This window comes from Pteropus vampyrus, unplaced genomic scaffold, assembly GCF_000151845.1.
Source record: "Pteropus vampyrus isolate Shadow unplaced genomic scaffold, Pvam_2.0 Scaffold384, whole genome shotgun sequence".
Classification (NCBI taxonomy): domain Eukaryota; kingdom Metazoa; phylum Chordata; class Mammalia; order Chiroptera; family Pteropodidae; genus Pteropus; species Pteropus vampyrus.
The window spans coordinates 1,109,095-1,181,183 of NW_011889165.1; the positions used below are offsets into that span (position 1 = coordinate 1,109,095).

Consider the following 72,089-nt stretch of genomic DNA (forward strand, 5'->3'; position numbering starts at 1 on the left):
TATCTCTATTTTATGATGATCTCCACCTCCAAGACACACCACTGGGAGCAGGAGAAACACCTGGCTGGGAGACCTGGGGGAAATACTAACTAGTACCTACAGTAAATGCAGAGTTCTTATTTCTAAGAAGCAGCTGGCCATAATCTAATAGGGAAAGAAATGGACATGATGTAATTATTCTCTCTGAAGATGAAACTTCATAATAATATTACTAACATTTGTATAGGTCACCCCCCCAAACCAGGCTGCGATGTGGGTTTCAGAGACATTATCTAATTGGTATAGCTCAAAGTGCTCAGCCCGGGTCAGGCATTACTCATCCACTCATTCCGTTTTACCAACCAGTCAAGTGAGTTACGAGGCAGGGCTCACCTTGGGAAATAATGTGAAATGAGAAGAGGTGCCTTCAGCTGCTGCCACCCAGCAGAGTGCTACCCCCTCCACCCCTCCCTCCAAGCTCCCTCAGCCCAGGCTTCATCCTGCTCTGCTTTCCCCTAACTGAAACTCACTTCCTGCGTCTCATGTTCCCAGAGCCAGGATGTCGCGTGGTGAACCTCATTCACAAATCGGAGCACATGTGAAGAGCCAAAGAGGCAGCCTACCACTATTTAAGTATATTTTTTTAGTAAAACATAGCTATCGCCTCCTGTTTAAGTGAGACTAATTGCAATTACTTCACTTCTGCTTTTAACAAAGACCAAAAGAGTGAACGTGACCCTATGTCGTCTGGAGAGATCTGCTCTGACCACATCCCCTTCTGAGAGAAACAGCCCTAAACAGCCCTATAGGGAACTATGAGGCTCCTTCTCCCCTCCATCCACACACTGGTGAGCACCTGACCACAGGGCAGTCAGTCCAGACTTCTGGTCTGGCCCAAACAGACAAACGTTGCGAATCATATTCTTCTGGGAACCAGAAAACTGAAAGCAGCTGGAATGTCATATAACTGGAAAGTGACATAGCAAAGTCACGTAGCTAGGTTGTCACGATCCAAAAGAAACTCTTCAGCCGAGAGAAGGACTGGGGTGAGAGAGAGAAAGAGGTGGATGGCCACCCTGAGAGTTTCCCCAGTCCCTAGCTGCTCTCTTGGCTTCCACTACTAGTTCAGTGAGGTGGCCGCTGTTCTTGGCCTGTTCTTGGATATCCATGCTTTTCCTCTTGAATCCAGAGCACTACTTAGAGGATGAGCATGGTGGCCGGCCAGTTAGCAGCAGAACTGGGTGCAAAATCCTGTCCTCCAAACCAAAACTGATGTGTCTGTCCTCAAAAGCAGCAACGATTATGAAAACACTTGATAACAGTGAGGCAGAGGCCCTGCTCATCAGAATGGAAGTCTGTCCTGTCAGATGCCAGCAGGTATGTATTGGTTGGCAGTTTAAGTCAGGAAAGTTATGGCAGTTGGAGGAAGGCCATCAAAAACGGCTTCATGCCCTTCCACAAATAAGATAATGCCGCAAAAGCTTGCTATAAATTTTCGAGGGAGATAGTCTTCGAATTGCTCCAACGCAGACTTGGCTCCTCAAGCCCCATGCTCTGCCAGACAAAGGAAATTGCCCTGGTCTAGCACACAAACCAAATCCTTGGGCAGGACTAAAGGAATCATTTCAAATTTTGGTTGCTCTGCATCCACATGAGTTAGAATAGGTCAGGGTGTGGCCATCTGAGCAGGAAGAAAAATCTCTCGGAAGCTCGTGGAGGAGATTTTGTAGGTCTCTGTAAATAAAGGAACGCAGTGCTGGCGGCCATGGAAAATGACACAGGCATGCTACCTCCCCAGTAGGGGAGCAGACCCTCGCTCCTTCGAACAACCCCTGTTGAGCACTCAGGCTCCACCAGTGATCTTCCAACAGTTTTGCCCCCCCCAAATGAAATTTGTAAAAATAGGTACCCCTTGCATATCTTTAAGCTGCTACCTCAATTTTTCATCTTAAGATTAAACATTTGCAAAGAATACAACTTTCAGTCAAATATCAACATTTTAAAATAAAACCATTCCATTACTCTCTTGAATATAAAAATAGAACTGGATAGTGAGATAGAATATGACTGAAGGGTAAGATGGAAGTTACATTAGGAGTGAAAATCTTTAAGGAGCTGAGATCTAAATGACCCATCATCATCCAGGCAAAGCAGAAGGGGAAAAACACTCTAGGCAGAGGGAATAAGTGCAAAGGCCCTGAGGCAGGAACAAGCCTGACTTGTTTTGAAGAACAGAAACATGCTAGTGTAGTGGGAACATAACAAACAAGGGAAAGAGCAATAAGAGATAAGCTATGGGTGGCGGGGAGAGGGTAGGCGGGGCTGGATGGTGTAGAACTCAGGAGACCTTTTGTGTTAACTATCTTCTTTTTGCCCTTCCAGACTCTCCACCCTTATGCCCCTGCTCTAAGCCACCAGAGCCTTATACGCATCTCTGCCAATGGGCTCAGTTGACTGATGATTTCTACATGTGCTTAACTTAGGCTGTGTGCTCCAGCAGGTCTGAAGAGGGAAAAGTAGAGGATGGGGTGTTTATTCCCTGGCTGCCTTCTTGCAGGGTCCCATAGGCTGGCTGGGTTCCTCCTGCCGGGGAGCCTCTCTACCCAGCCTCTGTTTCTGGTTATGCTTCTTTCTCCTCTTTTTCTGCACCCCATCATGCCTGGGGGGGCGGGCGGGTATCACCTGCTGTCATAGCCTTGGGTACTACAGGATTTCCCTATACCCTCCCGACCTTGGTAAAAAGTTCCTTTATTTAAGTCTCCTCCAATTACCCTAATTTGTAGGTGCCATCTATTGCTTCCTGGGATCCCGGTTGGTACATGATAAAGTGCTTACATTCTAGTGGTAGTATTCTTAGATCCTTTGATATTAGTCTTCCATCTTGTGAAGCTACATCATGGATCTTTTTGTTTGCTTTTAGCTTTTGTTTCCAAGTGCCTATTACAGTGTTATAAGAAATGTATCGTGACTATATACGTGACCCATGACAGAGCTAAGTGATGCTTGAGAGACAACTGGTCCACTGAGAACAAAATGCAGTTGGAGGCCATGAAGTTCAAGAATAAAGCACGTTCCCAGGCACAACCCTCTCTGGGGAATGCAGCCAGTCACAGCAAACTCCATTTCCCTCTCAGGTTAAAAACTTTCTCTTCGCCCTAGTATTAGTTGGAAAACTTTAAGCCATAACCATATTTAGTCATATTTGGGGTGGGGGGAGTGGCAGGGCAAAGGCTAAAAAGAAAAACAAAGAATGTATATGTACTTACATAGCTGCGATCAGTTTACTCCTAACATACTTGTCTGGGAAAGCCTCAGTTGGTGGTCACGTGACACACAAAGCAAAACAAAACCCTTTCCCTTCTCTTGGGTGGACACTAGCTGCTTTCATTCATCTCAATCCAAGAATCATCATGTCAAGTTGTGGCTTTGTCACACTGTAGGAGCCCTAAGTGGCTGCAAGGGAGAAGCAGTCCATGCTAATCACTGCAAGTCACAGCCAGTCTTGTTTTTTTAGGCATGTTTCCTTCATCAAGATAAGATAAATTTACTGACAAAAGGAAATGTACAGATAACCCAGAGGGGAAGGAGAAGATAAGAGTGAATTGCCCAATTTAAAACAGGCAGGAACCTGGGCAGAGGAGAAAGTTACCCTGACCCTAAAAGCTGAGCCAGGTTCCCAGCACCTGAGCAGCTAGCTGATCTGGCATGATATATTGTAACCAGACATTCTGCTCACACCTTCTGAGGAAGCCATGAAAGGCCGAGAAAAAAGGCAGAAAAGGCTCGTGAAAATAAGATGCAAAGAGGAGAGGATGCAGAGGTTGGTTAAAAATAAAACGTATCAGATGAGAATTAAGTCCTGAGAATGTTATCTCTCCCCACAGGAGGATGGAAAAAAAATAGGCATGTCAAGGAGAACACAGGCCACAGGATGAATAAGCATAAAAATAAGAGGAAATGACCAAGCAAACGTGCCAGCCAGCCGTGCAGGCGGACAGCCTTTCTTGAGGTGCTGACTTTCCAGGCCAGGCAGATAATTCCGGAGGGACACATAAGAAACTAGCCAAGGGGCTGTTTTGGTGGAGACATTTTTCCCTCTATACACTTCTCAAACTGTTTGCTATTTGTTTTTCCCTGTGCCTTTACTGCTTTTCAGAAAAATAAAAGGCTTTGGGAAAGGTTCTTGGGAAATTCCTACTTCCTAGCATTTTTATAGCAGGTAACCTGGGCCCCTGTGAATTTTTCAAAATCCATATAGTCAGCAAATATTAAGCCCTTCCAAGCTGTTTGCTATCGCCTCCTTCACACTCACCCAGCCCCCTGCCCTGGGAACAGCTATCCATGCCCACTCGCCACTCCCACGCCCCAGCTTTTCTAAGATCTGACCTGAGTTAGGGCTGTTCCACAAGCTTTCTTCAAAACAGTCCTACCACATCCAGATCTTGTTCTCTTTTAACTCCCTAGAAGCTCACAAGTGATAAATGAAATGCTCCTTTCATTCCTCTGTCCCAATTCACCCTCTGCGTCCCCATCCACTAGGCATCCATCATAAGGGATATACTCTTTTCCCCTAAAGAGATAGGCACAAAGACTACTAGTTAAATTAATTTTTAATGACCCAATGTTTATCTGCTCCTAAAATAATGAATTTCTCTCCACAACTGCTCTTAAATTTGTATGCAAAATTGTGACAATAAAACAACAATAGCCATTCTGTTTCCCTAACTTTGAAAATGAATCATAAAATGGTCATTATAAATTTTCTGAAAAATCTCAGCACTCGGGAGCATGAGCCGCAACTATTTCCAAAAAAAAAGCTGACTTTTCTAAGTGCTAAGTTGACCAAAGTTCAAACAAACAGGATTCAAGGAAGAAATCTGGTGCTTGTTCAGTACTCATAGTCTTTCACATTATTTCAGTTGGCAAAACACTGCGTTTTAAAGAAATTAAAATGACATCCTCCTGCAAGCCACCTTAAAAAGATTAGGTAGAGAGCACCCGAGTGCCTTTAAGAATTAAAAATGTTTGTAAATCTCCACTCGATGTCACTCAGAAATGATAAAAGTATTCCCTAAGATGACAGGGCCTTGCTTGGTCTCTTCCCTTAGTTGCCATTTATCAGATGTTTTCATTTGTCAGTTACAGAACTCCACTGACATTGCAGTTCTACCTCAAGCCCAAACTGGAAAGTTAGGTGTACCAAGAAAAGAAATCTGTGTCCTTCCCTCCTCTCATATTGCATCGACCTAAGGACATGAGGGCGGCTGTTTGCACACTGTCTAAATGTCCCAGTGCACTGTGGTCTGCTGGGACGCCTCCAAATCGCACCCAGGAAATCCAAATCTGTTTTTGCTTCCAGATGGCCCACAGTGCTGAACTCTGCCACGTGGGTGACAGTACCCCCACACAGCTCGAGAAGCCACTGTTGGACATAGACCCACAGTTCCTCCACGATCCTAGGAGGCAGGCTAAGAGAAAATTCAACTGTGAAGTTGGTGTTTTCTGCTCGTGTGGCTTACATTGAAAAACTGACATTCCTTTAGGATGCTGGGCACGAGCCCCTTGTTGATAACCAAAACATTATGTAAAAATATCAAGTAGCAAGGTTTTAAAGCACCCCCCTCTCCCAACTCCACCAAATTCCGAACTCCAACTCCAAAAAATTCCGGCTCTTCGTTTGGCATCTCCTCTGCAGGTAGGAGACACCAAAGGTAAAAAAACCTGAGGAGCTGGAAGTCTTGATTCAAATCCTGGTGTTCCCCCATCCTCGGTAACCTTTGGCAAGCCAACCAAGCGCTCTAAGTACAGTTCCTCATCTATAAAGAGGAAGAGTTATCTCAGTGGCTGGCTGCAAAGAATAAATACGTAAGCACATAGCACAGGCATGGCATAGAGGTATTCTCTGAGCACTTTGAGTCATCTTACTAATTGTTTTATATCATGGCTCTTTAACCTCTGAACTTGGCCTTGCAAATGTAAAAAGATAGGCTGTGGTAAATCCAGCCTCTTAAAGGGCCTAACCTATCAACGTGGTAAGTCAGCAGCATATTAAAAGTCACTTTTGGACAGGAGTAGATTAGGTCTTTAATATAAATCTGGTGCTTTATCCAGTGGACTCAACTTTATCCAATGGAGTTCACTATGGCCAGCTTCATTTTGAAAAGAACTATTTATTTCCACTCTGTTTTGACAATAGTCTCTAACCACCTCGCTAATCAGTATTCTTGTCAGCCATTCAAAAGATTCAAGACTGAAGCTAAGTAATTTTGCATTATTTTCATTTGAAATAACTTTAGCAAGAACATCTCTTGCGCTTGTCCTCAGTTATCAAATATAAAAGTACCTGACATGTCCAAACTCCTATTTTATACAAACTGCTGACCCAGCATGGCATTTCCCGTCATTGCTTTCTAAAACACAGGAAATTTCAAGACTAAATGGCCAAAAGAAATTAGGATGACCCAGCCCCTAAAAAACCTGAGTTATTTAAAGTAGGAAAAACAAAATCACTTCTGAATGGATAATTCGTGATTCAGAAAGCCTAGCATTTAATTGGTATTAACTACTCTGCTGAAGATCTATTTAATGCATTTAGGTAAGACTTTTTATTTCCATGAAATTGGATCCTTGGTTCAAAATTTAATCTCCTGCTAAGGACTCTGCATTATATAGGTGACATAACAGTGAGGTAGGCTCTTACTATTCCATTGCCAGGAATATAAGGGAAATTGATCAGATTATTTGCCAAATAATACTGCTTCAGCAGGGATAAGTCCTCCCCTAAGTGGGCTGTCAAACAGAGAAGCAAGATAGCAGACACTATACTTGTATTTTCCAGGTTAATCTTCTAGGACTTAAATTCAGGCATGGAAAAAATCAGTGCATTAAAAGTTGATTTTGTATATAGTTTATTAGTTTATAGGACATTCGTCTGGAAGAAATAAGCAAGGCATAAGAGGTCCGATCTTTTGGCAAGTCAAAATATAGACTGAGATGAAAGATATAAGATATACCATTGGAATGACATTATATTCCTTCAGAATATAGTCAGTCATTCTCATGACATTAGTAATCATGGAAAAAAAACTTAATTACAATTTTATAGAAAACAAAATTTCTAATATACAATCTTCTTTCTCTCTTAATAAAGTTTTTCAAAATTGTTTCAAAGGAAGAATGTGCTCTTTCCTACGTGAAGCTAATAGTATGTTAAACCTACAGTTCCAATACACCGAAGGGCAGAATTCTTCTTTGTTCAATTTTCAGATTCATAGCAGCCAATGACCTGTTCAAACAGGTAAACAAATATGAAATGATGCAATGACCAACGCTTTCTAAACTATTAGCTTAAATTTATAAGTCAACAATGAAAGATGTGTGTGCAAAAATTCTAGTGAGACCTTCCCGCCAAAGGTGAAGGAAATTAATCAAACCATTGAAATGCTAAGGTAAGAGAGTGAGTTTATTCAATGAACATTTTACTGAGCCCTTGCTGTGTGCCAGGCACTATTTTAGGTGCTGGGAATACATTCCATTGATTAAAAACATACAAAATCCCTGTCTTCTTCGTGCTTACACTCCAGAGAAAGGATAAAAGACAATAATCATAATAAATAAGTAAATTACATAGTAAGTTAGTTCGTGATCAGTACTATAAAAAAAAAAAGAGCAATTATGAGAATGAAGGCAAGTCTTGTCTGGAAATTTTCTAAAACCAGAAAAGGAAAAAACTAAAATTTTTTCTTGGAAAGTCTATATATCTGTAAATGACAAAGTATTTCTGCCTCTTTAATGTCTGCGAGATTTTCAAGCAAGAAATTAAAGGGATTTTTAAAATATGAAAATGGAATTGAAAACCAAGAAGGGTAACTTTCATAAAATAGGCACTGATAAGAGTTCTTTAGGCAGTGGATTCTGTGCTTACTGCAGTAGTGGAATCCTCCACAGTTCTAGCAAATTCACGATTCTGGCCACACTGCCAAACACAGTGGAGAGTCAAGTCTGTTGAAAAAGGCAACTAGGGGTAGAAAATGTGAAAGAACTCACACGGCTTTTCAAGACTTTTGTTTTATTTCCATTTCCTTTTTAAAATATAGCACCCTGTTTTTTCTCATTTTCTTATTTTGCTAAAGAAGGATGAACTCATTAGAAAAGAAAACTGAAAAATGAGAGTGCCCACATTTCCAATTCCCTCTCCATTCTCGAACTGCTCAAGGTGCGCACATTTGTGGTACATCAGTACACCCAGGTCTTCCAACACCGTCATCATCATCAGAGGCTGCTGACTCTAAACGACCTGGCAGACATTTTTCCCTTTGATTTTAAACACAAATTCCATTCCAACAGAGCAACCAAAACAATTAATGTCTAGTTTTTGCCTCTGAGGAATTAGGTTCTCCAAGTAAAAGTGAAAAAAGAAAATAAATGATGTCATTTTTAATCAGAAGGTCATATTTTCAGCAAAACGGGGCAGAGGCAGAGTCCAGCCTACGGGACCAGAAAAAAGGAGTGTCTACTCACAGGACACTTATAAATTGATGACCATGACAGCAGCCCTTTCTAGAGGTAATAATGTCATTATGTTGTGATAATTCTCCAGAAACTCCAACAGCCCTGGATTAAGAACATCTGGAAATGGTTCAAATGACACAAATCTCCGTTTCTTGCTATTAAGTCTTCAAAGATGCCTCTCTATGACATCCGTCACCATTTTTTTTTCTTTTTTTTTCTTTTTTTTTCTTTTTCATCTTTGCAAACCTCCTCCTTTCAAATTAGGAGGTATACATAAAGTGCAAGTAAGATTCATTCCCTCGCCCATGCTTCCGGGCTCTCGTTTTGATAGTATTACCAAATCTATCAGTTAAATCACTGGCCAGCGAGGTTGTCTGCAGGTATTTTTGGAGTTAGCAAATGAGTTCATCTGGCAAAGACAGTGTCTGCAGGTAGATACAGTCTTGGCAAGAAAACACAGAGTACCATTCGCAAGACAGGGATATGAATGATGCAAGCAGCAGGGGGGTTTCTTGTCACCGTGTCACTGAAGAGGCCTTCTTTGGATCTCAACTCTTAAAGGGATTCATGAACCGTTGCTAAAATGAATAAAGGCCAGTGGTTTCAGAGACTGTCAGTCTTCAGTGAGGGCAGATTCTGTTTTCCCTGGGTTGGAGACAGAAAATAAAATGAAATGGGTAAGGAGCTGGATCAGATCAATGTCATGTCACAAACGTCATCCAAAAAGCCTCCAGTAAATACTTCCCAACTTACAGAACAAAGTTGAGCAGAGTGCCTCCTGATAGGACTTAGCAAAATGTGTTTTTGTAGATGTTTGATAGGTATATAGTCCAAATGGGTCATGAGTTAGGCAATGTTACACATGTCTATACTGTAGGATTTCTTAGATTAATTTTTCTTGATTAATACGCCAGTGAGCACTGTGACTCTTTGAGAGAGGGATAGAGTATGTAACACTTCCCACATTTTAGGGGCCAGGAATTTACCTTCTCACAAACTGCCTTGGCATGAGTGACAAGACTAGTATTCTCAATGCAACATATTTTGAGAAATGCTGCCTTACAGTACCAGCTGAAGGGACAGGAATGGTGTTGTCATATTCACTTTATAAGACATGAGTCCATTTTTTATATTGAGAGTCACAGTCCCACACCAATATAAAAATTAACCATTATAGCTGGGTTCTAATGTATTTCCTTTGCAATGTACCAAAATCATGGGCAAAATTTAACGTTATGTTTGATGGGTGAACACTAATGATAAAAAGTCAACAATTTCCCATCTATTAGAAACTGTCATGCAATCAGTGGGCATTCACAAAGGATGCCCTTTGCATTTTTTTCTGATTTTTTCCAGCAGAGCTAAGGCCAGGGTTTCAGGATGAAGCCCATCAGGATGCCATTATATATGAAGCTAAGCCGCAGCTGAGAGTGAACAGAGTAGATTAGAATATATATAAAAATTTGGAATAAAAGTCATGGATTGATTCAATGAAAAGTCACAGAAAATTATCAAACACATACTAGTTAAATTCTTGAATTTCTTTTTGGCTTCTGCCCTTTCATCAGCATCAAAGTACCAAACAGTCATAGCATATCTGTAAAAGATAAGCAGAGAGATAAAAGAAAAGAGGTTAAAAAATACTACCAAAAAATAAAAAGATACTTACTAGAAATCTCATTTCAGAGTCCTCTGTAAAGCCAACATTTAAAGTTTTCCCCTAGTATTAGAAGTCCATCCCAATTTTAATTTAAAATAAACTTCTCTGGTTTCAATTCTATTTAAATGTGATAGAACACGGAAGGAATTCCAAGTATGCACCAGGCATTAGAGTGGGCAGTGGAAAATCAAATGATCATGTGAATATATCTGCCTCTTCCTCAAGGAGCTCATGCTCTAGCTGGGGAGACAGGCGATTTAACAAATTATATAACAAGCCAAGATGACCCACACAGAAAAGACCAAGAGGGAATCATTCTGCTAAAGACTGGGAGACCCAAGTCGTTGGGGAGAACACAGAGAAGAAGAGGTGACATCTAAGTGAAGCTGCGAAGAATAATTTATTTAAATGACAGGACACTTAAAACTCTTGGCTTTCTTCCTTTAGTTTGGGACACTGAGGCAAAGATGCAACAGAATGATGATGTCTTCGAGCTTTCTACTGCATTCTCATCAATTTGCTTTATCCCATCTACAGGCTGGACTGGAATAGGAATCCTTTCATGCCCGAGTTTTCAAAAAGTTTCATTTTATGATTATTATTAGCTACTGGAATTTCTATAGCACTCGCACTCGACTTTTTCAAGGGCTTCCCATCAGCATTTGCTAACGTTCCCCTTGTGACTCCGGCCATCAAGGGACTGAGGAATAACAAAAGAATTCTGGAACAAATGACAGGATCCAATCGTAGAACCCTATCAAACAAGCCACAGGCAGGTTTTGGCGGTTGAATTTGTTACCTGGTCACCTAGGGCGCATTCCAATTTGACATTTAATATGCAACTCTGTGTGGGCTCAGATCTGTGATTTCTGGAAGGGGACGCGTATAAATCTTAACCACTTTACACATGTGATTTTAATTTAATTAGGCTTGTTAAGGTTTAGTAATTATCCTTCAACTCAAGTTCTCACCCTCTGCCCCCAATTGCTAGTCCCAGTTCAAGCATTACCCACAGCACTCCAGTACTGTCTGGTTGACAGCTTTGGCCATAAGCAAAGGCCAATGAGAGGCAGAACCCAAAATTAAGATTATATCAAGAGTTTCTAGATTAATACTAAACAACACTTGGTTATTCAGTTACCCTGAAAATCTCTCCAAGCGTGAGCTAAGGAAAGGATTTTTAAGAATCCAGCTGTTCGGATATGATCAGTACAGTGAGCCCAAACCAATTTTACGCTAAGGAAAGTGTAAAAAGGAATAGAAGTCAGAACAAATTCCTCTTTCTTTTCTGCAGATTCTTTCTCTGCTTGCAACTGGCAACTCGTAAACTCATCCAGAATTAATCAGACAGAATTCCTGATATGTGGTAGCTAACATTCTCTAGAATTAGTTCAACCTTAGGTTTTTTAAAGGAGGGATGTGGATGAAAAGAGAGAAGAGAAAATCACTCTGGGAAATTTGGAATCCAATACACTCACCTAACGGAAAACAATTTGTTAATAGTTTAAAGTGATGTTAGATTTTGTATACTAAAGAATACAAAATTTCCTTTTTAATTTTTGACTCCAAACAGGTTTGCTATCAACTTTGGGGTGTGGTTGCTCCCTCATATGCACAGGACACAAGTTTAGAGAATTCTCTGGAAACTGAGGTTTGAACAAGAATCTTCTCAAGAGGAATCATGGCCTAGGCTATTACCTGGTCGCAAAGGAAGGTTGGACTTCATGGGGGTTCCTTCGGTCTGACCAGAAGAACAAGAGTCTGTCAAAAATGGGCTCCACATCTGCTACAAATGACTTCCCTTCTGGAAATATCCGTAGGACCCCACCGTGTACCTGAGGGCCACAAAAAAGGTACATTATTTCCTGGAGTCACGCATAGTTAATTAACAATGATATTTCAGACAAAGCCATCTCCAACCTCCACTCTAAGTATATATTGCCCCCAAATAGTTACTTCAGCCTCATACTTTATATTCATTTTTATTTCAGACTTGGCTAGAAATATCTCCTTGTTCACTACATCCCAAAGGACGCCTTCCCACCCCCGCAATCACGAAGCCCGTGGACATGAAATGGAGTCCTATTAGATCAAATCATACAGAATTGCAAATATTCAACTGATTTTGACCTATACACAAAAACCCCAGCAATTTCGCATGGCTCAATCTAATCTGAACAGCTTCCTAGGATAACCATCCCACATAACTTCCCCTCTGACTGGAATGTACAGCTTTCCTCTGCACTCCCCCAGCTCCTATATGACCCTGTTAGTTGGAAGTGACATACTCTTTTTTCTGAACTCTCAAACCACCTTATCTGTACCTTTTATTACATATATCACTCTCTTCCTTCAATTACTTGTTCATTTTACATGTATGCCCAATCTGTCCTACTAGAATTACCATAGCAGGGTAGAATTCCGGCCTCGCACACCAATATTTCCTGCACAGTCCTATCAGGCATGCAAGTATTTGTTGATTTTCTATTTTGTAATTTATTATCACTGACCTGACAACTTTATTCTCTCTCCTATAACACCACCTTCCAAGATTTTAAAAGACAACTGACGGATATATTCTAGTCATGTTACCAAACAGGGAGAAGTGACAAGCCTTGCCACTGATTCACTGATTTCCCAGGTTTAGTTCTTCTGACCCCAGATAAAATATCCTAGCTTTATGATGGCCTGCGTCTATCCTAACGAACAGGAAATAGAGATGCAGAAGGTTCAAAAGCCAAATAAGCCTGAAAAGTTCTCTGACTTCTCAGACTCCTAAATCTTCCTTAGCTTTCTAAAAGCATACAAATTCTAGACAAATGTTTGTAAGCGTGGAACCAGACTTCATATCTTTATCTATCTATATGTTCAGAAATACAAAAATAAGCCATACAGCCTTTGGCATTCACAAACCATAGTAAGCTATGGCAAGCAGCCACCAATGAGATATATCATGCAGAGAGAGGATTGTGTGGGAAACCTCACTTGAGGGTGATTTTATATCCTACAGTTCTATTTTTGTAGAATTCTCTCAGTGTTGCTGCTGGAAGGGAAAAATGTACATCTTATTCTACACTTAGAGTCCCACCAGCTCTGGACTAGACTAATCCTAAAATAATCCTAATCCTAAAATAACAAATTACCTTCTCTTCATCAATCATTTCTCCCATATCCTAATAACTAACAATGACCCTACCTACTCCTCATCAAATTAACTTCATATCTATTATTTTCATCCCATCAACTTTAGTGCTAATATTGAGGGAGGGGAGGAAAGCATGAAATAAAAAAGATTCATCAGTGGGAATTATGAACTCCAAACTCTTCTCTAAGTCACGTCAATTCTTTTCCTCTAGTTTCTAACCCCATACTCTATTCTCATTACTCCAACGTACCTTGGAATCCCAATTCTTGTTCAGATAGTAGATGCAGGTGATGCAGCGGCCGTCACCGTTGGGGTTGTCTACATGCCGAACATAACCTGTTCCATTTCCTGGGTAGCAAGCCACCATTGCCTAAGGAGAAATCCCAAGAAAACTGGTTAACAAAACTGAGACGATCTTCTCCCACTGGTGAACAGCTAGGTAATAGAGAATCCTTCAGTACTATCAACATTTATAGGTGGCTGCTGGCATCTTAATTGCATGCACAGTATATAAATTTGGACTTTTCAGCATATAAGATTTAACGGCCAAGTCATACCTATGGCTCAGCCTGGTAGAAAGTGGTTCAACAATATTTCCACAGTCGTAGAACATTTTAGAAAGTAACCCATCTACGTCGGCATTAGGATGCCCCTCCTTTCTCCAGACCTCCTTTTTGAAAATGCAGGTTGTAGGTTCCCACCTTAGACCCACAAAATCAGAATCGCTAGGTTTGGAGTTTAAAGTTTATGCCCGTTTAACATGTGTTCCTGAATCACCAAATCATCTGCAATCCTAGAACAAGGGCTCAAGATACTTGCATTTATAAAGAAGCAGGAACCAATCACCAAGGAGGAAAAGGTCAGGCTTGCTCAATAAAATGCTTAGGAAAGAAGGAAGAGGGAAGGGTCAATGGGAAGCTGTGTTCCAACTTGTTCATATACAGCAGCAGTCCCCATCCTTTTTGGCACCAAGGACCAGTGCTCCTATGAGAATCTAATCTGAGATGGAGCTGAGGCGGTGATGCTAGTGCTGGGGAGCAGCTGCAAATACAGATGAAGCTTCACTCATTCACCCGCCGCTCACCTTCTGCTGTGCATCCCGGTTCCTAACAGGCCACAGACAGGTACTGGTCTGTAACCCGCAGAATGGGGACCCCCGGAGATGACACAGTCAGGCCTGGTTTATGGATAAAACCACAGACACATCTTAATGTGTTTCTCAATGCCTGTCATCTTCCTACTGATAATTATCAAATCAGATGATAATCTGAAGTTCTCTTCCTTTGTCCAAGTGCTACTTTTATCAGCCAGGTGGAAGAATAAAGCAGAAAGCCATACTAAAAATCCTACTGAAAATTAATATTAGAGAATTATTATTATGAGGGTAACAAACCAGCAATTGTTCCATGGAGAGATTATAGCAAGGAGTAGAAAATCATAAGCAAAAAAGCTAGTTCTCACAGGATACTGCCATAATTCTAAAACATTTTTACAGGGATGAGATATATGCAGGAATTGGCAACATAAGATGAGGAAAAGGATACTTTTCTTTGTTTGTTCACTGACATATTCTTAATGCCTAGAACAGTGCCTGAAACAGAAGGTGTCTGTTTAAAATCTGCATATAAATAAATGAATGAATTATTGAATGACTCCTCTAAAGAGTGAGTTTACATTTTAGTAAACTTACTAAATCAATAGAGATTTCTGTCATTTTAAACACCTATCTTCAAATATACATGTAGCGATCCAGTTCGAATTTTGCTTTATAAATGGCAGGGTTGTTTCACTGGTAAAATGATCAGTCACGTAGAGGCCCAAACCAATACACTAGAATAGCTCAATGAATCAATGTGGGTGCCAAGTCACTCCCAGTGGTAGCACAGAGATGTGAACGAGGCATGTCACTTTAAAGGCTTCACCACACATTGCATGTCAACTTCATAAAACACCGTAGCTCTAGAACAATAATAAGGCTGAATGGTAACTTGGCATTGCAATGATCTTAAAGTTTAAATCGCCAGATCTACCAAACTTTATATCCCCATGAAGCTAGCAATCCCCACACCTTGCTTCTGAACATCAAAAATGTCAATTCAATGTCACCTTAGGGCTAAAATTAGGCCGTTAGCCCAAACATCTTTCAGAAGGTGGAATTTTGAGGCTACTGCAATCAAGATTTAACAAATGATGCTACCGCCAAACAAAGAATGGCTTAGGGATAGGTGATGGGTAGCAGACAGAAATGATGGCCCTAGCTGGAGAAGAAGAGATAAATGAAGTCACCTATAATGACGAGGGAATTACCCATCCCTGGAAGCATCTATTAGGATGTATTAAGAGCTACCATTGAGCCAATAATGAAAGTCATTTAAGCCCCAAATAATTATAGGCTGAATTCCCTACCATCTTCCCACTGTGAAACCCTGGAAAGAAAAAGCTACATAATGCTACATAAACATGTTCTTAAACGGCTCAACTCTAAGGAAAAGGTCAGTGGTCTGGATGCCTGCCATCTAGTTCACTCTGCAACTAATTGTGTGATCCCAGGCTCAGTTTCTTTTCTCTAAAGAGAGGCTTGGGTTATATGGCCTGGGACAGTCCAAGAAGATATAAAGACTCAGTCTAAGCATCAACCACAGAAAAAGCAACAAACAGTTCTTTGGGGCATTATGAAGTAGGTATCTACCTCAGGACTCAATTTAGATTAAAATATTGAAAAAAAAAATGGATACAAACTCACAAAAGCACATCCTCGAAGAATTGTTCCATCTATAAAACACACACAGAGAAAGAGCTAGCACATTCCAGGGGACTTAACATTTGGACAAAACCTCTTAATGTCAGCAAAGTATCTGACTCCTTAAGGGAAAGGAACAGAGAGAATATCTCTGGCCAGAATGAACTTTTACTCTCTTTCTCCTGGTTCCTGAAGCCAGGGCATCAAGTTTGAAACAATGGAAGGAAATCATCGTGGGCTTCAGTGGGCCTGTTGAAGCTACATAAAGCCAATTTTATCAGTGTTTTCTGGACAACGGCCATAGGAGATGGGTCTTGGCTTGGGTACATTCCCAATTATTCGTTGGTCTTTGGCACAGTCTAAAACCAGGACGCTAAGGATGCATTCAGAAGCAAGGAGTCGTGTCAATAACTAGCCACTCATTTCTGTGCCAATTTGTGCACGGGGCAGAAACAAACCCCGGAAACTGACTGGGTCGACAGAGTTGCTACCTAAATCTCATCAAGCCCAACAAGGGATTTAGAGTGTATAAAGGAGGAGAATGCTTCAGAACAGGGCCAGAGTATTTAATAATCATGTGACGAATATGCCAAGTAATGACACTAAACACAAATCAGGAAGATGTCTCATTTACTCTAGACTTTTTGTTTGCCAAAACTTCCTGACTGGATTAATATCTGAAATGTTAGCGTGATCTACAAAAGCACATACAGTGTATAGTCTTATAGTTCTATTGTTGGATGTACAGATAAATCCCCATGTCCCCTTATGCATTCGCCATTCTTCCCTCTGACCTCACCATGGACCTCCTCCCTCCCACCATCCCAGGGGTCTCTCCATAGCTCTGTAGCCAAAGGAAAAAGAGCAGAGGGATGAACTCCTCCCAGGCTTTCAGTCTGGCTCTAGACCAAAGATATGTGCTCTAGACACTGAGGCGGCCACGTTCAGGCAGGAAACGTGTATGTATTCTTTGAAGATATACACAGATATACAGAATTTTAACAGCCAAATCCAAGTAACAAAATCTGCTCCCCAAATGCTACACATGGAAAAGAAAACAGTGGTTCTGTTAGAATTCTTGGTAAGCTGACTTCATAAAAAAACATATCTCAGCAATCTCAAAGGTAAAGTTGAAAAGTGAAAGTCCGAGATTTCCATTCCAAAGCCTAAACGGAGCGCTCCTGATTGAAACCAATCACAGCTTGCTTGCACGTATAAACCACTTCAAAAAACCGGTGTTGGTGACCTCCGGTGTCCATTCAGCAATGACGATTATTTTCGACCCACAGGTGGCAAGGGGGTACATCTGCCTCACCCCAGCCTCCAGTTTTCTAATAACAATCAACAACCCAGATTTTTATGGAAATGTAGTTTGTATTGCTCATGACTTTGGAGTCAGATTCACTAGTATGACTTGAAGTTATAGTAAAGTGGTATTTTATGTAAATTTTAACTTACCAAATTGAAATATTAATCAAGTCTGGCTTTATTTGCGAAATTGGTAATAAATGGGAATCCACTTTTTAAAATTTGTCAAGAATAATATAACTTCAAGGCATGTCTGGATGGGTGACCTTTAAGCTGGTAGTTTGGTCCACAGCCAAATGCTAGACCTCTAACCACTAAGCAGAAATACCAGCCAATTTTTGTAAGAATTTGTTTTGAACTATGAATGGTCTTGAGCAGAGCATACTTTGAATAAAATACAACCTAAATACAAAATAACTTGTACATAACCTCTCTACATCTCAGTTTCCTCATCTGTAAAATGGGTTTATGAGGATTGAAGGATATGTTCTATGTAAAATACTTAGCACAGGCCTGGCACACACTTAGTCCTGCTTAATATTAGCTATTTTTAAAGCTGATGATATGCACGTTTGTGTTCCCCTCAAGTGGGACTTCACAATGTCTCCCCTGCAGGGATCCGATTCTACTTAAGTGCTCTGTAGCTCCAAACCAGGGCTAGCAAACTCAAACAGCTTTTGGAACTTATGACTAACATAAATGAAAGAAGCCAAGCAGGTATGTATGTGTCAGAACTCCGGAGTGTGTGCTATGCTGCTTACACCAGGGAATTTGCCACCCTTTACAATGAGAGCCCAGTGTATTACAAAATCTTCAGGTTTTAGGAGAGTAGCAGACAACTAAACTGGATTTGCATGTAAACTTTCCCGAATATGATGTACCCCACTTTTTTAATTACCGCCATAAAATATATATATATCAGGCCGTATTTTGAGATCACTGAGGTCTCCTAAGAAGTTGAGCTACTCTGCATTAGCTCCCGAGCTATAAGTGGGCACCTTCTCCATAGCTCTTCACCAGGCTGAGACGTATCCTGTGCAAAGGCACAGCCTCGCCCTTCAGTGCCATCCACATTCCACAAGCCTCCACCACACCCTCTCGTCAGGTCCTTCCACTCTGGACAGAGCGATGGGGACCCAGGATCCATCCCCTCTTCACCATAAGGCACTAATTACTCGGAGAATTACATGTGAAAGAGCTGAGAAGAAACACACAAGGCTATACACCTACTTTAGCGTGGAAAAACAGCAAGCAACACATCATAGGGCAGAATGTAATAGCTGAAGTTTTCTGTCCAGAAATGGGTCTAATTTATGTTCGGGTGACAACAGCCTAGGTGACAAACTTGCCAACGTTTCCAATCAGCTGCGTGTGGAGGTGCTAAAGGCTATACTCCTGAGTAATTTTCCTGGTGGTTTGTGTTCAGCACATATTTTAACACATACATTTAATGTGGACAGTGAGCAAGGCAACCACATGGTTGTACACTTTATGTCCCAGATTCATAAAGGCACCTGCTGAGGAAGGTACTCCATCTGGTGATTCATCTCCGGGGAGTGGGGGGTTTTAATAACTGGAACAGAGGCACTACACATGCTTAGCAGCAGCTTTAAAACTGAAGTTTTCCTATTTTTGAAGAAACCAAAAATAAAAAAATCTTTAAGTATTCAAACTGCTATACGCAGGCACACCACAGGAAAGGCTGGAGTAAGAGAAGAACCAGAAGAGGCATGATCTTTGCAAGTTGTGCTCTTTAAAAAAAAAAAAAAATCTAAAGATAAATTAAACCAAAATGTCATTTTCCATTATTTTCTATTTAGGACAAGGAGTGAAAGAAGAGAACTCCAAAAATTCTCTGCAAAGGCAAGTAACTTAAATCCAGAGGACGTGGAAAGCAAACTGGAATTACTGCTTTAGCCTTTCCTCAGCTTCCTTATTCAGGGGTATGTAATCTTAAAGGACACCTTGCGTGAACCACTGTTGTCACTTAAATTCCTACAGTACAATATTCACAAGGCATCTTTACAAGATGATGGTAACTGTGCAAAGCTTTCTCAAAGAGTTTCAAGAAAATGTCACTGAACAAAGTTCACGTTGCTGCCAGTCCCATCCTTGATATGAAATTGAACAAAAAAAAGTAAGCTCTCAGTATGATGAACAACGCACAAACCTAAAAAGTACTTTAGGATTTTTATTTATTTGTCCTAACTTCATCTAGATTGGCATAAAGAAATTAGTTGTAGGTAAGGTAGGTGCTTAGAGAAAAAGGTAGGAAACTTTGTGCAAACTGTCACTAGTTATCTTGGCATCTTGTCTGACATCGATCCTATTGGGTAAGAGCCTCTAATTTAAAAGTCTAATGTAACTAAATGAGGGGCAAATAGGAAATGTGCTTTTGGTGGGCAACAACATGAGCTGTGTCCAGGTACCACATTCCCTTTCCCAAAGTTTCAATGTCTGACCAGACAATTCAGAAGATTCAGAACACCAGACAGTCAAGTATCCATCAGATAAGCACAGCGGGTGTCCAGGAGTAGCATCCTTACGTTCAACGTTCAACGTTGTTTCACTATAACGTTGACGAGATGTGTAGAAACTTAACTCTTGTTTACATCATTAGCCTATGGTAAAATGGGTTTCATTACATGTAGTTTTGCTTACAGTCTCAGAACCTACTGACGGAGTTAAGTGGGGACTTACTGTAATCCTTTCAACAAACCCAAAGTTACTCACTAAAATGTTTTCTACTATTCTCTTTCTATACCGAAAACTATTTCTGCCTTCCTCATTTGCCCTGAATCCACTTTAAAAACTCCTCTCTAAATACCCAGACCGCTGCTTCACACACAGAACCTCACCTCCAATTCAGAACAATAATCATGCCCCCATGCCTAAATTTTGTTGTAATGCAGGAACTTCAGTAATGCGTAAAATGAAAAGTAAAAAGTTACAACCAACTCTCAGTGGCTTTGGTGAAGTGGGTCGGCCAGCATCTCCTGGTCAGGTGACAGCATGCTGCCTGGAAGGGCAGGAAAAATACCATCTTCACTTGAAAACCTGTCCTCAGGTAGATCCTTTCATCAGTGCCCTTGTTTTTTTCAACTATGAACTTGGTCCTAGCTTCAGGATCATCCAAACCACCATCAACAACTACCAAGACTCTGAGACCTTCTATTTAGCTCTCCTAGCTCAGTGAAAATAGCTCCTTGAGATTCTTTCATTAAAGAGCTGGGCTCCTACCCCCCACCCTCAGAAATAAACTGGTGCGCGTGCTCACACACGCGTGCGTGCGCGCGCGCGCACACACACACACACACACACATACAAGTCTGCATAAAACTACTGAGGATTCACAGGCCTGTAAAGTCTAACTGTACTAGATCAAGATTCTATTCCAAGGGATCCTGCACTTGGTGCATGAACTTAAGTGAGTCACCCTCCCCCAAGAAGTCCCCGAAACTCTCAGAGGCTAGGAATTTAAGAGACTATTGCCATTCCTTCTGAATTGTGGTTAATTCCTCTCCTTGGAGGGGATTCAACCAGAGCCCCACAATTAAACACAGTAGTAAACAGGCTCGGGAACATCGACATATCAAAACAGGCTGCTTGGGTTTGGGAAGGCAGCCCTTCCTGCGGGAGGCCTGGCTCTTGGCCAGCAGGGTGACGGCTGAGTGACAGGGCTACGTGCGCTGCGTGAGGGTGGCAGTCAGCCCACACCCGAGCACACCACCCAGCCGACCGCGGAGGGAACTGGCACAGGAGAACCCTCCCCCCTCACTACCCCAGTCACCAGAGAAACGTTTTGAATAAGGGCTTCCTTGCAATTATGAAATCAGTAAAAATCAGTCAGGCTAAGGGTTAAAAACATGAAGAGAGGCATTTAACCATATCCATTCTGACATCTTTCCCCAAATCCTAACAGCTGCCATTTCCTGAGGACCCATGTAGGCCAGGTGGCACTTTACACATCATCTCAATTAATTTCCTGGTTACAGAGGAGGAAGGTGAGCAGAATCCTGTGCCCTGAGTCACAACGCTTACGTTCTCAGAAGTCATTAACCCTAAAGTTATCATATGGGCCTAGAAGTTATCTTATTCATATAGAAAAACAAATTCATGAGTAATTCTTAAGGCAACGTGAGGGTAGAGAATCACAATATTTAATTTCCTTCAATGTGAGAAACAGTCTTATCAGAAAAATAAAAGTTAACATGTAACTCTCTAAAGGCTCCAAGAGTTATAGAAAAAAAGAATGTGACTGCAGGAATGTAAGAGTACGGTCGTCTTTAAATTCTCATCTGAAATGAATTCCAGTTACTTTAGGGAATCCATGATAACTTAAATACAATCGGTAAAACAAGATTTTATTAATAGATAACATACAAAAAAAGGTTACCAATCAAAACATATCATGAAAAATGCCTAGAAGCAATATTTGAGAGCAACCAAGAAAACAACTTTGCCTGCAGTTCTCAATGAATTTTAAGAATATTAACGTGGGACACTGCAACTATGCTGCAAAAATAACGAAGTTAAAGAACTTTCTAGGAAACCAGATCTGATATTTCCATTTCCATTTCAGCACTTGGATAAATATATCCACCAAATGGAAGAAATGACACAAAGTTAATCAGCTAGAATTAAAACTCATGAAATTCAGTAGGCACATGTATTCACTGAGCAAACATATGTATAGTGCTTACTACGTGCCTGACACTGGTTCATGTGCTTCACAAATATTATGTCATTCAATATTTGCTCTAATCCCATGAGGCAGGAACCATTGCTACAGACGAGGAAACTGAGGCCCAAGGAGGTTAGGTAACTTGTATTTTCGAACCCAGGTAAGTCTGGCTGCAGAGTGGGAGGCCTTAATCATCAAATCATGCTCTACCAGGACAGCTTATCTGATGTCTAACATTAAACCATTCATCCCGTTTGGGGGGAACTAAGATCTTCAGGTTTTACTCGAAGTGTCTGACTCCCTCTCATCCTCACCTATCACCCTTTCCATAATGATAGAAAATCACGAAATGCAAAAATATATCAAAAATGTGAAAAATGAGTGTGCTTGGAATTGAGTCTAAAAGCTCCAGGGGTGAGGGGTGAGGAGGTGGGGTTAAGAAAAACAAGGAGCAAAGAAGCTTGAATCCTGCAGCAAAGCACTAGTTGTCCAAGTTGTCTTTGCTTCAGTTATTCCCACTGCTCAATCCCACTACATACTCTCTGCAGCCCCTGCAGGGCCCATATCTGCTTCAAATGCAACTGGTCAACAGTCTGCCCAAGTCTTAGTCCAGGCTGCTCTTCCCACATCGGATTCTACAGAAGGAAGACAGCCTCTACAGGACCTTTCCTCATTAGTTCAGGTCAACATCAGCCAGAGTTTTCGGACTTGTTTCAAAGTCAGAATATAAATAACTACTTAAGAAAAAAATTTAAAGGAAATACAAAGGTGTATTTCTCTTGAGAAGGCAAGGGATGAGATAAATTTTCCTCGTTTTCCTCGTTTAGGTGCAAAGCTTATTTAGGAAACATCTTAGCTATCTACTACCACATCAATTAGCATTTACTGAATATAGAACGTGCTAAAATTATGTTAATTAGAATACAACAAATATAGACTCACTGTGGCTTACAGGAGGGATGAGACCTAGAAGACCTTCTAGAGGGGTAGAAAGTAAAAAGCTCCCCTGAGAGAAATGTATAAACTATTTTAGGGAGCAGCAAGGGGACTAGAAATAAAGGTGTGCCTGGCTGTGAGTCTAGGGGGCAGGAATGGTTAATTTAATTGCCTCCAAGTTCCTCTAAGATAGATACAAGCCCCATTTTACAAAATGAGAGTCAGACACAAAAAGTAACTTACAGGATATTATAGACCTAAGCATGGTCTTTCCATCACTAAACACTACTTTTTGAATATCAGGAAAAAAAATTGGTAACTCAAAACAGGTGCTGTTATTTCCAGAGCAACCGTGACTGAAATTGTCTTCCTTCAACTCCAAGATGATGCAGCAAAGGATTCTCAGATGATTATCGTGGCTTACCAAACACAGGCACAAACTCTTAACTGGGAAATCAAAGCTTTCCTTGCAGAAGTAGGAAAAGGCAAGTGGTAGCTACTCTCTGACCTCTACTTGGTCATACCTCTGATTCCAGTCAAGATGGATTCATCTGTAGACTATTCCCGAGAAAGAGTCCCACACCTCTGCCTTCTCAGGCGTCCCTCAGGCTGCCATCTTATCCTAGAGGGCCAGAAACCGCCTTAGGCTGCTATGTGGTATTCACATAATAGATGTTCAATACGGAGAATCATCTGCACACAAGGCACTATTTTCCAGTTTGTGCTCATCCAAAATCACTATGATTCTTTCTTGCTCTTCTGGTGCCTTCAGCTCACACTTCTTGCAAGACTATTAGATACACATAGGAAAGCAATGCTCTACAGTCATTAACAAGATTTTTCCTCTCCATTCAACACAACAGGAAAGAATCAGTTCCAAATTTCACTCCAATTCTGGTTGTGGAAAATTAACTTTATTGGTACAAATAGAAAAATGTGTATGTGTATGATTAACATGTTAAGGTATGGGGTTTCTTCTCAAAAATATTCCAAATGAACTAAACACACATGCATTTTTTTGTTTGTTTTAGCGATGAATAAGCTCAGATCTGATCAATTGAATAAACTCTTATTTTTCTCTATAATAGAGCAACTGTAGGAAGATATAGCACCATCCCCATTTTACTAATTTTATCCGGTGGTTCTCAAATGTTAGCATGGATGAGAATCACCTGGAGGACTTGTGAGTTTCTAATTCACTGGGCTTGGGGAGAAGTCCAAGATTTACAATTACAGCAAGTTTCCCGGTGATGACAACCACACTTTGAGAACTACGGCTATATTGTGGCAAAACCAAGCGTTAGGGGCAATGCCTCAACCTAAATGATAAAAGGTAAAGGGGAATGAGTCAGCTGCACTATGTAATTCGGGGAACAGGAGGTGGTGGGTAGAGCAGAATGCGAGAGGAATTCCTAGGGCAGTTTCTGGCACAGGCTTGGCAGTGTGATTCCTAAAGCTGGCAGGAAACACTCCGAATGTAACTCTGTAGCATTACTGAGGATTACTGTCATGTCAGCGCTGGGGTGTGACTGGTGGTAGTCGGCTCACTTTGGAAATCCAATGAGAGGCACCAAAAGCACCTATTTGTCCTCTCAGATGAAAATTTAGTCTCAGTTTTCATTTAATTTCTTATAATCTTTGAGGTAGATATTTATTATCGTCTCCATGTTATAAATGAAGAAAATCAAGCTCAGAGAATGACTTGTCTACAGTGAGACCAAAAAAAAAAAAAAAAAAAGTGAAATACCCATGGCTAGTGGCTAGTAGGTATTGACTAAATTAAGTTAAAATACAAAAATAAAAAATTAACTCATTCCTACAGAAGTGGAAATTGAGGTCCTGAGATGCTGCTTGCTAGGGGCTGAGCTAGGACCAGAAGACAGCCAGGACTCCAGCCTCACAGCCCATGGGCTCCTCTTGCTTCTCTGAGCCGGACCTGTATGTATGAGCTCCTGGGATCCAGCTGTGACTTTCTAGGGCCACGCACAAAATTCCAAAACTGAAGGGAAAATCTTTACAAAGCCAAAGTCCCTCCTTTGAGATGGTCCTCATAGTATGTTAATGTAATAAAATATTTAAACACCTTGACATCGAATTAGAGACCACGCTATAAAACCTTTTTCTTTTTTCTTTTTACACTCCAACATCCTGTGAAATCAAAGTTCATTTTGAAGATGAAATTAAGTCAACAAGCACCTATGAATTGTAAAGGATGGTTTGAGGCACTAAAAATATATCTTTAACTTAATAATCTCTGCCTGCAAGGAATTTATAAGTAAGTGCAGGGTAAGCAGCCAAAGAAATAAACGTACTGGGGTGCCTGGATTGAGCCCCCCACAGAATTCTAAGGAGCGGAGGGGAAGACTGCATGGGGAAAGCACTAAAATGGATTTTGAGGAGTGGAAGACAATGGGAAGCTTAGAATGCCTGGCAAATCCGGTTCTACAGTTTCAGGGATTGAGAGGGAAGGAAGGCAGTGAGCAGGAGATTAAGTGTAGAAAGGTCAACAGGGACAGGTGGGGTCAGATGTGGAGGGCCTTAAATGGCATGCTAAGCGGTGCACAGTATGTACAGTAGACAATGGGGAGAGAGAACGGTCGGTTTTTGGTTGTTTTTTTTTTTAAGCATGGAGACTGTATGATTAGAGTTGGATTTTGGACGACTTACACTTTGACAAAAACACATTAAAACGGGTTACAGGGAGAACGAGAACCAAAGGCAGGTCATTTGTGGTTAAACTAAGTCTCTTTAAAATACTCTCCTCTTCAAGTATTTCTATTATGAAATAAAAACAAAATTTAGTTTACCAAATAAAAAGAAAAAACTTGAAGTTCCACAGTGAACCTAAAAAACAAAAAGCCAAAACAGCATAAAATAGGCCATATTTTGACCAATTATATTGCGTGTTCCTGACTGAATCTTCAATATTTTGTATTTTAAAAAGGTTTTACCCACTCCAATCATTCAAATTAACCTATAAACCCATAAGAATAGGAAAGAAGACATCAAAAAAAAAAAAAAGATTCACAGTCAATTTTCTGTGGGGTATTGATTTCTGAGTAATAGTCCCTCAGGTCTGACTAGCTAGATGATTATAAATGGGAGGGAAAATGAAGAGAGGGGTACAGGCAGATTTTTTGTTCTATGCGTCTGGAGAACACAGAGCAAGCTCCAAAGATGTTCAGACTATTCGAAAACAGTATATCTTTACTACTTCTAAGCAATACTCGAACAGAAGTGTAGTATCCTGAATGCTTCAGAATAACTTCAAGTTCCCCCAGAGAACCAAAAATAGAGGGCACTGACACCTGGAATTAAGTTTTTCATTTTGTCTTCTTCTAACTGGCAAATAATCAAGAGTACTATCATATTCTTTGATTCTTTGTCTTGGAATTTTTTTTTATATGCTAATAGTATTTTGGCCTCATTTTGGAAGGAAAAACAATATTTAATATGAGATAGGTACATTCATACCAGGAATTTAAAAACATTGACGATTGCATCTCCTAAAGAATCAGATTGTCTTGACTTAATAAGGACATATTAACATTGTACTGAACATGGAGGACACTCAGTAGGTACGGAATGACTCCAATACAAGATCTGAAAGCCTGCATTACACAACTGCAAACCAATGTGTCCGTAAGGCTGGGACTGGGTTGGGGCAGGGGCTGAAAAATATACAGTCACTACCAGCTCACCAAAAACAAACACAGGAACTCATCCACAAATCCCAATATCAAAAGAAGATACAAAATTAAGGTAAGTGCCATACTTGTTTAAGATTGAAATAACCAAGGGAAACGGTGTACAAATCCTATGTATAATGAACCTAGCTAACTAATCTCGCTTGGCAAACAGACACAGCTTTGAATCTAAGCCAAATCAACAGCTCCTGGCAATCTGCCAAAGCCGAATTCCTTAGTCTGGCATCGAAAAATGATTTGTCTGTCGCATTTACAATTCCAGCGCCTCTGGATGCAGCTACCCGCTGGGCACCCCTGGCAGTTGCCCAGCAGAACACATCTGAACTATCATTACTGTCAGAACATGTGCATTTGACAAACACTAGAGAAAAATGACACCCATTTCTTGGAGCAATATTAGTTAACAGCTACAAAGTGCTGCTACAAAGGAATTATCAAGTCTGTTGCTGTACTAATTAAACATGAATTAATAACCTTCTCCTTACTGCTAACTTGCAAGCTGCTCCTTAGTATTCAATAGGCACAGGTTAAATGTCACTTAATTTACCTGAGGCCGCAAAGGTGAGTCAAAATCAGAGGTCTTGCCAAACTAAGCAAACACAGCCCACAGGCAAGTTGCCCTCTGAGCTTTATAATGAAATGCCAAATGCAGGGGTTCATAGAGATGCTTCTCAGATGCGCTCTGCCCGGTTTGAGATAAACTCCACCCCCACCTTTAAGCTTCATCAGAGAAGTCTTCCATATATGGTATGTCTTCAGACCGGAGTTGAAACACGCAGGGCTGCTTGTTATTTACAAAATCTGAAGGGTTTCTAGCCAGAGTCAGGAATCAGGAAAGAATTTACAAATTTGCTTTGGGCTGAGTGAGGACAGAAAGGGAGATAATTCATGATACCCATAAATTGAATGTACAGATAGGCTACATAATTTGTCGAATAAATCCCAAACAAAATGCTGATGAGGCTGAATTAACCTACCAACCCTGTGTCCCAGTTTACCTAACTTATAGAGTAACCTGAGCCAGGCTAACCTCTTTCCATTAAAGTACCTGTTTAGCTTAGCCCCAAGACCCACTCTAATTCTCTCTCAAGGACTGCACAAGACCTCATCTCTCCAAATATAAAAACTGCTGAATGATTGAGGAATTGGATAGATGTGATTTCTGATATCTTTCTAGCTCTAAAAACTTGTATCATTAAAATCCTGTATAGTTTTGGTCACTTATTTTGGTCACTTAATTTCAAGTAAATAGAGCAATTGAAGAAAGCCCAGAGAAACGAAAATGACTAATCAGTGTAAAAGTAGATATTTAATTAGAAAAGGAGAAAGAAAAGTTGGTGACAACTATTTCACACCACTAAACTTTCAACTTCTTTAGGTGGTTTTATAATCACTTTCCACCTTCCTTCCCCCATCCACTTAAAGGTCTACCACGGTACAAGACATTTAATGATTTGTCAATGAATAAATTGAATCGATACCCCGATTTCCCATTCCACTGCAAGCAAATAAAGTTGTGATAGAGTGGCCAGTGGCCCAAAACTGAACCAAAAAAAATTATAAAGTACACACGCACACACCAACTACCTCTTTTCTTTGTTCCCAAGTGTCTTTCAACAAAACAGACAACGAACACTATGGAAACCACCCAACGGGGAAATTTGCTTCACTGTCACTGAGGCTGTATTCTCCTTCCTCCAAGAGCTGTTATTTTTAAATACAAAACCTTTTATAGGAATCCCTTATATCCTTAGAGAAAGATGTTCCAGAGTTTCAAACTCGGTGCCTCCTCTCCCTAAAATATCTCATTCACAGACTTTTAAGCTTTTAATTGCAGACACACCATTTATGGTGTCTAGTCCTCAAACCCTATGCTTTAAGAACGGCACTTCTCATGGGTTCCGGCAACCGTTATTTGTGCCATATGCTTCTATATGCTCCACTAGCAACTCCAACCAAGAGCTGAAGCATCCCCTGAGCCAAGGCAAGACCATCATACTTTCTCTCAAGGAATGAAAACAGAGATTCTAGAATGTTGGTCAAACGTCTATTGTTCTCAAACTGAAGCTGAGCTGGCCACTGTGGGCAGCCATTTTGAGCATGCTTCTCTGTGCAGCAGCAAAAGCTGAACAGAAAGTACGGAGGGGAAGAAATAAAGAGCACCGGCAGAGAAACAGAGATGGAGACCATAAAGCACCAGAGAAAAGAACTAACACACCAGCTGTCAGGGATGTTCAGGACTTCTGGTTCCTAGTATATGGCTCCCGTCTTCTGTGAACAAGAGCTACATTTCCTGCACTTGAGTCCTGAGAGAGATCCTGATCTTCGAAATACATTATCCTATTTTTGCTTAGTTTGCAACCATGAAATGTTCCACTGAGTAATGGACATTCCTGACATCATATGAGAAAGGTAGGCCAAAACTGTTATTGCTAAACAGCAAAGGAACAAACCTACTAATTTGCAACACATTTTTTTTAATTCATAACTTGTTGCTGCTTCATCACTTTTCTTCATTGTTTTCAGGGGAAGCTCGATCTGTCTGTTCACAACATGACTCCCGTAACCCCTAATCCAGCCAGGGATTTTAACAATCAACCTTGTTAACAAATACTTTTCCTGCCAATAACAGTAGGAAAACATTAGCACAGCACTCCACTTTCTTCTTCAAATGTACTTAACTGACCCACTTCAACATTTGGGGTTTGTCCTTTTTCTTTTTCAGGCTTGAGAATTAATCAAGTGTGAACCAGACGATCCTACAGTTCAAAAGTATAAGTAAATGTAAGCCCCATGAGGCAGGGATTATGCCTGTTCACCTTTGTATCCCTAAGCCCTGCACAGTACCCCACACTGAGTAAGCACTTGCTGAAGAAATTAAAGGATGAAAAGAAGGACCATCACACTCAAGAACACAAACTCTGGTGTCGAACGGAACTGAGTTAGAATCCCAAAGCTTCCATTTACAGCTTTGGAACATTTATGAAGGCCCAGCATCCTGCTAAGAATTTCATGCACATTATTTTCATGCTCCTTCCCCTGAAAAGCTTTAAGACGTTATTATTCCTCATCTTACACTTGGTGAAAAAGGAGCAACTTGCCTAAAGCCACAAGGTTAAGCTCCCAACCTTTGTGATAAACTTTTTCTTACCACTGACTTCGTGACCTTGGGCAAATGACTTAATCATTCAATTTGCTAAAGATTGTGGTTCTGAAGACTAAGTCAGACAGATCGTGTTTGTGAAGTGTTCATTAGCACAGTGCCAGACAGAGCAAACTGCTCACCGAAAGGCAGTTACTATTATTAGGGTTACTAACTAGTGAGTCTACAGTGAGATGCTTCAAGCAAAAGGACTCTTGGTTCTATAAATTACACATCCTCTGGGAAAGAGTCATTTTCAAGATCTAGGCAGCCGAAGCAAAAGGAGCGAATTATAAAACCATTATTTTGGATGTGGTCTAAATTCTCCAAAAGGAAGTAAAGAAACCTTTTGACAGCCTGAAAGCAATGATCATGCTTGAAGTTAGGGGGCGCCATATTGCTGTACTACATTACAGGCAACCGCGGTCTCCAGAGGGTCTTCAGCACCCTAGGACTTTACTCCAACGAAGTGAAGTAGATCAATTCCGACCCGTAATAACTTTCTTGGCAGGGAGGGGGAACTCCTTAGTATTTCTTTCCATACTCTTGCACAATTTCAATTTCAGTTCCAGTACCTTTTCCTATTTTATTCCTAATGCTGTTGCTATTGCTTCATTGAGATAAAGGGCATTATTACATTATTCAGTGACCTTTTAAAATCCAGGGGAAAAAGTATTTAATTAGGATCAAGACATGAATAAGCATAACCCCAAGAAATTTAAAATACCTAAAAAACAACTAGTAATGTATGTATTGGCAGTTGTTGAAAATAGGTGATGGGAGCTCATTATACTTAGCCTCTATATTTATATATTTGAAAATGTTCACAATAAAAAGTTACAAATAAATTCTTTAAATAAACGTACATATTCTGCCTTTTAAAAGTTCAGTTCTTGCTGAAGACCTACCTGAAAGATGTAGTAGGAAATTGGGTCTTATATCACTACTCTGGGAAGCAGCACACAGTAAAGCACGCAGTTGAAGGACAAGAAGTAAATAAAGTTAAAGGGGAACTAAATCATATAGAAATGGAATGTGTTTCTGCAATACTCTAATAAGAAACTTCAAACAAGAGACCCAAGGCCACAGACATTACTAAAGAGATTTCTTTATATACAAGTAAATTAAACTTTAAAGTTTTTTTACTATAATTTAATATAATTTACTATAAGCCTCATTTGCATTTGGTTCTAATTGAGCATGGAATATCCCATTCTAGAGGTGATTTTTCTAAAGGGCAGAAACGAAGAGCTTTGTGCCAAAACAGCCAAAGGTGAGCTGGAAAATCTAGGTACGGGCAGATGTCTCTTCGGTGGCAAAAGGTGAATTTTCTCTTTTCCATTCACAGTCACCTCTGTTAACTGAAAGAGTTAGCTGAAAAGCTATTTGTTCTAACCAGAACATAATCCAAACTGAGAAATCACGTCTATAGATCTCTCTTTCCTTACCCAGACATACACAGTACTTTTCATTAAATTTGTGGAGTTAAATTCTAGCCTAAAACTTTACCACTGTTAAGTCAAAGCTAAGTAAAAATAAAGTAAAAATACTTAATGTTCAAATACGTTAGTGATCTCTATCAATTCTGACCCTCCTCAAAGCAAATTCCATTCCTAACACCTAAGTTTAACAGAAAGTTTAAAAACTGCTCTTCCAGGTTGAAGCTACAAGCACCTTTGCAACACGAAGGCTAGACATTCCCCTCTCCACCCCACCCCAGAAACAAGTGAGGTACAGAAACAAGACTAATCAAGGCAGCTTTCTAATCCACCACCAAAAGGATGGAGAAAAAGGAAAAAAAAAAAAAACACTTTAATGTCAATCTTCTAAGTCCAGCTAATGCTGAATTTTCCGCAAATCAAAGTAAAAATTAGAAGGCATTTTCCAAGATTTACTTTTTTGTGTCTATTTGATAACAATGCTTTCAGATAGTCTGTTCAATGTCCTCCTATTTTGAAAGGTGTATGGCAATCTTCTCCTCTACTCCATTTGCCCGCTCCAACTCTTTCATTTCTATACATTTCAAGTCTTCGCCTCTTGCCCTGTCTGAAGAGTGTTCCTCTCAGCTTATGGGACAAAAGAGATGACTATGGTACGTTTTATCACAGGATCAATCTTAAAATGAGAAATACTACATATATGGTTAAAGAATGGTCCATAGATGAATGTTCACCTTCCTTCTCACTCTAGTATGTTTTGCCTCACTGTGTTCAAAGTTTCCTACAGTTCTGAGTGCCCACTGACCAGTCCACAATAAAAGAAATGCAAATCACGCTCGGAACTGCCACTGGAAAATTGGCTGAATCATCATTTGTAGAAAAGGCTGAGTAGCTACACTACCCCCAAAGTAATGTACATGCACCAATGTCATGGTACTACACTTTCCCATATTTCTACCTAAATGTTTCCAAGATAAATTGCCACCAAGGGAGTCACTGCTGGCTATGGGAACAAAAACGTGATTTCTTCCCGGAGGTAATTGACTACCCTCCCCTGATCACTTAACCGGTTGTTTCAAGTGAATTTCCCCATCAACTAATAGTTAGGAAAGGGAAGGTATGGTGCAGGCCCAGCACCGGGAATTTTCACAATCAAGTAGATGGACTTAAGTGTCCTGGGTGCAACAAGTCAAAGGCAGCACTCAAAAGTGAAGAGACGCTAAACTCTTCCCACACCTGCCAAACTCCACAAACCAAACGCCACATTGCAAAATTGCAACTATCTCCAGATTCTTTAAGAGTGCTTTCCTAGGAATCCTCTCTGAAATCAATGATGGGCAATATGCGGTGGCTTTAAAGTAGACATTAAAGATCATGAGTTCACATGTGTTTTGGATCATACACAAGGTTTCTAATAACCTGTCCGTCGTTTGGACCGTTGAGAACCTGCATGTCTTAAAATCAGACCCAAAAGCCACAGCTTGTCCAGCTTGCACCACCCATCAGAGCCATTATTTCAAAGTTAACAGAAGGTCATTATAATTATACACCTGAGTCCCTCAGCCCTCGGCATGGATTTTCGCTGGAGGTTGGGACGGGGCGGGGTGGGGGGGAGGGTAGAACCAGACTGACTTCTTTCTTGCTCCTTGATTAAAAACTAAAGTTCGCTCGTAGCTCTGCGAAGGCGACAGACAACGGAGTCTGAATGTCCCCAGTCCCCGGTCCCCGCGGGCTGCAGCAGCGGCAGGGCGCCCGCGCGCGTCCTACCTTGGACCTCTCCTTGACGTAGTATTTGCCCAGCCGGCTCCCGCAGTACAGGACCAGCTTGTCGATGAGGGACAGAAGGAAGCTGATGGCTTCGCAACCCTCCTCATTGCCCCCAATCCACGTGATCTGGTCTCCCCGCAGGTGCCGTTTGGAGACGCCCGCGCGCGGCCCCGCCAGCTGGCCGTCCCGCAGTACTCCGTTGCTGTGCAGCTGCTTGACGCGCTCCAGGACGCAGTCGCCCACCACCTCGCCGAGGAAGTTGTCCAGGTAACAGAAGCCGACCTCGTGCAAACAGGGCACGATGTACTCCAGGGCGATTTTCTCCAGATCCAGCCTCATGATGTGTCCCAGGGGCATCTCGCCCGCAGAGCAGAGCTGGGGGACCCCCAGTGTGCACCCAGAAAGAGAGAGAGTGAGAGCGACCGACGCGCGCGCGCGCAGCCGAGGCGCAGGGAGTGGCCCGGGGTTCAGCTACCTGCGGCGGTCACGGTCCCCGAGCCACCGCAGCGCCAGCGAAAAGGGAAAGTTGCTCGAAACTCTGGGGAGGAAGGATCCCAGTCAGGGAGCAGCAGGAGTTGTGCAGAGCTCCAACACCCAGCGCCAGACTGGCCCAGTGAAGAGTCGGAGGGCTCCTTTTGGAGACGCGGAGCTACCAATGGTGTGGCGGCGGCCCCAGGCGGGGAAAGGCTGAGGTCCAGCCCGGCTGCTGGCCAACACCGCGCGTCACGGGCCCCGCCCAGGCTCCGCCCTGGGACCGCCTCCGGGACAGCCCTTCTCCCCGGCCCGTCACCTCTGCCGGGTCCGCCACTCTATGAAGAAGCCCGGCGGGCTGTGCGCCAGCCTCCTTAGTTTCTGACTAGGGGAGGGCCGGGAGAAGGACCGGTTTTTAGAATGCTACGATTTGCATATGTTTTGCATAAAATCTCAGAACAAACTTGAAAACCTGAATCCCAACTCTGAAAATGTAAGTGGAATTAACAGCATAGTTTACTGCCACATTCTGGGCTGGTCACCTCACAGGCTTTGAACAAAATAATAAACCAGTTATGTGTATTAAACAGTGATCTCGTTCTAGCTTTACCTGGTGCCTTTCCTTATTCCCTTTTCCTCCGCTGTTTCACACAGGTCTTAAGGTTCAAGCCACCTGACTGGGAGGAATCCAGTTTTAACTAAAATTAACAAACATTTCCCTCACCCTTACCGTGTTCAAGGCCCTCTGTGCTCAATGAAAGGGGATGTGCACAATAAAGAAATGCTGGGTCATATCTGATTGAAACCCGAAAAGACTGTATATTTTCTTTGCTGGTTGTTTTCATCCACTTATCTTTCAAGCTTACTAAAATATGAAGTTCTGAAAGTCTGCCTTCAAAATTAATCGCTTGCTCATGGAACAGCCAAGATAGACTGTATTCTAGGTCTCACATCTCACTATTACCAGAAGGAGCTGCACTTACATGGGAGGGATGAACATTGCCTAGAAGATTTTTTAGTCGTCCAAAGGTAAGCTGACCGCTTTACGGATTTGTTAATTCTCTTTCCTAATGAACACCAGAGATCAAAATCAGGGGAAAAAGATTAATAAATTCCATGTAAAGCCATTTCCATATTTTTAATTTTACATTAGCTTGTTCTCAAGTTCTTTAAGTTGATCAAAATAATGTGCGGGTTTTACGGGTTATCATTTATTTTGTACACAACCCCTACAGTTTTTCACTTTTATTCTCCTTCCAATAGCCCTCCCCTCTGCATCTGAGGGGAGAAATATGAAGGGAGGAATGCAACAAAGTCCAGGCCAAGAACAAGAAGAATAGGAGAGGGACGCCGCTGCCACAGGATGGAAATAGACAGAGGAATGTTCAAGAGGAGCCGTCAGTGGGAAACTTTGGTAAACTTTTAATTATATTGAGAGGAGTTTCTCTGCCAAGACAGTAATTAGTTGGCACCATTGATATGACCTTTCAGCAGAAGGTGAACTAGGGGAAAGACTTGACTTGGCCAGTCTCAAGGAGCTGTCTAAATTCTCACAATGATGCTAAGAGCATATCCTTGGATCTCCAACATCCAGCAGCTAGAAGTGCCTAATAATGCGGGCCCAGGTAGGCAGTGGCTTTTGGTTTTTGCCCCTTTAGGGACCGTTGTAAACCTCAGAAGTAGTTGTCTCTGAAGAGAGCCAGAATTTTAAACAGGGGAAATGACAGATAAACCTTGGTAGCGGGCTGAAATTTTTCTAGCTGAAGGTTCTTTGTAGACACTTTTAGGAATAATTAGGAGGGAAATTACACAGGACCGGAAATCTGAAGTAACAGGTAGAAGAGATATGTGCGTGTTACATGCCATTTATTCAGCACTGAATCCTGGCAACCCTATGGATAAATGATGTCCACAATGTCCTGTCCTCAACAACCCTGCACAGCTCCTCTAGACTCATGCAGTGATGAGTCAAATACAGAAAATCGCATACCCACCTCTCAGAATGAATATGTTGACTCAAGACTTTAAATCCCAGGACTGCTTAAATTTGGCTTACAATTCAAATAATATTTCAATAATTTTAAAGTAAAGTTCTAACTAGTCTAGTTGTAACCAGCATAATAGTCCATGACTAAATTCTGGTGACTAATAGCCTAAAGCTGTGCTAGATTACTTTGGTTCCAAAGTGTGGGCAGTTTAGAAGGGTATTCAATCCCTTGCTGCCATCCCTGGTTGGCAAGGACACTGATTAATCAATCAAGGGCCTCCCAATCAGCTTGGGGCTGCCAGCACTGCACTTGGCTGAGGAGCCTGAGATACCGTGACTGGCAAAAAGCACAGTGTGTGATTACACGGAGGGGTGCAGACAGACTGGAGCCGTGAACGGGCTCTGAGCCTGAGCATCAGAGTGGCAAACCCCAAGCTAATTGTTCAAGTGCATTTGTTGTAGTTATTTGTCCATTAATTTATGTCATTGTAATAATGAATACTAAAATACATTTCATACTAATAACTAAAACAAATTCATTTCCCTATCATTTAATTACAACACCATCTTTCAGTGTATATCTGCAGTACAGATGAAGTCATTTTCAACCATGTAGATAAAACAAGGAGAAAAGAAGGATGTTAAATTTTTGGAATTTGAACTGAAAGGGATTCTAGTCATCACCAAATCCAAATTCATTTTGTTACAGATGAGAAAACCGGGACTTAGAAGGGCTGGATATTTAGTAGCTTTCTCACATAAGGTCTCTGGTGGGTGGAAGAGGAAACCTGGAACACTCTGTCTTCTTAACTAGAATAAAGAGAGCACTCACTCTTGTTCTATTTATGTATATATGTTTATTTTTATGGGATAAAGTTTACAAAACATAAAAATTAACCCTTTTAAACTGAACAATTCAGTCGTACAACCACTGCCACTCAAAACATATTTACCACTTGAGAAGAAAACCCTATACCATTAAGCAGTTACTCCCCAATTCCCCAGCCTTGATAATCAATCTGCTTTCGGTCACTATGGATTTACCCATTCTAGATATTCTCTATAAGTAGGATCATAGGATATGTGACCTTTCGTGTCTGGTTTATTTCACTTAATAAAATGTTTCCCAGGTTCATCCAGGTTGTATCTTGTATCAGTACTTTGTTTCTTTGTATGGCTGAGTAGTATTCCATTCTATGGATAGACTTCATTTGTTTATCCATTCATAAGCTAATGGACATTTGAGTTGTTTCCGCCTTTTGGTTATTGAGTGACTGTTTTCAATTCCCTTGAGTATTTACTTAGGAGTGGAATTGCTATGTCATATGGTAATTCTATGTTTAACTTTTTGAGGAACTGCCAGACTGTTTTCCAAAAATGCTGTACCAGTTTACATTCCCACTAATAATATGGGGAAAAGCCATCACAGCCTTTTTTATTTCTCATGAAAACTGTCTATATTTCTTCTGCCCCTTCAATGTCCTGCCATACTTGAGGCTGCCTCCCTGAGTAGTCTTTTTGTGTTTTTGCCTTGCCGTATCATCAACAGATTATTATTACATTGTATGACTTCAGTGTGGGCAAGGGCTATCTTATTTATTAATTTATCAAACAAAAACTTTGTAACACCATATTCTAGGCACGCTGCTAAAAGTTGTACAAACATTACTTTGATTCAATTTGATAGCATTGCCAAAAAATAGGTACTATTATTATTCCCCATTGTGAAGATGACAACAATGAGGCATAGAGCAGCTAAAGAACTTGTCCAAGATCACATAATGAGAGAGTAGTACAATGATGGACAAAATCTGAAAGATTCCAATGTGGTAAGATCAGGGGGAAAAAATCATTTTGAGCCACTTGCTCGGCATTGCAATGTACACACACACACACACACTCTCTCTCTCTCTCTCTCTCTCTCTCTCTCTCTCTCTCTCTCTGTCTCTCTCTCTCTCTCTCTCCACCCCCCTCTCTCTTTCACTCTCTCTTCATTATAACACTCTCACCTGCAATGACAATTTTAAGTTTCCTTACTTAACAATAGTTAATGCAAAAGGGAGATAAGCAAAGCTTACCGTAAATTAGCTGACTATATTAAGAAGAGTCTTCTAAACACAAATTAGGATTTGCTCCTTTTTCCAATCCAATCATGGCCTAGTGTTTCCAGGAATCACACATTCCAGTGATGTACAGTCTACTGAAAGTAGTCATTGGTAATGAACCATACCTCAGTCTGCTGGGTTGCATGGCTCATCTCTCAGGACACAAGAAGAACATTTAATTTAAAGGGAGCTGGTGAAACAAGAGGACAGTGCTTGAAGGGAATTTATACTTGAGTTCTCTGCCATGAATTGGGCATAGCAGTGAACTGAGAGGGGCATGACTTTGTAGAAAGAGGCATCTGATTATGTCCCATTCTTTGTGGAGTCCAGCCATCTTCCTTCTTTCTAAATCTAAAGGATGGCAAAGAAAGTGACTTTCTATATTGGTTCTTAATTATTTCTAAGCATATGGACAAGTTTAAGCATCTCTCGTTAGGTCTTTGATAAGTCTGGCCATGTACAGATTCTGAGAAGTGCAAAATGCCAGGAATATTCATTAATATTTTCCAATTCAACTTTTATTTAAAGTGAGAATGTCTAAAAAGCATTTGCTATGGCTAAAAACATGACAAAAACATGGCATCAATCATAAAAATACAGCAGTGTCAAGTTTATATTAATATGGAGTAACTGAAAGAACCTTTAATTCTTAATTTTATAAAGCCTTTTACAAAGTTTTTTCCATTCATTAGAATTTCACATCTTAATGTGTCTTATTTAAAATAAGCTTTTTATTTCAGAATAGTTTTCGATTTACAGGGATGTTGATAAGATTTATATAGTTTCCTTTATTGATATGTGACCGTAGTATGATACATATGTCACAATTTATGAACGAATATTGATACATTATTAACTAAAGTCCTATTGTATTCAGATTTCCTTTGTTTTTACCAAATGGCCTTCTTCTTTTCCAGTATCCTGGTGAAACTGCACAATGGTTAAAATTAGTTCATAATGTTTTCAGCAAAGTATGTGCCAAGTCAGTCTTTTCAGCCCTTTAGCTCCTGCAAAGAGATTCCCCAGTGTAGAAAAGAATGGATACTGACAGAACATGGCTCCTTCCCTTCCTAACAGCCCACTGTGGTGGCTGACACTTGGTGGCACCACTGGGAGGCCCTCTCTGTATAGCCAGGGGTCTCGGGTTCAGGTTCTGATCCCTCTCCCCTCTCTGGCCTGGTGCCAGGAAGAGGGAGTGCTAAAGGCTCCAGGGCCCTGGTTTACTGTCCCAACGGACTTCTACTTTTGTCCACATATTTGTCTCCTCCCTAGCTCCAGAGAAGGAGCTTGATTGGTCTAAGGGAGTGGGTCTCAAACTTCAGCATCCATCAGATCACCTGGCAAGCAACGCAAATTGCTGACCCCAGAGTATCTGAATCAGTAGGTCTGGGTGGGGCCAGAAATTTGCATCTCTAACAGTTTCCCAAAAGCAGCTTCTGCTGGTGGGGGGAGGGGGATATACTTTAAGATCCACTTTTCTAGGCCAATCAGTTCATGGCATTATCCTGGTGACTGTTAGTCTGGGGATGGGGAGGTGACCTAAACCAGCCTAATCTAGTGGTTCCCTGCCCTGATTATACACTATAATCACTTGGGAGCTTTGAAAAACTACCTCCAGCTGGGCCCCCCACCCCAGACTAATCAATTAATATTTCTAGAGATAAAGCCTAGGTATCAACAGTTAAGAAATAGACTAGTAAACAAACAAACAAACAAACAAACAAACGAACAAAAGAAAAATGAAATAATCGCAATAAATAATTAATTTAAAAAGCACTTCTGGTGATTTTAATGTACAGCAGTATTGAGAACCACTGGTCTGCTAGAACTAAAAAAAAAGAATTTATACTGAAGGGAAAGGTCTCTATTTTCTTTCCTGCTGAATGTGGAGAAAGGAAACAGGTAGCTCTGTGGCCTCTGGCAGCCATCTAGTCACCATGAAGCGAGCCAGTTTCTGGATAAAGCCAACACTAAGAAAGGCGGGACTGGGTGTTGAAAGGACTTGGGACCTTGATGACATCACTGAGTGGCTTATCTCACTATTCTGGGATCCTGTCCTACCTCTGGACTTCCGGTTACGTGAGATAATGCCTTTCTTAATTTTTAAAGCCAATTTAAGTCACAGTTTTCAGCTACTAGCAGTCAAAACCATCCTAACATAACATCAAAGAAATGGTCACCCTGTGGCCATAATAAATAGGTCTACTCTTAAAGGCACTTTGTTTCCATGTCACCCCTTCTACACACATCAGAGGATCAGCTTTCTCATCAGAAGTCTGACTCCATGGAGAGAGACAGGGCAGCAGGATGGTCGTGGAGCAGCCGGTAATTAAAGTTCCTCTCTGCCTCTGGACTGTGTGTTTCCAACTCTGAGATTCTACAAAGAGTATTTTCTTCTCCCTGACAAAGGAAATGAACAGGATAGGAAAAGACCTGGCATTTTACCTTACGTTTAAAATAATTAGTTTTCTCTTTCTACCTAAGCAAATAATCTCATACTAGTCAAACTGGAGGTTATAATTGTATTCTTTATAAACTGTTTTCTTAAATTGCAAATTCATTTTTAAGCAATAATTCCTTTTTTATATTTATAATAGGAAAATGTTAGCAGACCATAAATATTCAACACTGAGAGCTAGCTGGAACAAAATAAATGTCCAGAAAATGTTTTATTGCAGAAATTTAGTACAGTGGGTTACAAAACAGAATGTAGAGTAAAAGTCCATTTTTGAGAGAGAGAGAGAGAGAGAGACCCCAAGCTGTTATTGATGATTGTTTCTTGGAAGTGAAAATACAGCAGTATTTAATGTTCTGTTTATACATATTTTCTAATTTTTTCTCTAATAGACACATATTGCTTTTGTAGAAAGAAAGAAATATATATTTTTCAAGATTATGGGATTCATCGGCTTGTTGGCGCTAAGTACCATTCCCGCCATTCTGTGCACTGCTTTGTTGGAGGTGGCTGGAATCCTGTGACTTGCCTTTCCCAGACTCCCTTGCCAGCTGGCAGAGTTAGATGCTGTCAGTGGGAAGCACTGGTGGGAAACTGGATGAAATGAGGGAGACCCCTTGTAAAAAAAAAAAAAAAAATAGCTTCTGGCAGTAGCTGTGGCAGGGAATAGCAAGAGCTGAGGGCTCCAGTAGCCTTCAGCAGTTTCAGCAACAGCATCAGTGACTGGGGCACTGGCCAGTTGCAACAGCATCAGCAGCTTCACGCAGTGTCAGACGCCAGACACATTACTACTGCGTTTTCCGCCCCCGCCGCCCCACAGCCTCATGAGTGTTCCTGACTTCCTGCAGTCGCTCACCTCTAGGTTACCACGCCTTCCCCTTTTTGTTTCTCCAACCTTCCCAACACTTTTGTAAATACTAGTCGTCAAAAACATTCTAACATTCTAATTTCCTTAGGTTAAATTCCTTCTGTTTGAAATACTTAGAATGATTTCTATTTTCCCAACTGGACACTAGCTATTATGCCTATGTACTCTCGGAGGTTCCTACATCGAATTCACCCACAACTCCTCTCAATTCTACTGCCAATTGTAACTGTAGCCACTCCTCCCTATCTCCACCACCACCACCAGTCCAGACCGCCATCATCTCCCTTGTGCCACACCACGATGGCCTTCTCTCAAATCTCCCTACTTTTACACTTGTCCCACATCAGTCCATTCTCTACGCAGAAGCCAGAGCAACCTTCCTTAGGCACAAATAAGATGGCATCACTCTCCTTTGTAAAACTCCTGCACTTAAAATAAAATCCGAACTCATTAACACGGTGCATGGAGCCTCGTCTTCTTCATCCACTGTGATCCAGTTGCATTGCTTTTCTTTCGGTTCTTGAAACAAGCCAAGCTCTTTCCTACCTCAGCAATGCTGCATATGATATCTTCACCTCGGAATACACTTTTCCCTATAACGTAGCTTCTTCTAGTCATTTCCTACATGTTATTTCTTCAAAAAAGCCCTCCTTGTCATGCTATCAAAAGTAGGCATTGCCCACCTCAGCTTTTTGTTTACTTCCTTGATGGTATCTGTCAAAACTTGGCTTTTTTGTTCATATAAATGAGTCTGTTTTATGTCTATTTTTCCCAAAGTCTGAGGGCAGGGATGTGTTCACTATAGTATTTCCAGCACCCAGCACAGTGACTGACACAAATCATATGTTCACTATATACTGAACAAATGTGCTGTATACTTAGCTGTGTTTCTATCTTTATGCACAGAAATCAAGGAAGTCAGATTTATTTCAATAAATTCTTAATTGTTGGATGTCTAAATTATGTTTCCCTAGAGACTAAGCCAAAAGTTAATGAAAATATTAAAAGTAGAAAGAAAAAAATAAACATTTTAGAAAAACAGACCAAATTGTTAAAAGATAAAGAGCTGAAAATCTTCCCATGACATAGTAAGAAAACATTCTACCAAATCTGATTTGGTTCAAATTCTTCTGTTGACATATTTGCTTTTGCCTAAATTTATTTAATTCCATTAGCTACAACCAATTTAGTTATCCAAGCCAGGTTCTGAGTCACTTTTAAGGCTATGTGTGGGACAAGCAGAGAATTTCACTTTGGATCAGATCTCATTCTTGAAACACTGTTGGCTCTTGAGTTCTTGTACCCTTTAGTTAAGCATTCATTCATTGAGTCATTCAGTCAACCAATATCTTGTTGCATGCTTTCCATGTGCCAGACTCTGTACTAGATTCAGGATACAGAGGTAAACAAATAAGGCAGACAGATTCCTGGGCTTCTGAGGTCTACATGCAAAAGGGAGACAGATAGTCAACAAGCAGGCACATAAATAAGCACAGTAATTTCACGTAGTGATTAGTGCTGTGAAAAAAATATAACAGCGGAATATAGTAAGTGCTAGAGGGGCATCATCAAGTCACTGGTAGGAAAAACCTTGCCTGAGACCACAGAGTTACAAAACAGGAGCCATCTACGGCCATACTGCCCTGAACATGCCCAATCTCGCCTGATCTCGGAAGCTAAGCAGGGTCGGGCCTGGTTAGTACTTGGATGGGAAACCACCTTGGAATACCAGTTGCTGTAGACGTTAAAAAAAAAAGAACAACAACAACAAAAAAAACAGGATCCAGCAGGGCCACATTGAGACTTTAGAGGCCTTAAATACTGCAAGATAATGATATCCTCCCTCCGTCCCTCCATTACCCCCCTCCCAACCCCCGACTCCCAGGTAATTTAAAATAGGTAAAAACAACCAAGGCTTAATATAAGTGCAAAGATTGTTAACAAATTTCTGATCCTCCTACCTCCCAACCCCCACCCCCATCCCCACCCCCCATGACAACTACTTCAATATTTTTTGGGAAGTATCTAAAATCAAATTCATTCCAAAGTATTTCTCATTTTTAGGGCTCTTTCTTTGCTGGTTCTCCAAATACATGTTTAATCTATTTCTGAGTTATCTCATACTTGGAGCCATCTATGCAAAAGTCTGAGGAAAGAACATTTCAGGAAGAGAGGCAAGAATAAATACAAAGACTCTGACATGAGAATTTGTTATGTATAGCCCGTGGGCCAAATACAGTTTTATTGGAGCATGGCCATGCCCATTCTATGTGTATTGTCTTTGGCTTCTTTCACGCTTGCACAGACCTGAGAGTAACTTTAACTTTGTTTTACTGAAGCCCATCATTACAGTACAACACAGTACACCCGGATCGGGCAAAACCTAAATATTATGTAGCCCATTACAGAAAAAGTTTGCTAGACCCTGGGGTTATTTATGTATTCATTTATTCATTCATTCATTCATTTGTTTGTTTGTTATTTATTTATTTTTGAAATAAGATCAAGAGCTGTTGGGGACTTTTCAGCTGTGGAGGGAGCATGATCTCATTTTCCTTTTATAAAGATGACTTTGTAGCTGTGTAGAGAATGGTTAGGGCAGGGGGAGAATGGGCACGGCAGAGACCAGGTAGAAACTCTGATGGGAGTTGGGGTGAGATGCTGGGGCTCGGACTTGCGTGGGAGCAGTAAGCATCAAGTCTCCTGAAGGGCCAACCCTTCCGTAGTTCCAACAGCACAGGTTTACTTTTCTCCTAAAAGGGCTTAAGGGGTCCGTCTACACAGTGTCCAGCTCTTTCCAGTAGAAAAAGATGCCTTTTGAGCCTTCCTGTCTGACTAATCTTATTCAAGAGGGCTTTGATGTGCTTTTGCCCAACTGCTGGCCTTTGCAGGAACTTCCAGAACTTTAGGAAATGAAAAAGGGGCTATATAATAAATCTGACAAGCTCAATGACGGAAAGTCACCTCACAGGGTGATCTGATTATAAATTCCTAACTGGGCATATCATGGTGGGTAGTCACTCTCCATGCCTAGAACTGACCTAGTAGGTTTATCTTGGCCTTAAGCAACCCCTGCCCTTATTCTTGTGCATTTGGGTTATTATACCTTTGAAATGCTGGACTCTTTGGAGGTATAACAACATGATCTGGTTGCCCCTACACCTTCCTTATTTACCGTAAATGTTAAATGTTGACTATCCTGTTAACTATCCTGTTTTCCAATCATGGAGAATTCTCAGCCTTGCTTTCCCCCACCATCTTAATTTACCTCCAATGGATTTCATATAATCTTCCTTACATTTCCTCCTTTCATTCCAAATATATAAAAAGAACTGCACTACTGCCATTTTCTGGAGCATCTTCTCAATTCATTGAGATCGTGCTTCTAGGGATGTCCTCGGTCTGGCTCACATACACTCGTAAAATGTTCTATAGGTTTGGACATTCTTACATTGACAGTTTGCCATCCCATTGAGTTCCCATATGTGTATGTCCCCCAGAACCTCTGCCAGCTATCAGAGCCATAAGTTGCATGTGGTGGATGCTGATGTCATTCTCCAGCTTCTCCTGATAACAAGCTGGTGAGAACCCCAGGAGGATAAAGGCAGAGTTCAGGTGTTGTGCCTCCTCTGCTCCTTATCACAAGGCAGAGTCTTCTGGGGCTTTGCTCATGTGCCTACCTGTGAGGTCTTTCCTGTTCAAGAGCTGAGACTTTATCTAAAGCAGACCTGTGTCACTTTAGTGTGACCCACAGCAACCTGGCCTCTCTTCCCTAACTGGAGAGCTCCAAGTCTGCAGCTCGTCTGGTGGCTATCTGGTTCTACTCTGCATCTGCTTTTTCTCCAGCATTGGCTCCTACTGGGAAGAGGAGCAGGTTGGGGCTATGGATAGTGACGGAGGTTGGAGTTTCTGACAAAATTTCCTTGATTGATCGAGAGTGGCTGGGTTTGGCCAAATAAATCTGTTTTGTTCACTCTCGATATATAACCATATTCAAGGTTCAGTTCAATTTTTAAAAAATAAATTTCTTTCCTCAGGTCACTGTGGATTTGAATTGTAATCTTCATTGTGGGGACTGCCCTAAACCACCTTCATTTTATGTCTGAAGGCAAATCAGCTAAGACAGAACCTGGAAGTCACCACAAAATATTAATAATAAAGAAAGCTTTATAGAGTGTTTTTAGTTATTTGTATTTTTTTACAAAGAAGGAAGGAAAGGAGGAAGAAGGAAGGGAGGAAGGGAGGGAGGGAGGGAGGAAGGAAGATTTAGGAGAGTAAACGGAATACAGTGGAGCCACTCCTCAGTCTGCCCCTTATTTTTCAAAATTCTCTGCTTCCTTCGCTGTTTTCTTTTTTTTTTTTTAATGTCGTTTAAAAAGACCAAACACACTGTGTAATTTCACTTCTTGATTTATGCGCCAGTAATCTTTCCTGTCTGCATGGTTTACTCCCCGTCCTCAAAATTTCTCCAAACTTCCGCTCCACAGCAGCATGTGTTTGCCTGACAATTGGCAAAAAGAAGTCAAACAGAAAGCGAATAGCTAGGTGAATTCTGAAGGGGTGAAAACTATTTGGAGGCTGTTTGCCTTCAAGGAGACTGATCAGCTTAGAGAATGATCTGGGAACTTCGGTATATTGCCATCTTCTTGTTAAACACGAGGTGAATAGTAGCTGTGCAGGGAAATGAAACAGCTCTGGAGTTAGGACGGCGGTCCGAGCTTCTCTGGGCACCTCAAGGGCTGAGAGAACTAGACTGACGAAAGCAGGGAGGCGCCGTGAAACAGATTTAGGCCACTCGGACTAGCTTCCGAGGTTAGTCTTCATCTGCGAGTAAGGATGGTTTGGGGTTCTTACCGAGAAGTGTGTGTGTGGCGGGGAGGGCTGTGCAGGATTGAGGATTTGCAGGTTGAACATCGACCAACCGGGTAGTAGTGACTCTCAAAGGGGTGGAGCACGTCAGAATCGCCTATGGAACTTTTCCAAACTCTCGCATTTGATCTATCCCTGTCCCCAACCCCACTCACCTCTCATATCCCACCACATCCTCCTCGTTCTCTCGGGTAGAATGAACCTCTGTTACTGATGAGTACAACCATCTCGCAGGTGTGTTGGGGCCAGGAGTTTGTATCCAGGTTTCGTGAAGCCTGAAGCTGATACAATATGAGGGGCCCTCATTAAAGAAAAACTACAAAATAACAAATATAAAATGCCTGAAACCCAATATGAAATGTATTCGAAGAACTCCAGTGCCACAAAGAGATCCCTCTCAATTCTTTTTAATAACTGATACTGTTTTATTGTATGATTGCATTATAATTTATTTATTCATTATCCTATTGATAGACCCATATATTGTTTCCAGCCTCTCACTATTGTGTAAAACACTGCCAGTGGTACCTTTGTATATATATCACTTTCCATCCTTGGAAGCATATCTGTAGGGCACATTTCTAGAAGTAAAACTCACTGGGTGAAAGGGTTTGTGCATCTGTAATTTTGATAAATATTATCAAATTACTCTTTATAGAAATTATTCCAGTTTACACTCCTACCAACAGATGAGGGTACCCGGTTCCCATACCCTTGCTGATACAATAATATTACGGTTTTATCTTAGCTAATCTGATAGATGAAACAGTCTCTCTTCCCCCCATCCCTTCATCGTAAGTGAGTTTGAGTTTGAGTACTTTTTCATGTTTGAGCAGTATATGTAGGTTGCTTGTTTAGTAAACCGTTCATATCCTTCGCCCCCACTCCCCCTTTTTTTTTCATTAGACCAATAACCCAACTGGTCTTTTTCTTATTGAATTGTAAAAAGCCTTTATATTTTATGGAAATTAGCCCTGTAATATGTAATATGCAAATATTTTTCCCAGTTTTTTAACTGGTCTTTAACTTGGCTTATAGCGTTTTGCTATGAGATTTTTTTTTTAACGTTGTCAAATTCTGCCTTCCAAGAGAAGGTTATTTGCTGTGGTGGTTGGGAAAGGCTGCTCTAGAGAGGCTTGAGCTGAAACCTGAAAGATCTCACATGTATCTATTTGTGTATGTGTCTCATGCAAAGAGCAGGAGACAAGAGCTCTAGTCAGAAGGCTCTCAGGCAGGGATGTGCTGGGTGTGTTAGAGGAACTGAAAGGAGCCCCAGCAAACAGAGCACACAAGAAACACCAGAGCTAGACAGGGCCCAGATCAGGAAGGTTTTCACGGCCAGGAAAGGAGCACAAGTTAGCCTTAGGGCCTCAGAGGGGAACCAAAATCAAAGGGGAAAATGATAGGACAGTAATTGTTGGTTCTACGTATTATTAGATGAACATTGTAATAATTATCACTGTCCAGTGTGTAATGGGCTCCAGGAATATTCATCAGTGTTTCTGTCCCTGAGTTTTTCAGGCAGAAAAATAACACAGCTGAGCAGAAACACTAGCAGAAACTCTAGCATCAGATAGGGGTTCGAGTAGGTGACAGTTATCGTATGTATATACCCCTGCTTTTCTCTTTCCTCATGGTTTCTCTCCTCCTCTTCCATTCTTAAATTTTTCTTTCTCCTTTTTCTCCCTTCGTTCCTTCCTTCTTTCCCACCTTCCTTCTTTCTGTTTTTCCTTCCTTTCTCTTCCTTCTTCCTCTCACTTCTCTCTCTTTTATCCTTTCCAATGTGATAGTACTGCCAATGGTTTATTCTTGGCTCCACTGATAGCGTTAAAGGCCAAGGAGATATAATATTTACATGAAAATAACTTTCTATTTTCAGAATGCAGTGAAGAAGGTGCCAAGGAGCAAGAAAAGAAAGAAAATATCTATGACATTTCTAGCACAGGAACATCTTCAAAACTCTAGGCTGACATTGTCAGACAATACCAGATTTGGAGAGAGGCCAGGTTAGGATCTGAAACTGAGATGGGAAGACAACAAGACGGAGAAGACAGATCAAACCGCTTTCAGAATCTAGCCAGAACAGAAGTAGCCCAGTAGGGCACTTGGGGAAGAGGGACAGAGAGGGGTTTACAGCAGTGGGAGACTTTGCTAGGTCAGATATCACTAAGTGCTATACCTCTTTTGCCTAGTTTAATTTTACAGCAACTCTACAAGTTACAAATTATTGTTTTAGTTTTACAGTTATGGAAACTGAGGCTAAGAAAAGTCAGGTGACGTCCCCAAAGTCACATATCCGGTAAGTGATAGTGCTGGGATTTACACCCAGTCTGATTCCAACGCCTCCCTTCTTTTACTCCGTTCAGAAAAAAAAGTGAAGTTCCCCTGTTACCGCAAAGACTTGGCTGGGCAGCCCAAGGAGAGACTGGAAGGTGCCCAGGTAAGTGTATGATGTGCCTTTAGGTGAACTGGACCAGCCAATATGCTCTGCTCTCGGCAGAAGCAAGGAAAAGAGAACCACAGTTACAAGTTTTCTCAACTTCTCTCCCCAGCCAAGTCAACATCATGTTTGTTCTAGAGTCATCTTTTATTTAAATAGTATCTTTGTGTCTTGTTTCCTCAAAGGAAGACATCAATGTGCTTTGCTTGGATGTACAGATCTCCTTCCAATTTCTCATTTTTCTGAGGCCACATTCTCTTGCCACATCTCTCTTCTACATGTAGCAACTACACTAATTTGGCCTTGGAATCCTCCGCGAAGAAGGAAAATACCAAATAGAAAAATAAATCCTAAAATGTTTTTTTTCACCCACCATGGATATAGCTGGAGATGGGAGTGGTCCTGCTTCAAACACATTGCAGTACAATTAGATACATAGGCATAAGGAATCCTGAATTTTATGATTTGCTCTGTTTACATTACAAAATATATCGAATACAAGAACAAAGGCAAACATTTGCAAATGGGGAAGATGGGTAAGCAGCCAAGAAAATACTGGAAAACAGGACTTGGTTTTCAGCTTTTAAGAAATTGATGAAAGCATTCCACATGACTCCTTGCCTACCATATAATTTTCTTATCAGTGGGTACATAAAGTGTATCTTAATGCTTTAAACTATAGCTTTATACTGTAGCGCTGGAACAAGTGCAAACAAGAAAGAAAAAAATTGTGGAACGTGGAAACTATTCCTTATGTAAATACCGAATTAGAGAATGCCAAAGACCAGTAGAAGATGACAGTGCCAGCTGACATATGACTAGGCCCTCAAAGAAGTTTCTGCTTTCTAAGGCTTTGCATTTCAGCCTTTGTCTTATTCACTGTTAGCCATTGTAATTGCAGCTATGCCACTCACTTGGTAAGTGTGTGAGACTTTGAGCTAGTCACTTCCCCTTGTTGGGTCTCAGGATTCTCACCTACCAAGTGAGGGCCACAGGATTCTCCAGATACCACCACCCATGGTTCAGTGCAAACTGTACATCTCACAGCCTTTTCCCATTCATTTTATGGTCTAAGCTAGAGCTGCTGGATTTGGGAGTAATGCTAGCATTCTGTAGGGGAAGGAGGTGCATCTGGTCTTCTGTACTTTTCTTGAAGTAATACACATACGCTCTGTGCATTAAACACCCACTATCACCCAGGCAAGAGGCCTTCTGCACCTTCTCCTTAAGGGGCAGGCAGGACTATTGGCTCTATAATATGATCACATGACTCAGGTATCATAAAAGTTTGTTATCTTGTGAACCAAAATACCATGACTCAATTTTATTTAAGATCTTTTTTTATGAGCAAAATCTTTGCCTAGTTACAAGCAAATCATCTCTTATATAAAATCATGTGGAATTTAGTTCTCTTTTTGAGTTGCCCCATTTTTTTAGTTCATGATTATTTTTACTTGTCCTTTGACACCAATGATATTAACAGGCAGTAAACTGTTCACCGAACCTATGTTTCTGTAACTTTTGCTGTGCGCAAAAGTTATGTGATGGCCCTCAATGCTTGGTTAGAAAATGTGTAATCTCCTAAGAGCAGGTTTCCACAAGACAAACCACTCTTGAAAACAAATTAGAAGTTTTTGTCTTTAATTCTTGTTTTAGACTTGTTCTAAACATGCAAATTTATTTCCAAGTTGATTCAATCTGCCATCTCTAAATCTTTAGGGAGAATTACAGAAATGGAGATAAAATCTTGGTAATTTATGCAATTTTATCACTTCTACTGATCCCATAAAAAGATTCCATCTGTCAAATTATCTTCTTTTAAAAAAAAAAAACCTTTTATAATTTTCTTTATATGGGAATGTTGAAAACGAGTAGTTTAAGTATCTGTGTCATGAAAACTATTGACGCTCCAATAAAATCTGTTCTTTCTAAATTATCTGTTCTTTAGCCTCTTTTGAAAGGAAACTTCAGCTTCTATCATTTGTTTATAATTTGCTTGTGCAGCTTGGGATTTATTGCTTTGGGTGAATATATTACGGCATGTTTGAGAAGTGTAGAATAAAATATTCTTCTGTTAACATATTCTGTGATTTGGATTCTAATCCATAATCAGTACATCTTTCTTTTTAAAATTCCTGCTGTCTTGGTTTTATTGAAAGCACAAGTAGTAAGCATAAAAAGAGGAGAAACCTAGCTGAGTCCCATTTTTGGTCATATATTTTAGACCTTGTTTCTGTAATCACAGGCTTTGTGAATGGCAATACACCTGAGCGCCTGAGCTCCGTCAGAGAAATACCCCACCACCATGAATCTTCTGATTTCTAATCTTAATTGGGCTCTCACTGTACTAATCTTTGTTAACTCTCTCATTCTCTCAATGACTATGCCAGATCTTCACTTTTAAGGCTCCACTTAAGATTGTGAGACAAAATACAGAACGCCCCATAAAATTTGAATTTCAGTTAAACAATGAATAATTGTTAGTGTTAATTTGTCCCATATTTAACATGTCTTCTATTTGTATCTGATGAATCTGGCAGCCTTCCTCCTAACCTCCCTTTCTCTCACAGCCAACTTTGTCTCATGAGGGAGTCTTTAGCAAGAACTCCCTCAACTTCCTACCAGCTCCTCTTCCAACTTACCTCCCTTATGACACCCTCTTATCTATCTTTCTCCCACCCCAGTGAGTAGCCTGTGCAAGACCGGCCTCCATGTTGAGCTCTTGACCACCTCTTTCCTGGCCAACTCTTGTGTAGGAAGTCCTGACACAAAACTGCAGAGCCAGAGGCTGTATTGCAGCATAAGTGTATCCTACAGAACCCAGAACTGGATGCATGTGTTTAGTGGAGGAGAAGCAGGCTTGAAATGTACGGAGCCAGAAGCTAGTCTATGGAAAACTCTTACGAAATTTATAGCTTCCATAGGAAAGAAATCTGATAGTTTCCCCAGATTTGACAACAGTTTTAAACATCTACTTGGCATCATTAATAATTATTCTGATGCTAAAAATAACCCTTTCTAAGCTATCCATTTTTTAAAGTGTAAACAATTATGCTAAAGGAAAGATTGAATTACCTTTCTATTTATTCTATAGAAAGTGATAATTATGAAATCATTGTCATATGAAGAGGTGATTAAAAACTAGGAAGTCAAACATTGAGGGGAAAAGTATGTTAGAGGTATTTAAAAGAGTTTTTTTTTTTTTAATTATGTGACTCTAGATTTCGTGATGCTTGTGATATTTGTCTACTTTTTAAATTTTGAAATTATTGTCACTTTTCTCACTCTAAATAAATATTTACTTTTGTACCTTATTTGTATTTATAATTTTGTAGGGATTTTTCTTAAAATGGTCCCCACTGTAGGGTGAACTCTGAGGTCCCATTCAAACCTGGATTCATCCCTTTGTGGAGAAATGCTGGAACAGGAATGCACCTGAGTCATCATCAGTCAAGGCGGAAAACCCACAGAGCCTGCAGCAGGTGAGAAGGGGAATGAATAATGGATCTAGAAAATCCACTGAGGGGAACAAGCAGAGAACTTGCTGAATTGCAGAAATGATAAACAACTACCTTCTTGGCAGTTCTTCACACATTGCTGGAGTTCTTCTCACTGACAAGTCAGGTTCTTTTGGGGAGAAATGGTTTCTCTTCCCTGGCTCAGTCCTTAAGTCGTATTCCTCAGGATTCTGTCCTATCCTTCCCTCTCTACTCCACACAATTAAAAATTAGCTAATAATCTCATCTATTCCCATGTTTATAATCAACACCTATAGTCTAATGGTATTCAACTCTCCATCGCTGGGACTGACTTCTCTCTCTCACTTCAGACTCATGGGGAACTCTCCTGAGCATTTTTCCTGAGCTCAGGGACCACTCCAGCAGCCTCCCTCCCAGGCATCCATCTTGTGTCATGTGCTCTTGCCCCCTAGACACAGTTGGTTGGGTCAAGGGCAGTCATCTAATCCAAGCTGGGTCAATCAGGGTCTCTTTTTCTATAAATTTGGAATTGGGAGAGAGAGGGCAAAAATCAATAAACTTCCTTCTTCAGAGAGCTGGAGGTATAAGAGTAAGGTTGAGCCGTAGGGTGAGCCTCTCTCCTGGCAGAGAATCAGGAGAGGCCAGTGTTCAGGGAAAGAGAAGAATGAGCCGATGTGCAAGGAGAAGCGGGGAAGACCCATGGCGAGAACATTCACCCAACTTTCCAGGTCTCTGTGTCAGAACCTCCCCAAGACCCCACTGGCAAGACATCTCTGTATTCCCTTAACAAATTTCTCATGTTAGCTTAAGTTAGCATGAACTGATTTCTATACTCGTAACCAGAAAAGTACTTCTAATAACTGTTAGATATAGCTACTAGGTTATATTGCAAACTCCAATTAATCAATCCAAAAGCACTACCAAACAGGATTCTCTTTTCCAAACAGAGGAAATCCTGTTAATGGAACTCGTTTGAGGGCATCTGAGAATTTGTCTCTCGGTAGAATTTTTGGAGCTCAATTCAATTAGATTACAGAAAATTTTACTGTTAAATATCATATCAGCTTCATCATAGTCATTTGGGTCACAGTCCAGCTGTTGCTTTACAGATATATAACTTCTTGTAAATTGGATTTCCCTATTGAAGACTGAGATTATTCCAACTTTTCCTGGAGTGGTAGAATGAGCTTCAAATTATTCTTATGAGATATATCCTTATGAGATTTATTAATAATAATTACAGGAAATATTTTCTCACATGGCATATCATACTGGAACATATGCAGATAAGCCCTTATTTAAATTTGTAAAGAGCTGTCTTTACCTAATGATGCAACAATATAGTATTGTTTTGATAACCATCCTTTTCTAAAATGACTCTACAACTGCATCTTAAAGAGCTTGAAAATGTAAAGAAAAATAGATTCCCATAGTGTAAGCTGTGGTAGAGTGGTTAATTTAAAAACTTTTCAGGAGAGGGAAACTTTTAAAACTCTATTTACAAGATGTATGTACTAGAATATTTATTGCAGCATTATCTAAAAATTAGAAACAACCTAAATGTCCAACAATGGGATATGTTGGTTAAATAAATTACAGGTTTTATGTAGCTATTTTAAAAAATGATGTAGGTTTATAATTATTGATATGGAAATATATTCAGTGGGGGGAAAATATTATAAAGCAGCAAGTTTCAATCTCATTTTTGTAAATACATTCATATGTACATATATACATACATGCATATATATTGTATGAATCTGAAATTTCAAATGATGTATACTAATATGTAAATGGCAATGCTTTTCTTTGTATGAGGGAAATATGGATGAATTATTTTAATTCCTATATTTTTGTATTACCTGGTTTTTTTGTTTATAATGCACATACATTACCTTCATAGTTAGAACTAATAGTCACATTATTTTCATTTTGAAAACTCTCCTTACTTCTGAAGGGTAGAGTTAAAGAGTTTTAACATCAAAGGGACAGTAGAGGCTTCCTTGATCCAACTCCCTCCACTACCATCCTTCCAAAAGTTTCTGACAGATAGTCACCCAGACTTAATTCATGGGAAATTCCTTACTCTCCAAGTATAACAAGATAATTCTGATGACAGCAGAATTCCATTTCAGACAGGAATAGAGTTTAGAAAAATACAGACTACTCTGGGGCCCTGAGGAATGGTGAGAACCCAAGAGGATGGTGTATACCCATGCTTGGGTGATACAAGGAGAATAATTTGTGTTTTTCCTGAAGAGTGGAGGAGAGAATGCAGAGAGTGAGGAGAGAGAGCATTCAGCAAGAGGGAGGGTGGCTGAAATCACTGCAGCCACCTCTGAGAGGGGTTGGCAGGAGGTCTCCACCCAGTGCACCAAGTAACTCTTTTTGGGGTTATTTTCCTTTGCTGTTAACAGCTCCTTGCCTCTTCCACTTTGCTTTCTCCCATTATAAATTTGTGTGTGTGTGAAAATCAAAGTTGAGGTGAGTTTAATAACTGGACTGGCATATTACAAAACAGACATAGCACAACTGAAAGCAGCTTTAACCACAAGGAAAGAACTTGCCATACTCTTCGGGACAGCTCAGGACTTTGACCGGGTAAAAACGATGGGATGAGGGTAAGTCCATTTTACTTAGATTTCCACTGGCAGAGGCCCTAGGTGACATCTGGGTTAGACACGTAGATCTTCCCATTGTTTCACAGCTCTACTTCTGCCTCATGGCAACTCAAAATCGCTCTGTATCTCCATTCCTTTGGTCCTACACTGTAACAACACAGAATCAGTTTAATCCCTGTTCCAAATGAAAGATAAAAGAAAGATGATGCCCTTGAAATATTAAACCAAAGTAATTTTCATTCCCCATTAGTGGTGTTGTCCTATGACCCCTCACTCATTGAATCAATGAGTTTCACTACTTCAGGGGAAGGCTGAATACCTGACTAGAACAAAGTCATCAGTCAGCTTAGAGTGTCAAAGTAAATCTCTTAAATTCACAGCGAGATAATTCCAGGCTTTGTTAAAAGAAAAAAGGGTTTTCCCTACATTCTAAAGGTTTTCTTTTTCAACATTTATAGAGCAAAGCTCAGGGTCTGAGCACAGAAGACACTACAGTTTTCATGCTGACGTGTGTGTACCCCTGGGAGTACATGAATCTTTCTAAGGGGTGCTTAGTCCCTGGGAATTTTAAGGCAACATATTTTGAGATTGTCAACTTCTTTGTGTATTCTTTCCTAAAATTATTCTGCCTTTAGAACTTTCAGATGAACCCTACCTTTTCAAATTGTTCCTTCTTCCTTACAAGAGAAAATCATACCTCTTGCCATACGGGACCCTAAACTGGTACATTGCCCCAGGGTACAAAAACCTCTGGGTCAGCAAATGACTGACAGTTGGAGAATGCACACCCCTGAGGGAGGGTTCTTTGAGAACAACGCCAGGTGAGCTCACAGGAAAATACTGAGGGCCAATGGCCATGGGGCCTTATTTCATCCGGGCTGCAGTCATGCTTGGCTCAGTGCCTCATCTATTTATCTTTGTTTCTATGCAACAGAATTCAGAAGTGATATGGTTGCCATGAAGACTTATACTGAAACACTGACTTAAATAGAGAAATAAAATCAAGACATCCTGAAAAAGGACAGCTGATTTGGTCGATTGGTTAGACAATAAAAACTGACTGCCAGTTAGGTTCTTTGCAAATGTTTTCCATACATTGAATGGGCAAGATCTAATGTTCTGAGGTTTTAACAAAAAATGTATTTAAAGTATATAACATAAAATACATGAGAGATTACATCTTTTGCAACTATTAAACCTATGATAAAAAAATCTAGATGTCAACCTAAAAATGTGAACATTTTTCAGAATTCTTTTAGAGGGTACGAAAGGAAAAAGGCTGCTAAAAACCAGTTTAAAGAGGCAAGATAGGATGAACAGGCATTTTTGATTAGACGTGAAGGAAGAAGGGGAGGAGAGGTGAAGGGTCAGTGTTCAGACACCAGTGTGGGAGCTCTCCCCCACCTACACCCTGGGACAAACTTAAAGATCCAGGAGCCAGTGTGGAGTAGGGAGTACAGGGAGTAAACAGATAAATTTGGGAGAATCCAGCACACAAGGACCTGTTTCTTGCCCTCCAGGAAATAATAGCTCAAGAAAATCTCGAACATTTTAGTTCCATATCAACATGAAGTAACCACAGGGTGCAGAAATGGTGGCAAAATATCGTTAGAGAAAGCACTGAGAGACCACCAGGCCTGACTCTCTATGGCAATCACGTGGTGTGGAAGCAATTCCCAAATCTCGTATGACCCAACAAGGGATATACCAGGTGACTGGGAACTAGGAATGGCCTGCTTTTTAGGGAAAAGTAGCTTAACTCCCTGGGTGCAGTCTTACTTCTTTCCCCATCTCCTTCCTGCGCCCTGTTGTCATCCAAGGGAATTAAAAAAAATAAGAGACTGGACACTGGAGAAAACCCCGAAGGAGATAGTTTTAAATCAGCCATAGGACTCCTACCTGCATCTGCGAGTCATCCAATAATTTAGACATACAACAGCTTTCTCATCAAAATGATATATAGAGTCATTGAATTTTAGAGCTTGAAGGAACTTGAAAGATTGGCTCTCAGCTCTCACTTGACAAATATAGAAACAGAAGCTCAAGGCAATAGAGTGAGTGGCCGATGTTTGGAAGTTGACTTTGGAAGTGGTGATTCTTGCTGGCTCATCTTAAGACTAGGTCTTTGCTAGTGCTTTATGGTGTCAACCTTCTAATGCTTTTCAGAACATAAATTCTTCTTCCCACTCAGTTTGGATGCTCTGCAGTGTGCTTAGAATACCTTTAGACTGACTGAGCTGCTGCTACCTCCAGTTTCCAAGAATACCTGACATTCTGCACTGGCTAACTCTACATGAAAAGAACGACAGTGAAACAAGCTTCAGAGATATTGGCATCAGCAATCATGAAAACACTATCCAGCAGAGCTGCCTGATAGCACCTTCTACAATTTTGGTAAATCATTCTACATTGGCACTGTCTGATATTGTGACCACTTGTAATTAAGGCTATTGAGTACTAGAAATGTGGCTAGTATGACCGTGACCTTAATTTTTTATTTTATTTAACCTTAATTAATTTTAATTTATATATAAAAATCACCTGTGGCTAATGGATACTGTACTAGACACTGTATATATTCTATACTGTTCATATAAATGAGTCTTCTTTTTCATCACAATTATTGGGAAATTGGTTGACACTGATCATTTTTGGCCTACACACCAATGTTTTCCTCGGATTTTTACCTAACACTTAAGGAAACATATATATTGTGCTAAAAGAGTAGTCATTCTTTAGTAGAATCAACATGTTCTCTTGAAGGCCAAAGGTTAAGACTTAATGTTAGTTCACTTATTGGTGTTGTTTACTCAGTTAATTTTTTATTTACTTTTACTGTGCATGTGATTTTCAAAATTAAATTCAGGTTAGTAGTCACATTATCAGCTGTAATAACTTTAATTTCTAAGTAATTTTTCCCTAATTTCCCTCCATTTTCAAATGATATTTGTTCTTTAGTATTCATTATCTACTGCTGTGTAACAAGTTATTCCAAAATTTAGAGCTTGAAACATCAACATTTTCATTATCACACAGTTTCTGGAGTCGGGAATAAGGGCACAGTTTAACAGGGAACCCTGGATCAGAGTCTCTCATGAGGCTGTGATCAAGGTGACAGGCAGGACTGCAGTCATCTCAAGGCTCCCCGCTATGGCTATTAAGGGGACCTCGGGTCTTGGCTGGCTGTTGACTAGAGGCATCAGTTCCTTGCCATGTAGGACTCTTTATAGTGCTACTCACAACAGAGCAGCTGGCTGGTGGCTGGTGGCTGGTGGCTGCCCTCAGTTCCTTGCCACACTGGGCCTCGACACAGAGTTCACAACATGGCACCTTGCTTCATCAGAGAGAAAGCAAGAAAAGCCAGAGAGATAATGTGAGCCAAGAGCCTGGTCTTTGTAATCTAATCTCGGAAGTTGGCATCCCAAATCTTTTGCTGTGTTTTATTTGTTAGAAGCAAGTCATTAGTGCATCCTGGTCTCATAGTTGGAAAAATAGTCAAAGGGGTGCATACCAGAAGGCAAGGATCATTGAGAATCATTTGAGAAGCTGTTCTCCACAACTATTTTAAAGAAGGCTCTTTTCCTGGTTAGTCTAGTCTATCTTGAATCTTAGCCTCAAGGTCAGCTCTTCCCAGAGTCAGTATAGGGGTGAGTCCAATGTCACTCGACTAGACAGTGGGAGAAGTAGACGTAGAACTCAAGTGTCCAAAGTTCCTGATCAGTCATCTGTTTTCTCTTGTATGTGATATTTGGTTAGGTTCCAGCACAGGCGCATGGAGCCCCACAATGCCAAGCGAAAGTATCTTGACTCCAAAAACAGATACTAAGCTTTTTGAGCAGAAGAGTGCTATCATAGAAGTGATTTTAAAGAAAGATTAGAGTGATGACTGTAAAAAGGATGGGAGCAAGACTAAAAAGTATATCAATTCCTATTTACTTATAATTAGAATGTTTATGGTGTATGGTTTTGTATTTTATGTATCTTGTTTTTTATATTTTGTATTTGTATTATAATGACATCTCATGTGTTTTCATAAATCCTAAAAAAAAAAAAAAGGTCTTTCAAAGAATTATGTGGGCCAAAAATATATCAAGTAAAATACTACACTGCAAAGTCTATGATCAAAGTTTATAACATACAATGTTTTCACACGTGTCTGTTGAAATAAACTCTAAAAGTTATGTTCAGGGACTTTTCAGATGATCTTTTCTGCTAACATAGGAAGCTCCTAGGAGAGTCGGGACTTGAAAACCCTGAGGAGATATTCTTGTCTGTAATACGTTTTAAAATATTGTCCTGCCAATCCTTCACCTTCAGCAATAACAACACACAAACTTGCATTTAAACAAGTAGGATGGTGTGACCAAATCTTCTAGTTATCCATGAATGTTCACCTCCTCCTCCTTCTTTTAGTAGTAAATTTTCTGAAGTTTAGCTGAGCACATTGCCTAGTTAAGACTACATTTCCCAGCATTCTGTACAGTTAGATACAGCCACTAAGACTAAGTTTTGACCAATGGGGTATGAGTGAAAGTGTAAGTAATTCCTAGTTGTGTCCTTAACAGGCGAGTTATATGCCCCCCTTTTGACTGGTTGGTATTCACATGTGATGACAGGAGCTGGGAGAAGTCAGAAATGAAAGCTGCCATAACAGCCTTGGACCATCTACCTCTGGAAACTTCCATGGTAGTAATAAACTTCTCTCTTGCATAAGCCACTGAGATTTGAAATGTCTATGTTAGAGTAGTTTATACTATAACTTAACTACTATAATAACATATACATCTTTCCTTTGTCTTGGTTCTCTACCCAAAGAAATATTATACAGGTGCTTAAGCAAAAGCGATAAGGAAAAGGGATGTATTGAGACATATTGAATTCTTGTTATCCTTTCTTACTTACCCATGAAGCTAACAGGATCATAATAGCAGCAACAAACTCCTAACTTTTCTTGCTATTTGGTTTATCTCCACTCCTTATTCGCCAATAATTAGAGGAGCAATAGTATCATAAGCTCAGACCTGCTAATGAGCCAAGGGTGATTTTAAGTTCCTCTCTCTCAAGTTTGACCAAGGTCAGGGACTAGAGATCTATTCAGTTAGGGGCTGATAAATGTTTAACCACTCTAGGGGAAAACAAGCCCTTATTGGTAATGTTTGCCAATTTCCATGGTGTAAATACTCCCATCATAGCCAATTTCAAGCTAGCAATATGATGTCATCGAACATAAAGTCAGAAAGAAATACTCAATATTGACTTTGCAAGCTAATGCTAGCTGGCTCCAGAACACTGGGATCTATCCATCTGTTACCTCAGCCTGGGACTGATTGTGCATTCCTTTCTTAGCTACATCGTGGAGGAGGATGCTAAATTTATAGTGATGTGCAGCAGAAACAGTACAGACAATGTTGGGGGTGACTCTGATGATCTTTGAACTGCAGCTGAAGCCTCACCGTCACCTGATCTGTGAGGCTCCTGCAGTAACATTTCATCCTTTTGGTTCAAGTCAGTGGTTGGGACGCTTGACTGCACATTGAAAACACTAGCAATGCTTGGGTTTCAGCCCCAGAGATTCTGATCCAATTGAACTGGGCTGGGAGTGTTAAAAGTAGATGATTATAATGTGCAGCCAAGGTTGAGAAACACTGCTTTAAAGTAATAGATCTCTTATTTATGTGACAGGGGGTTGGTATTATTATTTTTGCTTCTGGCGTAGAGTGAAAATCAACTTCATGGCTTGGCAAAAAGGGAAGAAGTTAATGGAAGGTCAGGACCATTTTCTTAGCTAAAGTGAAGGCTTAGGGGAAGAGCTCTGTGCTCTGCCTCCTCTGTGGATCCTAAAAAGAACCTTAAATATCACTTTTACAAAATCCTTAAAGAACACTGGTTATTGTTCCTTTTTAACTAGGAATTTAAGTAAGCATAGGAAATGCTGAAATTCTAGAAAACTGGTATAGATCATTTTAGCTGCTATGTTTTGAATCTGTATAAACTGGTATTATTCATTGTGAAATCTGGTTTAATTCTTTCCATCTGTATTAGATTTGAATTTATTCTTAGAAGCAAATGCTAAATTTACTGCTATTCAAAAATCAACAGACATCTAGGTCTTATAGTTTTTGACCATTAAGTTAACCTCTGGAGGAAGCTGTGATTAGAAGTTTACAGATTGATAAGACTGTTAGATTACTAATGAATTCAATTTCATGCAGTATTATTTTATACAACTACCCATACAAGTCTGTATGTAAACACATTGGTGACATAAACAAGACAATAAAGATCTATTGAGCACAGCATCCCGTCAGTAGAGAGGCAGCATGAGATGGAGGAGCAGGAAGGTTGGGGGCTAAGCTTGACATTGTGCAAATCTGATGCAATTTCCTGAATCTTAAAAATGGGCATAGAACAGGGTGACTTTGGGCCCTTCAACTTTAATATTTGATAAAGTGTCCCAAGACTAAAATCATCAGTGGTACCAATGAGCCAAATAGGTTCAAAGAACCAAATGAGTTCTTCCAGGTGGGTTTATCAGACATTGATAAACTCTGAGAATGAGTGTATATTTCTAGGTTACTGTTTCTGAGTTTATATTTCCTCTAAATCAGACGTTACAAATAAATTTTATCTCCAGTCCCATTTGACGAGTAGCAGCATCACAAAGCAGTGTGTTGAGGTTTCCGAAGCCAGGCATAAGCTTGGTGGGACTTAAGAGTGCCATGATTGATACATAGTGGATGTCTTATGTCAGAAAAGGGAGAAAAAGCAATGCAGGTACTCCATGTTCCATGCCTGGTCCCACTGTTTTCATTTAGATCAGTGTTTCCTTTATCTCCCATTAGGTACTTCTCAAGTGAAATTAATTTGAGGACTCTATATTCTATCACTTTCCACAAGGAAAATTTTGTCCATTGTCAAAATGATAATGGCTCTGAAGGTAATTTAATCAAAACATTTAGCTATTGAGTCTTTGACAAACAGTTTCAATTTAGGTTATATCGTTATAATGATCAAACAACCATCACTTGATTCGATTAAACAACTAAACTATTTAAAGAAAAAAAAACTTGGTATGTAATATTGTTTTGACTAACCAAAAAAAAAAAAAAATGCTTTTTAATTTTTTTGCTTTTAAGCCAGTCCTATTAGACACAGTCTAAAAGATAACAGAAATCGTGACCTCCCTTCTCTTCCACCAACTTAGGTCTGGATGGTTGCAGTTTTCTCTTTTGGCTGTGTGACACTACAGCATGATCTGAAAAGTAATTAACTACTTTAGAAGTTAATCCAGCATATACTTTGAAGCAGAAGCAATTCCATCCCTAATAGTTGCTTGGCAGATTGATTCCTCCTTCTGGCTCTTGAAACTATATGTGGTAATTGCCCCAGAATTTAAAAATCATCTGGGGAATTCCTTGTTCCACATTTAGGATACAAACAACTAATGACTTTGACACTTTGAGTGTGTGTGTGTGTGTGTGTGTGTGTGTGTGTGTGTGTGTTGGGGGAAGTGGTGGAGAGCAATGCCTTCTTTTTCCACTATATGTAAAAAGAAAAGTATCTTCTCACTGTAAAACCTGGAAAACTTTTATTTGACCAGATTGTAAAGCTGAGTTTCAAAACTAGTACATCAATAATGTGTTTGAATGTATATTTGCAGAGAGGAATTTTTCCAAGGATAGGCTTCTCAGAGTGGATGCTCTTGTACTTAGCTCTGGATACAGATTTGTCTGATTTCACATTGGTTTGGGTGGTGTCATACTTTTTGTAAAACAGTGTTGCGATGACTGTCTTCAGAGCAAAAACTTAGCTTGAAAATGAACCACTTGTTTTCGTGATCAACATTTTACTTTCATACCCTTCTCGTATTCCTGTATTTTATACCTATTACCTTGATTTGATCATTAGACTATGTTCTACACACCATCCTTATAAACTTGCTCAATTCTCTGAGATTGAGAGGGTGAGTCAGGCCCTCTTCCAATTTCTTTCTTCTCTTCCGACATTATGGTCTCATGTAGCACGTGACACACAAAGAAGCCCTCACTGAATAGTCTGTAAATTGATGGTTGTGTTTACTTTATATTATTTATATTCTGTCTCCCTTCAACACTGGGGATGGTTCAACTGGAGTTTTCAGCTATCATCACTTACCCATCAAGCTATGTAAATCCTAGAATTGTCAAGCAGCCTTCATATCTTGATGGTTTGAAACAACTAAAAGTAATTGAACTAATACATGATTCCCAAACCAGATATGAGTCTCCGGTTTGGGGGTAAATAAAGGAATCGATAAAAAAGGATTGTCATTTACTTATGGTAAGAAGAAAGCAGAAAACTCAGGCTCTGCTTTCAAGTTGGTTTCAATCTGGTCAGAGGAAACAAGACTAACATACATGAGAAAACACGAAGCACTTGGTTATTGAGTTCTAATGGTGCTCTGTCAGTTGGGGGGGGCATGACCCCAGAGGATTGGTTAATGAGCAAAGGCTTCAGAGACAAGATGAACTGAGTCTGGTGTTAAAGGAGAACAAGGTTTGGAAAGGAAGAAGGGAGAAGAGCAGGCTTTCCCAGTGAGGTGTCAACAGGACCAAACACATGGAGCAATATCAGTATGGCCAATGCGGTGGCCAGCCTGGCTACAACGGGGGAGTTGGAAAACCGTGGGAATTATGTAAACTTGATAGGAAGGGGTCCTCTTATCGTGAGACTTTAAAGTTCCATTGACAGGCTTATAGTTCGTATAATAGAAAATAAGGAGCCACTGCAGGATTGGCGATATAAAGTAGTGTTTTCTATTTCTGGTAGTGATATATAAAATGAAGTAAGACTAGGAACAAGATAGTTGAATTAGCTTGGCCGTAAGACAAAATGGGACATTCTGGCTATGGTGAGGGCTATGGCAACAGAGGCGAGAGATATTTCAAAAGAAAGTTGAACCAGTCTTAATGTCTGGCTAGATGTGGGATAAAAATGGAGTAAGTCAAGGGTAAATTTGAAGGTGGGTGGGGGGCGGGGCAATGAAAGAACCAGGGAAGCTGGAAGAAGAATTGTCTTTGAACATGTGGAATTTGAAATGACAGTGAGCAGTGTAAGAAGGTAACGCTGTAGGAGGTTGATTTGAGCAAGTAATAAAACCTTATTTCAAAACCTGAATCTAAGTCATTTAACTCCACTAACAAGGAGAATAGTACCTGACTCACATGGCTATGGAGCTGATTAACTGTGGTAATAGTGTGAAAGTGTTTTGTAAAGTGCTATCCAAATGCATGCCTTTGGCATTTTACTATGTGTGCATCTCCTTCCCAGCTGCATATAATGCTGAAGAGGATGTAAAACTTCTCATAAATTCCCTTCTGATATATGCTGAGATATATCACTCTGGTGGCAGGGAGACAGGTTGGGAGGCCTTAGCAGTGAAATGGGTAAGAGACAATAACTAGGATCTGGCTCAGAGTAGTGACAGCACAAGTAGAACTAAGCAGACTTACATGCTTTTTAAGAGCAAGAAATGACAAAACTTATTGATTGCTCAGATGTGGGAAATGAATAAGAGGAAGGATTCTCAAAAAATGATGTTCACGTTCCTGGTACGAGTGACTGGTAGACTGTAATTTAAATCATTGAGATAGAAAAGCTGGGGAAAGGAGCAAATTTGCTCAGGGAGAAATATCATGAATTTAGTGTGGTAGGCAGAATAATGGCCCCCAAAGATGTTCATAGCCTAATTTCTAGAATCCATGCATATATTACCTTCCATGAAAAGGAGGCTTTTCAGAATGATTAAATTAAGGATTTAAGATGAGGAGATTATCCTGGACTGTCTGGGTGGGCCCGACATCACAAATGTCCTTAAAAATGAAAGAGGGAGATAGGAGAGTGAAAGTCAGAGTGATGTGATGTGAGAAACACAGGCCATTGCTGGCTCTAAAGATGGAAGGGGGTTACAAGCCAAGGAGTGTGGGTGGCCTCTACAAGCTGGAAAAGGCAAGAAATGGATTCTCCCTTACAGCTTCTAGAAGGAATACAGACATGTCGACACCTCGATTTTTGCCCAGCGAAACCTATGTTGAACTCCTGAACTCCAGAAATGTAAAATAATACATTTCTGTTGTCTTAAGCCACTAAGGGTGTGGAAATTTTTTGCAGTAGCAATGGAAAACTAATACAGACACATTTCAATTTGAGGTACATAGGAGTCATCCAAGTAGAGATCTGGGACAGACCTATATAGAGGTCTGGGGTGGAATTACAGATTTCGGGGTCATCAGCACACACCGTATATATACTGTATTCTAACATCTCCAAAATCAGAATGTGTCTTACAATTGATAATATTTTGTATTTGTTGTCAGACAACAGATGTGTTGCCTGTGCATGTCCGGGTCAGGTGGCCACACCGGAGAAATGTGACCCCTGGACATTTTAGTCAACAAAACACAAGGACTATTTGAGAAAGGCATGTGAGTCCTATTTGTTGTACAAAGACTTTCTGTCAATACATTTGGTAAGATCAAGAAAGGGCCACCATCGAAACTTTCAGAATGAATGTCAGTGACTTAAAAGAAAATCTTGGAGAAGTTAGTAAATAATTCTTATAAGTAATGCTGATTTATTGATACTCTTGATGGAACGAGAGACAGTGCTGTGATGAAAAAACAAAAAGTATATAGATGAATTTGAGTCAAAAAGTAGCTATGAAGAGTTGGTTTCTGAAAAATCCCAAGTAATGCATTAATCAATATATCGTGCTTTCATTTCCTTTTTATACATTCACAAAAGTCTAAAACAGTTGTTTCAAAAGTTATGAAATAAAAATTTCAAGTTATAAGAAATCATTATCTCACCCTAGTTAATACTGTGTTTTACTCCGCCATTCATAAACTAATGGTGAATCTTACAATTGAATAGTATCTTAAACTTGACAGTCTTCATAGTCATATAGCTGGGTAAGAAGATTCAGAGAGAGAATATAGAGTAAGAAAAGCAGAAGATCCAGGGGGAAATTCTCAGAAATATTAGTACCTAGAAATTTGACAATATGTATCTAGAGCCATAAAAATGTTTATACTCCTTAATCCCATTTTGGGCAATTCATCCCAGGAAAGTCATTTGATAGAAGAAAAAAGTAATTACATTAGACATTGAGAGTTCATTTCCATGAGGAAGCGAGATGGGCTTGGACGACAGTCTCAGAAACTGGACTACAACCTTGAGTCCCAGCCCCGTGACATTGGAAGTACACCAAACGAGAAACACAGTTGGTCATTATTCAGAATATACTAGTAGCTTTAGTGAGTCAATAACTTCTGCATTTTGGTAACCTTTTCTCCCTCTCCAGAAGAGTCTACAGAGCATCCTGACTTTTCTGCGTAATCTCACATTTACATTTACCAAGAGAGAGGAGATAATTTGATCGGTTCAACCCCATCCATTATGGTGCCTACTATTGGGCAGAGTCTCTTGCAGAGCCACTTGCTGGGCCTTTTTTATATCTAGCCTACATATGTTCGCCTTTTGGCCCAGACACAGACCCCTGGCCCTTTAGTATCTATCTATAGGCATGGTAAAGTCACATGGAATAGAGCATAACAACTATATGAAAAAAAAATTACCTGTGGTTACTTTCCTCAGAGGGAGGAACTTTGAAGTTCATGCTTTATCCAGAAGTATACAATTTGGGAAGGGGAGAAGGGATGCACCTTTTATTACAGAAGGAGAGAAAGAGAGAGCCATCTAAATATCTAAAAATAGTGAAATAGTTATTTCAATATTTTGGTATATTCACGCCATAAAATTTTATTCACATTTTAGAGATGATAATTATGAACAACAAGAATAACAAGTAGCAACATGGAAAAAGGGGACTACAATACTGAACATAACTACCAGTGAAAGTTAAAAGAAATATATATTTATATGAACAATGATCATAGTTGTGTAGGTAATGAGATTATAAGTGACAATTTTTTCCATAATTTGAATTTTATGAGACATTATTATTTTATAATCATAACAGAAGTAGGAGAAAACATAATTTGAACAACTGTTGTTTATGGAAATAAAGCCATCAACCCAGAAGTGGTTCCATAGTGTAGCAGTTAGCGCGTCTGCTTTACACGCAGAAAGTCCTGGGTTCGTGCCCCAGTGGAGTCACAGTCCATGGTCTACGGCCATGCCACCCTGAACAAGCATGATCCCGTCTGATCTGGGAAACTAAGCAGGTCTGGTCAGTACTTGGATGGGAGACCACCTAAGAAGACCAGGTGCTACAGGCATAAATAATAATTAATAATAATAAAAGTCATCAATCCAACTTCATAAAAGATATACAATCTAGGGTTGCAAACTGCTAAAATGTGAAATAATTAATAGAAACTATATGACAAATGACCAATAAAGTTCTAATCTAAGTAAATGATGCTTTAAAATGGACTCATAAAGACTCAAAGTAGGATAATCCATTTACAGTCATGTTTCTTTCATTAGAAGAAAATTTGTTACCAACATGATGATTCTCACAGAAACCAAAATAGATTTTTATGTAACTTCTACTTAATAACATCTTGACTTCTTCAAATATTTCAAAAGATTTTTACATTTAATAAGCTTTTCTATCCTAATAATTGGATAGTAATTATCAGTCCCATTTTATGGAGGAGGAATTGGTAAAAACTTGCCCACAATAACCCACTCCCAAGTATTCAAGTGAAAAATATAGTTAGCCTTTTGGCTGCTTAACCGATGCTGTCAAATACTGGCATTCTCTACTCATCTAGCATCGCTGAATAATAATTTTCCAGGTAACTGAAGCCTATGTCTGTAGATATCTAGGATCCCTACTCCTACATTCAGGATTATTCTCTTTCATCAATGCATTAAAATTTTCTCTGCCTCTTAAACAGGATATATAGTACATAATTTAGCCTTTTAAAATTGAGGGTTCTAGTTATTAAAATGAATATCAATAATTATATACCAACTTTCTTGCATATGGACTTCTTAGGTTATTTAAATTTACAATAATTTTAATTGAAAAATGTCCCCTGACATAATTTTACCTTTTACATTCCTAAATCATTATTTCTGAATATATGTATGTGTATACACATGTGCGTGCACACACACACGCTCACATTCATATTTCATCCTAGCTAGTTTGCTTACTTTCTTACTGCCCCTTCTTAATTTTTACTTCTAATTTGCTTTGGACATAGAAACTAGTAAGAGAGTTTGTTAAAAAGGTATATAAAATAAGAGTTAAAAACTTTCAACTTAAGTACTTTTATATATGTAAAATTATAAGCTTTGGTATATGGCTATTTAGAGGCTCTTTTATGGAGAGATGAGATTGTTGGATAAAGAAGCCCCAGTTAAGGGAAGGGTGAGAAATAGCTATGTGCCAGGAATCTCGTGTTTTATATCGCCCTCCTTGATTTCTGGACAATTCCCCCATCTTATCTGGAAATACCCACCCCTCCATCCATGTGGTTATAATTGGAAAAACCATGGTTGGGCAATATGATTCCCTCCCCCCATAGGGCCATAAATGTTTGGCACAGGAGTGGGCACATGACTGAACACCCGCTATTCAGTCCCTTCCCTGGACATCTGATATTGGAAGGAAAGGAACAGAGATGTGGGGGTGAGATCAGCCTCTTTCCAAGTGACTAGACCTGTCAAATGAAAATTCTGAGACCTGTTAAAGCTCATATTTCTGTCAAATGAACACGAAGACAGAGAAGGCAGCAAGAGGATGGAGCAGAGGCACAGAGATGAGAAACAGTGGGAGAGACCTGACAGTTTCCGAGAGCCTGGGTCGAGTACCTTCCTGCTAAATCGTTGTGCTTAGGCTCCATGAGACATTCATTATGCTAGGTAGAGGTGGCCTTTAAAATATTTAACAATGGCACAGGAAAAAACAAATCAGGACAGTGCCAGATGGCTGGTACACAGTCCTGGAAGTCTGCTGCCATTCCAGGCATTACCCCCTTTGTTATGAAGCATAGAGTCCTGAGAAGTGCCCAGGCGATGAGCTGGGAGGGCTGAGGCAGAGAGGAAGGAATGTGGGGGTCTCGGGAGCAACAGAAACAGAAATATTTTAAAATGTAAACAACCAGCATTACTATATAAGTGCAACGAGCTGACTATCAGCCCTGTCTGTATCCTTATAAGAAATGTTACTTTTCCACTTCAGCTAGTTTGAGTGGTTTCTGCCGCTCACAGTTGAAAGTCCTAAAAAAACATGATTTGCACTGTATCATGGTTTGCCATCTCTTTTGCTGACTGAATTTGATGGTAACTTCATAAAGCCTTAAGGGCTGGAACAAGCTTTGAAGTGTGAAGGGAAAGGGGTCTATGTAGTAATCTACAAGTTCAGTGGCCAAAAGTAACCTCATAGGGTGATCTGATCATAAATTCCTTAACTGGGCAGGTCATGGTGGGTAGTCACACCCCAGACTTGTAGCTTCTTTAGTGAAAGGTTTTAAGCCAGCCCTGTCCATTGTTCCTGTGCATTTAGGTTCACGCACCTTTGAAATGCCAGAATAATCTTCTTTTGCAGACCCCTCAAGGGAGCACATTATCTTGTTGCCTTTATACTGTCCTTATTTACTATAAATGTTAATTATCTTGGACCCACCAATGTAAAAGTAGTATGCATCTCTCCATTCTACTTTTTACTCAGTCATAGGAATTTCCCACACCTTGCTTTTTCCACCAAGGAATCTACCATCAATGAATTCCATGTAATTTTCCTTAGGTCTCTCCTTTGATTCCAAATGTAGACAAAGAACTGCAAAACTGCCATTCTCTTGAGAATTTTCGAGATCTTGCTTCCAAGTATGTCCTCAATTGGCTCAAATAAACTCATAACATTTTCTATAGGTTTGGACATTCTTAAGTCGGCAGAAGTAACTGTCCAATTTCCCACCCAAATTTACTTTTCATCCAAATAATTTATCATAAGGTAGAAAAAAAGTATGTGCCTTTCGAGTCAATAAAGTATAAGAAATATAACTCACTAATTAATTGTTTTCAATTACAACGTAATATATGTTCATTGTAAAAATAATTTTTTAAATCAAGATGAATAAAGCAAAAGAAACCCCACTTATCCAATCAGAAAAAAAAAAAACACTGTTAACACTGTTGTTTGCATATATCTGATTTTATGCATTTATGTAATTTCTAGTTTTCTCAAGAATAGTTTTACATGAAACCATCTTTTATTACTCATGCTCCTTCTTTCCACAAAACCCAGATTTAAAAAAGAAATCTCTAGTCCTGTATTGCACTTCTTGGGCATTTTTATTTTGTATGTGTAGTGAAGGGAGGAGGACAGATCTCCAGAGTTCCTCGAGGTACAAGGTTTATGTAGCTCTTGGCTCCTTGCTCACAGTGCAGATCTCAGGAGAACAAGGTTGACCTTATTTCCAGGCAGAATTATTCATGTCGTCAATTTTACTTTGGAAGCTGCTTAGTGAGTCCTGTCCGACTGTATGAGAAAGGATGAGTTTACACATTCGGCAGCAGGTGCACTGAAGTCAACGAAGTCCATTATTTAATCTCTAATATTAGCTCCTGAGTTGAAAATGGGAAGAAGACAAATGAGTTATGGAACCTCATATATCACTTAGCTTCTTTACTTTTATCCACTGGGAAGTAAAGTCTTCTCAAGTAAGAAAACCTGTTTGCATTTAATCATGTAGACTTATATCTCGTGTATTTCTTAAGGTGATGCAAATCATTGGTGTTAAAGAAAATCTGCCAGACTAAGTGAAGTGTCTGGCCACCATGTGGGGACAAGTCATCCACAACGGAACACAAAAGGAGATATCTGAGAATTCAAATAGAGAGGCCACAAAGGAATAGCCGAGATATTGGAAATAAAGAGCGAAGTTAGAGCACATGAGCCTGGGCAGATCTATGATCATAGAAGCCCAACAAAATGCAGTAAGAAAACTATTGCCATTTTGGTCTGCATGGATAAAAGTGTAATGTTCAAAAAAATGTGATGGTTTGCCTGAATTCCACATTCATCATCCTCTGTCTAGATCAAATGCTCAGTTGTGGGAAACTCATTCGAAGAGGGAGATTGGCAAATCAGGGTATATCCAATAGTCAAACGAGCCAGAGGCAAAGCACACATGAGGAGGTTTTAAGGTGACAAATGTAGTTCATTTACAGAAAAGGGGCCTGAAAGAGAGGATGTTATTTTCTTTATAAATTTAAAAGCGCCTCTATGTCTATCAAAAAGGCTTGGGAGGAATGTGCAAACTACGAAAACAGTGGCCCCAGCCAGAATCCTTTTTTTCCCTCATCAACGTTATAATGAAATGACGTCGAATAAAACATCTTTGGAGGGTCTGCTGTACATGAAGATTTATGGTAAATAATTCAGATAATAATTTTAATTATTCCACAAATATTTATTGAGTACCTATTATGTACTTTTATTCTTTGTGGTTCTAGAGGAAAGGACAAGTAGCAGTGGGCAGAAGGGACATGGAGGCAGAAAGTGCCTCGGTACAAAAAAGAAATATCGAAACTGCCAACAACAGAACGGGCTGCTTTGTACAGTGAGAAACTTCCATGTCACTGGAAGTATCCAATCATGTACATTACTGTGGGAATTCTTACACTGAATGATAGATACCTGACTTCCAAGATCCTTTCTGATTCTGAGAATCTATTACTTTCTAAATTAACATTAAAAATCAGGAGATAAGTCCTTGCCACACATCCACTGCATAATATTGGGCAATTCAGTTCCCAGACCAATGTAAATGTAAACTTGAGAGATGAGATTTAGAGAATGTTTCTGAAGTACTTAGATCACATTTAGCAAATAAATGAAGTCATTTGTTGTAAATTATCTAATGCAACACTCAGGGCTAGAGCATTGTTTGTAATGTTAGAATCCTAACGAATATCTTAAACTCAAACCAGGACTATAAATACTTACTTTAAAAAACTCTGGTTCTACGTGGGGCTCGTTGCTCACCTTTTATTTCCACACTTTCACAATACAATTATGTCACAATGTGACTTCCTTCACACTAACATTGTTTGTACCACAATGACTCAGAAAACAAGTTTGGAGATTTGGGCATTTTTTAAAGTAAACGGGAAAAAAGAATTATAAAAGCAAATTAGTGCCACAATAAGATACCCCATCATCCCCTCTAGGATGACTATAATCCAAAAAAAATGTTGGTGAGGATACAGAGTAATCGGAACCTCACACACAGTGGTGGGAATATAAAATGATATAATCACTCTGAAAAACAGTTTGGCGGTCTTCAAACATTTAACATGGAGTTATCATATGATTCAACAACTTCACTTCTAGGTATATACACAAGAGAAATGAAAACTTATGTTTACACAAAAACTTGTACATGAACGTTCATAGGAGTACTGTTCATATAGCCAGAAAGTAGAAATAATTCAAATACCCATCAACTGATAAACAAAAATATACAATTCAAGCAATGGAATATTGTTCATCAACAAAAAGGAAGGAAGTATTTACATGTGCTATAAAGTTAATGAACCTTGAAAACATGCCGAGTAAAAGAAGCCATTCACAAAATACCATATTTTGCATGATCCATCTATATGACATGTTCAAAATAGGCAAATCTATAGAAACAGAAAGTAGAAAAAAGGTTGCCCAGGGCTAGGAGGCTTTGGGAGGGACATGAGAGTGACTGCTGGTAGACACAGGGTTTCTTTTTGGGATTATGAAATGTTCTAAAATTGATTGTGGTGA

The 72,089-nt window shown here is 40.1% G+C and overlaps 1 protein-coding gene and 1 pseudogene across 1 annotated transcript; one reads left to right on the plus strand and one right to left on the minus strand.

Moving 5' to 3' along the window:
• Window positions 1-6,870: 6,870 nt before the first annotated feature.
• On the minus strand, window positions 6,871-33,715 carry EGLN3 (egl-9 family hypoxia inducible factor 3). Its single transcript, XM_011380014.2, has 5 exons — window positions 33,019-33,715; window positions 13,546-13,665; window positions 11,849-11,985; window positions 10,014-10,087; window positions 6,871-9,135 (listed from the first exon to the last, which is right to left on the minus strand). The coding sequence occupies exons 1-5, from the start codon at window positions 33,373-33,375 to the stop codon at window positions 9,104-9,106; spliced, it is 720 nt and encodes a 239-aa protein (XP_011378316.1). The 5' UTR covers window positions 33,376-33,715; the 3' UTR covers window positions 6,871-9,103.
• An 8,814-nt stretch (window positions 33,716-42,529) lies between these two features.
• On the plus strand, window positions 42,530-42,648 carry LOC111731564 (annotated as a pseudogene).
• Window positions 42,649-72,089: the final 29,441 nt, after the last annotated feature.

Bases quoted from the DNA above. Each gene is read 5' to 3' on its own strand.
- EGLN3 (XM_011380014.2), bottom strand. From the start codon at position 33,375: ATGCCCCTGGGACACATCATGAGGCTGGATCTGGAGAAAATCGCCCTG. The intron at 13,666-33,018 runs GTAGGACGCGCG...ATTTCTCCTTAG, and splicing joins ACGTCAAGGAGAGGTCCAAG to GCAATGGTGGCTTGCTACCC. The intron at 11,986-13,545 runs GTACGTTGGAGT...TGTGGCCCTCAG, and splicing joins ACAAGAATTGGGATTCCAAG to GTACACGGTGGGGTCCTACG.